This window comes from Streptopelia decaocto (genome assembly GCF_964273445.1).
Source record: "Streptopelia decaocto genome assembly, chromosome: 2".
In the NCBI taxonomy this organism is placed as follows: domain Eukaryota; kingdom Metazoa; phylum Chordata; class Aves; order Columbiformes; family Columbidae; genus Streptopelia; species Streptopelia decaocto.
In genome coordinates this window covers 156,560,285-156,632,225 of record NC_138655.1, presented here as the reverse complement: position 1 = coordinate 156,632,225, position 71,941 = coordinate 156,560,285, and the positions used below count along the sequence as shown (strand labels likewise).

Here is a 71,941-nt window from a genome sequence, read left to right as displayed (position 1 = left end):
CTTGCTCTAAAACTTATTACTTTCTTACATGTATAGCTGCCTGGACACTATTTAAATTGACTTTTTAAATGAACTGTAACTAGGGCTTATTTTTTGAGTAGAGCTTGTATTTTGAGAATCCTCAAAAATCCTCAAAAATCATGCTAGGGCTTATTTTCAGGGTAGGTCTTATTTTTGGGGAAACTTGGTACCAGGTGTGGGTGACAACAGTCTGCTTTAGGCTGGAACAGCTGTTCCAGGAGACTCAGAGTAACCTCTTTATCATTAGAGCATGAAAGATGTAACTCTAGAGGTTTCTACATGAACCAAATCTGATCTAGACAGCAGAAACTAATCAGTCCATCAAGCTCTTACTGGATGAGATGCTGGAGCAGCCATGACAGCACTTTATTGCCAAATATAATCTTAGTGACTCATCTTTTATCTTTTTCTAATTTTCTGCATTATTGAAAATCTTGTGTTTTTAAGTATTATTTTATCCCTAAATTTTCTCTAGTGATAAAGTAGATTCTACGCACCTGACATGAATACAGCACTCCTTTCAGCATCATGAATCTAGTACTTGGTGGGTAAATGGCAAATTCCTGGAATACTTATCACACACCACTTCACAGAATCATAGAATCGTAGAATCATTTTACTTGGAAGAGTCCCCCAGTATTATCGAGTCATGAGGTGAGATGCCAGTGAGCCGCACGGTCTGAGCCACAGGCACAGAGCACAAGTGCCGGGGATGAAAAGCAACACTTGCTTAGCAAGTCTTAGTCCAAGTCTCCTTGGGAAGCAGTAAATTAAGGTCAGGCTGGACAGGGCTCTGACCAACCTGACCTGGGTGTAGATGTCCCTCCTCATGGCAGGGGTTGGATGAGGGGAGCCCTGGAGGTCCCTTCCAACCCAAATTATTCTATGATCCTATGATTTAGGGTCACCACTATGATGCCATTTTTTAAGCTGACAGTCTAAATTGCATCTCAACTTACACTGATGAGGCTCTCTAATGTTACATATCTCATGTAAATTGTTAGTGAGATGCGAGTAGATCTAACTAGATCTAGAAACTTGAAAGGAAAACTAAAAAGTTTGGAACTGTCTGGGTAAAACTAAGACAGAAGCCTGAATGCAGCCAAGACTTTTCTGTTTATATTGTCTTGGTGTTTAAAGTGTGTTCACTTGCAGTTTGGGATGGTTTATGAGTTTGTTTTTCATTTTGCTGCATCAAAAAAGATCTATGTATAAACTTGGGAACCTGAGATAACTAAGTTTCTTTTAGCAGTATGGACTTTAACCTGGTCATGCAATGAATGCATGCATGCTACTAAATAGCAAAGTTTCTATCTCAAAGCAGCTGTGAGGAAAACCTCAAGACTTTGATCAGTACAGACAGGCACGTGTGCAAGGAGCCTGGAATAAGAATTCTGAGACCTCTACGTTAGCTTAAATGCCTTCTAATGTCAATCTGAAGGCCAACATTGTTAAGTAAGTTAATCATTAACTTATTAATATGCTTATCAATTATATTTTTTTGTTGTTCGTTATTGTTTGCATAAGAAAACAAAGGCAAGTCAAGACTTACACACAAATTTTTGCCTTGGTGCCCCAAACTGCATGATGTATCTGCTATTGCACCACATTGTCTGTCTTCCAGTCAGGAAGAAACCAAACTAGAAGAATAACTGAGATGTCCATAACAGTTTTCTTACAAACAGCTAGAGGATGTCTACTGCCAAATCATTGAAGACCTGCCTTTCGAGAGTACTGAGTGCTCAGAGTTTCGATGGAAGTAAGTGGGAGCTAGAGCAGGTCAGGCTCTATCTTCGTCCCCGTACTCACAGCAGTGACCGGATCCCTCATGGTCCATTCACTGTCACTAATGTTCGTGGTTTGAGGCAAGAACAAGGAAGGCAACCAACTCCTCCCATATGGGAATTTTGCCCCAAATAAATCTTACAGGGGTTAAGTTCTGAGCTACTGTTTTCTCATTTGTAACCCAGAACTTGTAAGTCTTCCCTGCTTCAAAGGGCTGTGGAATGATTAAGTGTTTAACACAGATACACTGCAGTAACAACATAACATGCTACATATCCATGAAAAATCCTCTGGGAGCCCAACAAAATCAGACAAAAATGTTTTAAAAGCCATAGCTGGAAAAGCAAAGCTGTCTTTTCCTTCTGTTCTGAGTCAGCTTTGGCAGGAAGGGATATACTGCAGAAAGCACACAACAATTTGCTGCTTTCAAATGAGGAATAGAGTAAGAACTGTTACAAGAATATTGCATTGTAAAAGGATTGTCTGAGAAAGCACATGTCATGTGGTTTACACAGATATCACTGACCTTACAGTCTCCAGTTTTTGTTCAGCCTATCTCCTGGACAGCACGTGAAACACCAATGACCTAGTATCTGCAAACAGATAAGCATTTAATTCCAGCTGAACACTTCATGGAGGAACCCACTATAGTCAGCAGAGCTCCCTGTGTACACAAAAACATGGTCATTGTAGTCCAGCTGCAGCATTAGACTTTTGGATTCTGACTTCCAGAACTGTTCAGCGTATTCCAGTGCTCTGAAAGCAACCTGTAGCAGCTAGAAACAGGCAGCTAAATCATTTTAAAATCAGGGCCTTAGCACCATATTGGATTGGATCCCTGTGGCTTACAGTCTGCATGACAGGACAATGTATATTACCATTATTCTAGGGGAATTTCTTCTTCCTGCTTTTGCCAACAATGTTGGCTAGTGAAGACTGTTGTGCAAAGGAAAAAAATATCCTCCAGCTTACCCTCTCACTTCCAACCCCTCATCCCTAGAACATGCAGATTTAAAGCAACCTTTTGTGTAATACTCAAAATCAAAAGCTGGCTGCCCAGGCGGCCTCACCCAAGACAAAACAGTAACAGTCCTTCAGTTAATCTATCTCCCTGGCTCAACCAGATGCCAGGGAATCCAGAGCCTCCCAGACCTCTGGGAAATGAGCAAATATCCCAAAATGCCACAGGTCAAACAATCTAATGCTTCTTTGCTGTCTCTGATCCGTAGCTGTTGGGGAACGCAAGTCTTCAGCCTGGTGGCAACTGCTGAGACGCTGGTGGCAGCACTAGCTGGGGGGACGCTGTCAGTGCTGGGGCTGTGCCCTTCCTGTTCACACAGCAAAAATGAAATCACCTCCCACATTGCATTCCAGAAAAGGCCAGGTAGCTGAAATTGCTCTTTCATAAAAAAGGGTGGGGAAATAAAAAAAGGCAAACAAGAATGTACGCGTACTCTATCAAGGTTCTTTTTTGTTTTTTTTTTGTTTAGCTAAATACTTTTGGTGTGTTGGAAGCAAAGAAATAGCCTTGGGCTAATACCTGCAGATTAAAATGCGAAGTTGATCACTATCAAAAATACTTTGTGACCTAAACTGAAGCTCTGAGTAATCGTCACAAGTGGCAATAAGCAAACTGAAGAATTAAACTTCTTTAAACCATCACAGTGACATTGTCAGACAGAGTATCCAAAACTTAAGTTTCATGTTAACTCTGACAGCTTAAATAATTTTGACTTTTCATGGTCTGGCTTCCTTCACAGGGATGGTTTTCACTGTTACGTGATGTGATTTGATGGCAGCGTACCAGCAACACTCTCCATGTTTCTCTGCTGTTAGAAGCAACTACTCTTGCCATTTCACTCCTGTATTTCAGTTATTTATATGGATGTCTCTTGCTAGAAAATCAGAAAGTCTCACAAACTGACTTCCTATGCCTCCTTATCTCTCTTTCCTGTAAGTGAAGAACATCTTAGTCCCATTGAAGAGCTGAGGAATGGAGGCACAATGATGTGTATACCACAGTTGGTGGTCCAAGAAGAAACTGAACAGACATCTACAAAAATCCTGCTTGGAAGCCAAACCAGATGACCATGTCTGAACCAAATTGAGCTAAATTAAATAAAGGCTTTCTGCAGCACTCAGCACGATGATATTTATGCCTTGAAATAGCATATCTGTTTCCCAGATCTTCCTGTCATGTTATTTAAAGGCTTGGTCCAACAGAGATAACATACAGAATCTGACTGTCAAAAGATCTGCTGCCAGCTGCAGTCACCTGCAGGGACTGGGAAGAAAGACGTGTCTGATGATAGCATCAAGACTTTGGCTGAGCCTGTTAAGCTTCATAAAGCTGTCATTGTTTGAAAAGTGATGTCTGTTCTTTCTGCATCATGATGGAACCAGCAATGATCCATCCCTTGGATTTTACCCAAGGAAAGGCCGAAGAGAAACATGAAAAACAAAGGAAATGAGCAGACCGCTGCTGCCTGCCTCTGCCCCCAACCACAACCCACACGAGTTCAGTTTGTTGTTTTGGCAGGAGAGCAGGCACTGAATAAGCAAGAAGAGCTGAAACTGGCAGAACAGTCAGAAAAGTATTTAGAGTTGTTTATGTATGAATGATTGCAGGGTGGGAAGCACAGGCATCTTCTATTTGGATAGATCAGGTAAAGCCCTGGGGGCAGCGCTGAAAACAGAGCCCTTTGCAATCAGAGGAGTAACATGATCCTGCACTTTCTCTTTTCCCTCTGTACAGCCTCCAAGTTACAGTCAAGTTTTGCCTTGGAGTCCTGTTGAACATCACATTCATAGGCATTTGTTAAATCCTGCTATAGCCCAGAGGATGCCTACCACTCTAATCCTCTTAATTAACAACTCTCCAATTCTCTGTGCTGTAGCCAAGGTTCACTTGCTGACTCTCAGTCTCAAGAGGCCTTGAAATATGTATATACCTCCCCCTGATTTCACTACAGGATTGATACTTGGCACTTCTATACTACAGTGACAGGTCTGTCACCAGTAATATAGGTGTGACACCCCCACCTGTGCTTAAGTGCATTCAAATTCTGAGTAGCAAACAGGGAACCAGTCTAAATTCAATGCCCATTTTGAACAGCTAATCATCTGACCAAGAAATTGCTAGCATTTAAAATGTTTACCATTGCCTTTATTGCAAGGACTATAATACCCTTTGTACATACAGCCACTGTGGGGCAGCAATACATAAGCATTCACCCATGCACACAAGGTTTAGGTGTGCTTTGCATTTACCAGAGCCCTGAGGAGGCCACTACGTGTTGTTACCCTCTGCCTGTAGACAAGGGGGACGATGAAAGGTTAAGTGGTTAGCAACACCCTTTGCTGTAAGCATATTTCCCCAAGAGGGGTGACTTAGTGACTTGGGAACCATTATGGGGTTTGAAGGTAATGTTGAGATAAGGGAACACCAAAACTGCCTTGCGTAGTTTATATGTCTATTCTGAGAGATGTTGTCAACAACTCATAGCTTGAGGAGGTTTGAATTTCCCTTGCGCCTGGTGCCAAATTATATGTTCTCAGGAGGATCACACCCACATGCGAGCGGGCAAGTTGCTATTTGCTTTTGCCATTTTCCCAGAGGAAATGATGGTGCCAGACAAGTGTGAGCAGACCAACCTCATACAGTATGTCTGGCTTTGTGGTTTGTAACTCTGGAAGCAGAAATGACGAGCACTCCTTCTACACCTTATGTAATTGCCCAAGGACACAGAAGGGTGACTCTAATCCAGCAGAGCATGAGGTCCCCGTACCCAGGGGACCAAGTCTCCAGGCTCAGACACACAAGAACTTTACAAATCCGAATCAAAATCTTATCAGAATTTCTCACTGTTTCTTATTTTCCTGGATTCCTAGAGCGTTTGCACTTGGCCTAAATGTAGATTTGGCCCAGAAATGAAGGATGGAGATTGTAACTGATACTAGCTCGATGATGAAAGAGATAACTGTTGGAGCTCACAGCCACCGCTTAGAGACATAAGTAAACTAAAACAATATGGAAGCTATTTTTTTCCAATTTGGCATTCTTGTAATAAAAATGAAGACAGAGAGACCATTAAAAGTAGTATGAGTAAAAGACAGAAAATTCTGTCTACCTACTTGCTAAAACCAGAAAATCAGATGTAATAGTCACTCGATTAATTTTGAACCAGACCTCTGACATTAAGTACTACCATGCTTCTGTGTACTATGACAGTCTTTCTCTTGTCTTGCATTAATTAGTTGACAAACCAGTATTTTCTGAGCTTAAATATATTCAATAGTGATTATCAGTTTTATTTAAAGTAAGTTGGTTACTGAGTAAGAAAACAATCAATTTTAGTTTTCAGCTTATATTTGTAATACATAATGCAAGAATTTTCTAAACCTTTCTTTGTCCTCTAAACATAAATCACATGAAACAAAATCAAAATTTGCACTTCTTCCTAGGCTTCCACATTAAGTGTCTTATCATGCCAAATAAGCAGATTAAATAGTTTCACTTAATGAGCCTGCATAAGAGGGGGAACAAAAGAAGAAGAAAAAATAAAACCAAACCTCACAATAATTGCAATTGGCTCTCTTAATTTTGCTTCTGTAGGTGCCAAGATATGAGAAGCAGGCATTGAAAAGACAGATTCAGATAAGGCCCTCAGAGCTAAGAGCTATCCATTCTAAAGTTAAATCAGTGCTACAGACTACACTCTAAATAGAGCTGGGTTTAAGTGTACAACCCTGAACATCAGAAACAGCCTGGACATTGTGGTATAGAGCTCTCTACGGGTTAATTGATCGTGTTTCTTTGCAGGGTGAAGACACAACCTGAGACAATAAAGCTACCTGGCTCCTCATTCAGAGCACCATCACTTTTAAAGACCATATAGTTCTAACAATAAAAATCAGTAGGGTGAAGATCTGCCTGTCCCTGACTTAGTTTTCTCCCAGGTTGGTGTGGCAGACGGGTGCTGAATCAGGCAAGAATCATATCCAGACTCTGGTGAAGAAGGAATCACAAAGGGCTCAACAGCTACGTATGTCCAGCTTTTGTGCTACCCACCATTGGGTTAGACTGGCTTTCTAACAGGAGATTAAAAAATATTGCTCATCTCTTTCTTCCCTTAATCTTTTCTATGGGGCATTACGGGATAAAGAGAACCGAAGTTTTGTGTTTGGGTGTTGTTTTGTCACGTTTAGGAAGTAAACTTTTTTTTTATGCAAGTACACACTCATAAAACACTTGGAAAGAAAATTTCTGAAGTTTTTAGCTAAAAAGTCTTTCTTTTCTTTTGTAGTCTGCAAATACCTAACACACATGGGAAAATATTTTTGTTTGTTTCTTTTGACTGGTATGGAAAGTTGCAAAGCATTAAAAATGACTTAACTTTTGATTTTGGCAAGGAAGAATATGTGTAATGTCACTAACCGACCAGCTTTGCATCACCCTTTGAAAGGTAAAATAGTTGCAAAACTTGATAGGACTGTACCTGACTGGCTATAAAAAGAACACATTTGTTTTAACTTCCAGTTCAAATAGGTAAGTTGGAAAGGCAATAGTCCCAAGTCCAGGCCCCTTATGACAACTTCCCAACACTCTAATCAGTTTTTTTATTCACTAAATTGTATATTGAAACATGTGGTGCAGTGAATTTCTGCAAAAGAAAGTGGTAGTAAAACTGGCTGGGAGATACATTTACCTAAATGTGTTCAGACTATTCGACAATTTGCTTACCCAGTGTACTGTTGTGGGGACCCACCTAGTGAAAGCATGAAGAATTGCACCAAACCAGAAACGGAAAGGAAGGGAATAGTGAGCCAAGCAGACAAATCATTGAACAATATAATTTAGAAGCTTCCAAGTGGTGAAACGTGGCAAGATGGGAGAGACCGCAAATTCCAGCCAACCTACGATCACCATCTGGTATTACTTTGCAACTCCTAGATAACTTGGTTCCATAATGTGGTACAGCAGAAACTTGCATTTAGGAGAATGGATATTATATTTTGGTTTAACTCAAATCGGACCAGTGCCAGAAGACATATTTGGGACTTATGCTCAGTATTATCAGCCTGAGCACTAGCAAAAACAGCAGTGAAATTAAAAGAACGGTTTTATTAAGAAACACTAGAAAATATTTCGCTTTGTCTCATTTGTAAATTGATTTTCAAATTTGATTCCTGTAGGATGAGCCATCATTTTATTATGTGTCAAACCTTCAGCGTTTTATTGCTCTGACAGCAGGGGCTGGAGGCTTTCATTACAACAAAAGCTGAAATTCTTACCTATTTCTTCTGGCAACAAAGGCTATAAGAACACCACTAGAGCTGTTTCGCTAACAACAAATTTTTACATAATGAAGTGCTGCAAATTTTGCGATAGCCAATACTAATCGGTTCAAAGGGATTTTGCCCTCATTTCCACGTTTCCCTGTCCTCACTCTTGTAGTCCACAAGAGAACCAAAACTTCCGTAAGTAATACATCTCTAAAATACATAGAGATTAAAATCAGACACCTGGCTTAACCATTGGTATTTTCTCTCAATGATACAAGATGTTATGCTCTTTTTTCCATCACAGGGACACACCAAAGGAGTAGTGATGTGGTATTTAGTATTGAAAATAGCTTGTAATACTCTTTTTCTGCTTGAACAAAGCAGCAAATCTCTTCTGTTTTCCCATATGACGATTCTCCAAAACAAAGCTGCAAATAGTAAATATCCCATTACAAATAGCTATGTTATAGTGTAGGATTTCCCCCAAAACTCTTAAAATCACTTGCTTTTGATTCTGCTCTTATCTATACATTTTTAGGTCCACATGGTTTATATGACTTTGTTTCTAGAAAAGTCCTGGGCAACCAACCCCACGGTTGCTAGCGTCTAGAACTGCCACTGAAGTTTGGAGAAGAGCCATACCAATTTAGAGGAAAGCATGGAATTCTAGTTTATCTGTCCTACGTGCAATTTCCTTCTCTCTTTCTTGACAAGACTAGACTAGACTGGATTAGACTAGACTAGAATATTTTCCATTGGAAGAGACCTATAGTGATCATCCAGTCCAACCGCCTGACCACTTCAGGGCTGACCAAAAGTTAAAGCAGTGATCTTTGACCCAGTAACAGGAACAGAAAGCCTTGCTCCCTAAAGCCTTCCTCTTTGGCTCAACGCCTTCTATTCTTCCCTTCCCCATTGCTGAAATAGTTCCTTTTCTCCTGTTCCCTCTTTGCTGCTTCTTCCTCTTCCCAGCAGCCCCGAATAAGTAGAAATTGCTGTGGGGTGAAGACATGGTATATTGTTGCTTGTGGTGACTGGAATTTAGACACGTGACTGCAAGGGAAGGTTTGGGGGCACCATAACCTGCATAGTGCTACAGAAGAGACATCTGGGTGAAGAAGGAGACTCTTCTCTCTGTGGATCTCCAAATCCCCTCCAAACCTTCCTTCCATTTAGAGCCTCCACAAAATTCAGTCGACCCCTTCCCCACCTGAATCTCATCGCCATACAGCAGCCTTTAACTCCTGCTACTGAAAATGTTACCTAAAACTGAGAAGTTTACAGCTAATTCTGCTAATTGTAAATGGCAGTTAGATCCTAAATCCCTACTGATTCCTCTTCTGCAGCTCCATGGCCTTCTGTAGCTTCCATTTACCTTTTACACTTTCTTATCCTCTGTCAGGACTTCAAAAGTTTTATCCTGCAATGACCATGCACAATGTTCCAACAGAAATAAACAGCTGAGGTTTGTAACACCAGGGGGCATCTCACAACTTGCACAGAATGTTACGCTCTCCCCTTGTACAGCACAATGTCTACCCAGGACAGTTTTTAGAAGTATTTTCACTATTTTCCTTAGGCAGTATACTTCTTTCAGGGCCTGACATTTTTATTTCCTCCAGTCATTCATTCAATAGCCTACTAATCTTTCACTAAAATCATTAACACAAAGGTGATGTTATTTGTACTAGTGCCTTCTAATGGGCCCTCAAATTATCTTGAGCTTTCTAATCATATAGATTTTTTTTTTCATGCTAAAATAAGGAGCAAATTCACAAGTAATTACACAGCTCTTGGGTCGTGTATAGACCAATCAGAATACTTATTTTCTGATTTGTTTTCATAATTTATTGAAAACAAGTTTATGGCATTTCCAAAAGTCACATTTTAGAAGCCCTACTTTTGATAGCCTACCCTAACACATTTCTCTGGTAAACCACAAACCAGTAATGCAACAAAGACTGTTGCTGAGTGGGACTTTGTTTGCTTTGCTTTGGATTTGTCTGTGAATCCTCAGAGAGGTCAGGTGTCCTTGTTTGTAGTGATACATAATTGCCCAATAAGAAACTGTGTTGAGCTACAAGTGCTTCTAATCCAAATAGATAAAACAGACACAGGTTGCTGGGGTAAGAATTTTATCAACACGCTGTATATAACAAATGAAGAAATCAAGCCATAAACCCAGATTTGATAAAGAAGTGCCTTGAGGGACAGTCATGTCTCCTAGTTATTGTCCTCTTAGCTGTAAGAATATAATTTCTCTTCAGTTTCTTGCATATGCATAGTAAGACAGGAAACACAACTACTATTGAATTTCACATATTCTCATTTGAAAAAACAATAGAAAGATGAGGTATACTGCTAATATCCCTCTGAAAAAAAAAAAAAAAAAAAAAAAAAGAATGATTTGGAGTAGAAGTTTCTGAATGCTTGTCCATGAAAACTGTAAAACTGAAATATTTTTAGGATGTGTTTCAGAAACAGCAGACAAGGATGACAAATTGGAGAGGGAGGTGGAAGAAGAAGGAGTACAAACCCTGTGATTCTGTGATTACAGATAGTAAAGTTGCTACAGAGAAGCAGCAACTTCCCCCAGTTGTTATGACTTAGCATAATTCTGTAAAACCAATGGGGAAAATAGAGCTAAAATGAAACTACGAATATTATCAAATAATCATCCTTTGCTTGTTACAAATACTTCCTTTTTATGTTTTTCTCAGTGCTACGAAAGTGAAAAACCCCTCCTTGAGAATGCAGAAAATGAAACTATAGTATGAATAAAATAAAATACAATAAAAGCTCAGCATCCTTTTGTATAATAGATATGGGACTAGAGGCTGAGGTATGTTTTGATGGAAGATACTGGGAAGATAATACCCACTATGAGAAAGGATTACCAAAAAGGTACCTGTAAAACAGAAGTGTCACAACTCAGACTTGGGATCTTTGTCCCAGTTTGAACTCTAGCTAATGTTGATTTATGTGACATAAATAAAGGTTTTGGTTTCCATGCTTCAGGAGCTCTGAATCTTTCATGTAAACATGCTTACCTATAAAAATTACATTTCAGACTTTTTCATCAAAACAGGAAGACAGAGCGATGCATCACAGTGAGCACTGAAGGACTTGGTTCTATTTTTCTCTCTACCATTGCTCTGTTGGATGACCTGGAACAACTTCATCCTTCTGTGCTTTAACTTCCACATCTGTAAAAAGAAGATAATGAGACTGACCCCCTTTGCAAATAAACTTTTTTCCCTCCTTTTATCAGGGAGTAAAAACAAAGATGGAAGGAAACTGTTGGTAGAGTTCTAATGTAATGCATTGGGGAAAAGCCAATTCAATTACGAGTTTTCTGGGTTTTATGGAATTGTTTTCATTCTCAAAACTCTGCAAAACAGTCCAAAGTGGAAAAGAAATCAGCCCAGGCTGGCCCAGACCCTAAGCCTGTGAAGTGATCTGAGCACAGTTGAGCAACACTGGACAGAACATTTAGCCAATTACCTCCCTCCACAGATTCCAAGGAATGTTTTATTTCAGTAAAAAGAAATCACAGAAAATGTAACATCTTGCTCCCAGATCTTAAGAGTGAGAACTTCTGAATACCAAAACCAGATGGAATTTTGTCAGCAACACTTCAAAGCTAAGACACAACTTTTCCACAGTTCTGGAGAGACTCTACAGAAAATATCACAGGAGAGGTGTTGAGAAGTACAGAAATATAACACTGTTTGGGCTGAAAAATGAAGGAAAAAAGTTGAAGGGAATGGAATAGAGCATGAAAATGCTATTTTTCTGTGTATGTTCAGTGCTGCGATTCCTTGCTGAGACAAAACAAGGCAAAATCGTTAGATCTGTGAATTCTCCCAAGCACTATCTGTCACTCATGCAACTTGCTTCTCCCTCACGCTCCTGCAAATTTTAGGGACACATTGACTATGCTCATTATTCCACCCCACAGCTTCTTTCTTGCTTCATTAGCGTGGGTTAATGTAAATATATTTTGCTGGTTGGTAGATCTTGTCTGTGTCCCATGGATAGGAAAAGGGAGAGGCCCTGCCTAATGTATCATTAGAAGTTTGGTCTTGTTTCTGTTTCGCCTTGAAGAGCAGGACATTTCAGAGATACAGATGCTCTGTTAAGAGCAGTAATGCTAGAAAACAGTCTTTATTATTTACTGTACTATCAAAGCATTGTGTCAACAAATATCAAACGGGAACACTGCTGCAGTAGCACAACTGGCAAGCAGTTTTAAAGCATAAACAGTCCTTCATAGCTTGTTTTAAGATATCCAAAGAACAAAGTCAGAGCTTGCTGACTTGTTTACTTGTTTTGTTAAAACTTTCATCAGCTCAAGGGGACAGCATTACTGCTAAAAGTTTGGTCTTTTCAACTGGAAAATGTAAATAATTTGAAGCGTGGGAGATGATCGAGGAAAAAACTTACTCTGCTTTCCAAAACTCATCTAATTATGATCTGGCTTTTCTAGTTACTTTTCTTTGGCCTGAATCCTAGCTCAAATTCTTCTTAGGCAAGTTGTGCAACTCTAACAAGATCTAACTGGTCTGACTCACAGAAAGGTGGAAAGCTTGTCATCAACCAAATTAGTTTTGATATACTTTTGTGGAAAAAAAAAATCCCTGTCAGTTACAGGACCTAATGGCTTAAGAATATGTCATTCTGGTGGCTTCATGAGCAGTATCTGTGGTTGCACCAGAACCAGGAGGTTATAGCATGGAGGGCGTTGGTCTCTTCTCCCAAGTAACAAGTGATAGGACAAGAGGAAATGGCTTCAAGTTGTGCCAGAGGAGGTTCTGACTGGATATCAGGAAGAAATTCTTCATGGAAAGGGTTGTCAGGCATTGGAACAGGCTGCCCAGGGCAGTGGTGGAGTCACCATCCCTGGAGGGGTTTAAAAGGTGTTTAGATGAGGTTCTTAGGGACATGGTTTAGTGCTAAGTGTTAGATTAGATTATGGTTGGACTCGATGATCCTGAGGATCTCTTCCAACTGAAATAATTCTATGATTCTGTTATTCTCTTGGCCAACAGGTATGAAACTGTGGTCAAAGTGTCACTACACATCCATGCACCACTATACAATGCACCATGAATCTAACCTTCACACAACCCTCATTATCAATAAATCTGAGTATCTTAAGAAGGTTTTTCATACATAATCTCCTGTATTCTTCCCCTGGATCAATCCCAGCTGAATCAACTCAGTGGTCTGACTAGCTAAGGATACTTAAAGAAACAGCATTAAAAAGCTGAGCAACATGCCCTCCTGTACAGCCTGGCAAAACCTATAAAATCTGACACCGAGACTGAAGTGTCCCCATGCAGATGTCTTCAGCTGGATATAAATCCCTCCCACAGCCAATAAAGAACTACTCAATACACTTAATGAACCTGAAAGCTATTCAGCTCTTCAAAACACACTGATATATCTACCTTAAGGTGATCTGAATAGATTGCTGTATCAACTATGAGCTTGTTAACCACACATGCTTAGTGACAACTGTGATGGTCTGAGAGATCAAGACTTTGACATGAGACTTCAGCTGTGACGGACTTTTTAGGAGACCTGCTGCTTCTCAGAGCAGGAGGCCAAGTAGAAAACTCCACAATGCCTAAAATGGCATTCAACGCCTGCATTTATGTAACTAAATCCCACAGAAGTTCTTTACTGAGTATAAAGGGATCTTAGACATCTGCTTCACATGGAGACACCTACACACCGAAACCCAAATTTAGGTGTCTTAATCTGCTGGCTGAATCCACTCCTTTCCTTGGAGATTTCCTGAGCTGGCAGCTGCATTGCATTATGTTTAAGAGGTCACAACGGACATTTTTTTCCATTTAATTTCCAATCCACTCGTGAGCACATTTATACTTTTGGCCTTTACAATATTCTTGCAGCAAATTACAATTGTAACTCAAGCAAAACTTGCCTTCTTTTGTTTCTTTTAATTTTACTGCCTGGGAATTCACTCAGAACACTGAAATCTTGTGCTATAAGAAACACAGAATACACTTTCTCTATGACAATAGATTTTTATGCCATTATCACATTCTTTCATAGTCCTTTCCAAGTTAAACCATTTGAGTGTATTTAAACTCTCTTTTTATTTTATTTATTTATTTATTTATTTATTTTAAGGAAGTAATTCCACACCTCTGATCAGCTCATTGCTTCTCTCAGTAACTTTCTTCATGCTTTAGGGAGAATTTCACACGATGTTCTAGATGTGCAAGCACTTTGGGCTTTATAGCACTATCCCATCATATTCTTTATTCCCGTCCTAACGTACCAAATATCCTTTTTGCCTTTTCACCTACTACACTGCACAGAACCAATGTTTTCAAGACTGGCCACAACAGCTCCATGGATTCTTTCCTGAGTGCTCCTAATGAATTTAAGGATACGTGGGATGGACTTGTTCTACAGGCTTTTCCTCAGCAGTGGATAATAGCCTATCTCTTCTATTCAGAGATCTATTTTTGCAAAGCTATTTAGAACATAATCTCTTTGAGATCTCCACCCACTGTCAAATTTGATTAATATGGCCCAAGATTTCAAAACTATTAGAGAAGAGCAGATCAGATAGACCCATACACATATTGTGAGCTGTCATTTGACCTGCTTTCTTTTGGAAAGCAGGCAAAAGAACCCCACATTAAGTGATATGCAGCAACAGTAACAGTAAGGAGGGAAAGTCTGAGAGCAACCAGACAAGCATTCTGCTTCCTCAAGTCCTGCAAATAAGCACTTACACAGACTTGTTTACTCCATTCAAAACCATAATCACATGGAAACACTACTAGGGGATGTGTGGACTCTGACTTCAGCCACGGAGAGCCCATAGACAAACTATTACAAACAGCAACCACTGAAACGACTGCATGTTCTCCCAGTTGTTGCAAGAACAGTTAGAGTTTCCTCCAGTCTTCTCTATCACAGCTGGTCAACAAACTCTATACGTTCACTGGAGAAATTTGTTCTGAACTATCTGGATTTAGAAAAACAATATACATTAATTCTGTTTGGGTCTGCCTCCTCTTTCACAAAGTATGAGTGAATCTAAGAAATGAGACAGGAATTAAATAATATCTTTTGTAGCTCAGAGCATCCCTTTCTCATGTTATTTCTGTGTCTGAGATGTGTCAACAACAGAAACACTTAATAAATGAAATTTCCATGCTTTAGTACATATAGATCCCAAATTCTGAGCAGAACACATATTGACAGAGAATTACTTTGGGTTACTTCTTGCCAGCAGTTTTATGAGAGTTCTTGTCCCTTGCTGTGAGTGCATAGGAAGTGGGTCAATTACTTGACACTAACGAGTTATCATAGAATATAATAATTGGGCTGGGCAGATTACCATTGTCGGGGATTTTGTGAAATGAAACACGTCTCAAAGACCTTACAATAAACGATGCTAAAAAGTAACAATTAATTAATTCTGTTAATAAAATTATAATCCAAGCACCAGGGAAACACTTTTCAATAAGGACTGAAATAGCTATTTGGATAGATTAAGTACCCAGAATTACAAGGTAGGCAAGAACTGGCCACATTAGAAGGCCTTTAAGGATAATGGTTCTGCAGAAAGCAGATAGCCTATGGGCTCAGGTTGCTGTTACCTGAAAGATTAACACACACCTCCAGTCCTCAGGCTAAATTATTATGAGAAAGAGATCAAAGCTGCATATTAGCCCTTATGAAACAGGAATAATGAAAAGCTGGCTGATGGGGATGCTGACTGCGTGGCTATCTCATTTAACTGCACACATTCCTTTCATCTTGATCCCTGCTACCCCTTGTCATCCGCCTACTAACCCCTCCACAGACTGTTGCTCCTTTTTCTCCCAGTGCAGCTTCTGATTATACATGGCCTTTCTGGCCCCTGTACTTTAATGCTGTAGCTACAGCTTTTTGACAAGTTCTGTATTCTGCTCTACTTGTGTTATTATAAAGGCACCTGTCACAATCTCTGGACACCAGGGGTAGTATCCACCAAGAATGTGCCTGGGTATTTCAGCCCAGTTTAATTTATGCTTTACTAAAATAAAATCTGCCATCTTCAAAGTGTCACTCAGCAGCTGAAGCTCTGTACCTGTATATTCACAAAAAAGCTCCCAGTCCTGACTATACTGAGCAAATCTCACACTTAGTTCATTCTTTAACCTCACAGGGGTGTACACACCCAACATGCCTTCCAGTTTCATCTCCCTTCCAGAAGGACACCTGCCAAGTCATGTCTCACACACAGAAGAATCAGTGTGAAGCTGCCCCACCACCTTTTGGACTAGTAAGTCACTGATTAGATAACTTACTCTGGATGTGAGAGGTCTGAGGGTTAAACACGCCTCTCCACCCATGAGGATGTAAACTCTTGTTGCTACAGATGCACATTAACTGCCAAGTTCAGGTTATTTCAGGGTAGTTGTGCTTGATTTCCCTCAGCTGTGTGCCCTTTCCTACTGAAGAAACCTGTCCCCCACATTCCAGCTACTCTATAACACACAGTGAGGAAAACAACAGTAATTGACCCAAACATCCCCCATCAATCTGACCTACACCTCTTTTCTCCCTTTCAAAGCCCTTGGATAAAGGCTTCCAGGGGCCACTTAAGACAGAATCACAGACTGGTTGGGGTTTGAAGGGACCTCTGGAGATCATCTGGTCCAATCACAGAATGTCAGGGATTGGAAGGGACCTTGAAAGCTCATCCAGTGCAATCCCCCCATGGAGCAGGAACACCCAGATGAGGTTACACAGGAAGGTGTCCAGGCGGGTTGGAATGTCTGCAGAGAAGGAGACTCCACAACCTCCCTGGGCAGCCTGGGCCAGGCTCTGGCACCCTCACTGAGAAGAAGTTTCTTCTCAAATTTAAATTGAACCTCCTGTGTTCCAGTTTGTACCCATTGTCCGTCGTCCTACCATTGGTTGTCACTGAGAAGAGCCTGGCTCCATCCTTCTGACACTCACCCTTTACATATTTATAAACATTAATTAGGTCACCCCTCAGGCTCCTCCAAGCTCCAGAGCCCCAGCTCCCTCAGCCTTTCCTCACACGGGAGATGTTCCACTCCCTTCAGCATCTTCGTTGTTCTGCGCTGGACTCTCTCCAGCAGTTCCCCGTCCTTCTGGAACTGAGGGGCCCAGAACTGGACGCACCAGCTTCATGTCCGTGCACCTCTCAAGGAAAGGAACCAGACGAACACCCCTCCCTGTTCCCTCAGGCCCCGCCTGTCATGGCGGCCGCGCCCCGCCCGCCTCACGTGACGCCGCCGCCGGCCAGGGAGGAGGAGGAGCAAGCGGTCACGTGGCGCCACCGCCGGGCGCGAGCGGTACGCGCCGCTGCCGCGCGCACGGGGCGGGCGGAGGGGCCGGACGATGCTGCCGCCGCCGCGGTGAGTGCGGGGGAGGCGGCTCCGGAGCCGGGAGGGACGGGGGCGGGGAGGCGGTGCCGGCGTGAGGAGCAGCAGCCGCAGCCGCCCCGGGGGGTGAGGGCCGGGGCCGGCGGGGTGAGGGGTCAGTGGCGCTGTGAGGGGCAGCCCCGGGGGTGAGGGACGGGGTCGCCGGCGGTACCGGGCCGTTTGCCCGCCTTCCCTGAGGGACGCGGCGGAGCCTGTCGCGGGGCGGGGGTTCCTGGTTCGCGCTCCCCTGCCCGGGTCGGGGGCCGGGTCGGGTTCAGGGCTTCCCCGTTTGTGGTTGAAGCGAGCGGGGAGGCGGCGGGGTCCTCGGTGAGCAGCCGCTGTGGTGTGACCGGCCCGGCAGCACAGTCCCGGGGACAGCCCGTGGGGCCGCTCTGCCTTGTGCTGCATAGGCTGGATGACCGGGAACTTATGATTTTGGTTTGTAGCCTTTAAATGCGTGTGGAGGAGCAGCACTAGCAGCCCGCCTGCCGTCAGCCCGGAGCGGTGCAGCTGTCAGCCCCAAATGTGAGGGTCGGTGCGTGTCGGTTCTGCTGCCGCGGCTCCTTCCATTGATTCGTTTGCAGGACAGGGCCAGGTGCTGCTTTTTGGAGGGATGTTTGACCCCGTGCTGTATTAAAGCTGTCCTACCTTTATGACCGGAAAAATGTATTTTTTAAACCGTTTGTCCTTTTTTGTTCCTGTGATTTTCAGTATATACTTTACAATGTTGAGGCTCCCTTTTCCACAGTGAGGGTAGCAGAACACTGGAACAGGCTGCCCTGGGAGATTGTGGAGTTTCCTTCTCTGGAGACATTCAAAACCTGCCTGGAAATGTTCCTGTGTAACCTCACCTGGGTGTTCCTGCTCCGGCGGGGGGATTGGACTGGATGAGCTTTCGAGGTCCCTTCCAATCCCTGACATTCTGTGATTCCCTTTTCTTCTTAGCAAATATGTGTTATTCTGCATGGCTGGTCTCCAGACCTTCTGGTCAGCTCCCATTGCCTTTTTTTTTGTGTGTGTGTGTGTTAAATCTTATAAGGAAGGCTGCAACAGAAAATGCTGTTAGCAAATTAACTGTCTCCAAGTTACTTATAAAGCAAAGGGAAGATTTCTCTGGTGTCTTGTTTGCATGAAAATTGACAGAGCTGAGCAAGCAACCAAAAGCTCAGTGCCGCTGGTAGCAGGGGGCTTAGCGGCTCGGATTCTTCTCTGCTGTAGTGTGGCCCTGGAAGCAAACACTGCGTTCAGAAGCTGCCTTTCCAGATACCTGCTTTTCCTTCATTTGCATCTTCATAGGTGTCAGCCTTAAAACTGATGTTGAGACTAATTAAAACGCTAATGCTGTCTAGTACAGCATCTCTGCCAAGCTGTATCCTTGATTCTGTTCAGTATCAGTTGCAGGGCAGCTGCAGTAGATCTTACAGAACTTTATTGTATAAAGTGCAGCTCCTGCTCCTCCAAAGGAAAAAAAAATCTCATGACATGGCCTTGTTGCTGCTCTGTAAACAATCTTTGCTTTAATTGGTCCAGTATTTGAAGTATTGCATTCTGCTTGAAGGAATGGTGAAATCTCTTAATGCCAGTACGGTAATTGTGCAGGTGGGCAGGATCATTGGCACTCTGCCAATATGCTTTTTAATTTTTTTTTTTTTAAATATATTTCAGCATAAGATCAAATTCCTTCTGCTCTTACTTAGAAAGAGTAGTCTGTGAAATCTGCCATTTTTTTTTTTTTTCCCCTCTCTCTTTTTTTCCTCTCTCCTCTTTTCATATGGATCTCATCTTAATAGGAAACTGCTCCCAGACATCTCTGGTCATCTTAAGTGGATTCAAGTGCAGGCAGTGCCCAGGAAAGGAAGGTACCAGCCTCTCCCTGACAGTGTGTTTCTGCCCTGCTACCCTGGAGAGGACCTCTGTATGTGTGAAGTAATCTGGCTGGGATACCTACATCTCATTTTAGAACAGCATGAAGGTCCAGGTGGTTCCAGATAAGAGGCTTTTGATTAACAAGCCATTGGCCTCCCCCAGTATAACTGTCTCTGATGAACTGCATGCCTTCTGCGTAAGCTTTTCCTCATCTCTGCGTAAGATAAGCTCCTGCAGAGTTTTAGGAGCTATTCTACAGCAGGGAAGTAAGGAAATAACACTGCAGCTCTAACGAGCCTTCATCTCTCAGCCTTAGATGAGGAAGCCAGCAGGCTATGTGACATGTGTTCTGTTTTAAGAGATTCTGACTGTGGATTTTGGGGCCTGTTGCCTGTGTTCTGCTATCACTTTGTCTCAGAGGATGCAAATTAATACTCCATTATGCACAGGAGTAAAACACGAAGGGTTCCTGATCAGCTGCTGTGTGACAGTGGTTTATGAGAATGAGTGAACGTCTTCGTAATTTTCAAAATGATGTAAAATAAACAGTAGCTTTTTTAGGAGGAAGAAATCAAGGGAAATAAAGATGACTTATTAGTATTTTGAAATTTTGTCTATACAAAACACACTTCCTGATCCTAGAAAAACAAAGGTTTTAATGGTAGTTACAGGGCACGTGTGTGATACAAGGCAGACTATGGGTCAAATGGATGAGATTAGAAGTATCTCAGCAGGCAGTAAAAATGGGGATTTCAGATCTTCCAGCAGGAAAGAATAGGGTAGTGTGGGGGTGAAGAGAGCAGAGGCAGGATCGTTTTAACTTTAGTTACGTTACCTTGGAAGGTTCTGTGAAAAGGTTGCAGTGTGAGCAGCTGGCAGGCTGAGTTTGGCAGTGTGGCAGCTCTGTGTTGACTACTGAAGCAGAGAAGTAAGGGGAGACTTCCAGCTGAGGGGAAAGGTAGAATTTTGAAAAAATACAACTCTTCCTTTCTGTGATAGTTCAGTTTATTGACTGCTTAAACAGTTCCTCTGTCTGGCTAAGCAATACTACAGTTACAGGTATCCCTAAAATCAAGTATTTTTCTTTAGTATCATGCATTTTGGAGAGGTTCTGCAATAAAGCTCTGCTGGTTGCTGTTGAAGAGCGAAAGTATGCTCATGGATTTCAAGTGCAGAATTTATTTTTTCTTTGTCAAAAAAATATTGCGGAGGTGAAGTCTGTTTGAATCCCAGTTAAAGTGTGGGACTTAGATAAACGGTCTTGATTCTTACCTAAGGTTTCTTTTCAAAACATATGGTAGCTTATGGAGATGAATGCATCTGCAGTTGCAGCTACTGTGTTAATGTATAAAGTACTGTCAGTACAGAGACCTTGGCTGCTAAATCAGTGTTTAGCAGCATGAGTAAATGCATTTGTTCAGCTCATTTTGTGTTCAGAGTTAATAGTATCCACCACATCCCTCAGCTGTGCTCTAGCATGTTTCTCATGTGAGTCAGCATTGTGTAATAATTAGTGTAAATATTTTATTTGAAAACTCTGTAAAAACTAGAAATTACGTTGTAACAAAAAGAGGGGAAATTAGGAAGCTGATGATACTGTTTCAGTGAAAAGTTGACTTTAAGTTTACTAAGTTTCGGGTTATTTTGTTGTATGAACTTTTGAACTCCTTCACTGAGATCTGAAAATACATTAAGTCTGTAGGTTAAACAACTGATGGTGTTACCAAAATGTGGATTGAAGCGCCTGTGAGAGTGACGTGCTGTATCTCAGCCTGTCCTTGTGCAGTTGAGTTTTTGCAGCCAGATGCTTTGTATATTTGAAACTGGAATACAGTGCTCAGGGGTGAATCAACTTTTCCATTGTTTACACTGGTTAGGAAACCCCTAACACATGAACCTCAGGACTTCCCCCTGTTTGCCTTATACTTTGTAGTATGAGCAAGAAACAGGTGTGCAGGCTGGGGAGGAGTCCAGACCCCGCTACCCCGTACTGCTCCACAGGTAGGTATTGGTGTTTTTGCTGTGCTACAGCGGCTGCTCGTGTGCCTATTCTAACTCCTCTTGTCATGGCATAAGTTACCTTGACAAAAGTCGCTTCTCTGGGTGCAAGAGAGGGAAGGAGTATGTTCATGAAGCTCATCGGAGGCAACTGCTTACCTGCAGTAACTCTGTCATTCCTAAGGCTGTGGGACACTGCACCGTTTGAGAAGCTGAATTTTAAATCAACAGGTTAAACTAATAGACTTGCAGAGGCATGCTGAAACGAAGGTACCTCAGTAAATGATTGCTATGTGCCAAACTGATTTAAGCAAATACTTAATGAATGCTGGGAGCATGTTCACAGAGATCATCTTTTTAGTTTATGTAGAACCATCCAAGTATTGCTTGGCTAAATGACACAGATTTTCTTGTGTAGACAAGGATTAAGTTAGATGCTTTAAACCTTGGAGGTGGCCTTAATTAAAACAGATATCCTTTTCCAGGAATCACAAATCCTGTTTTGACACACAACCCCTTATGAATCAACCTGTGTAGGTTTTTTTACTATTTTGCCAATTCCTGAAGTGTAACCTCAATAACAAATGATGTCACTGTCTCTGTTGATACCTCCCATTCGTTAATTTACTTTCTAGAAGTGCTTTCTTTAGTTTTCTGTTTCTTGGAGTACCTTAGTTTTGTCAGTGAACGTGTATCTCTTATCTCTTGTGTCAGCAGACGCTGAGACTCATCGCCTGTGAAGCAGGAGAAGGCTGAGTTTTGGATTACACACTAACCCTCTGTGCTGGCATTGTGTTGGAAAGCATGGCTCCTAGTGAAGTGGGAAAAAATCTTTTAATCTGCTGTTCATTCTGTTGCAACATCCTTGATTTCAACACCAAAATCCTGAGCATGTTTTCCCATTAGAGACATTGGCAATAGATAAGTAGAAGTGACCAACAGGGGATGGAAAAGGAGTGGTCTGCAACTCTTTCCTCAAAGGGATTTCTTTGGAGGAGAGAATTGAGTCTCTAAGATCATGTAGAGGGGAATGAACGACAAAGAAAACTAATTTTTGGCATAACTTGCACAAGTTTGCACTCCCTACAGACAGTGTAAATTCTCTTTATGCCAGTGACTTACTGTTCTAATCTAACAGTTAATGTTCACTTTTTGTTGTTGTTGTTGTTTTTGTGGTTTTTTTTTTTTTTCAGAAGCATGCTAATAAAAGGTCTGTTTACTTACATATTTGGAAAACTCCATACCCTGTTGTCAAATACAATATTTGGCAAGATAAGCTTATATTAAATTGATGGCCTCATTTAGATGTGGGAGTGTTTTCACTGACTCCATCTGCAGGTACGGTTATACCAGCAATAGTACCTCTTTATTATAATAGTATTACTGTATTGTGTTGAGGAGGGGAGAAAAAATGTTTCCTGTACAAGAGTTTGCTAGGATAATTTAGAAATAGGCTTGCTGGGGGAGTAGAAGGAATGAGCTATTGCTGCACTAATCCAGACTACTGCTTGATATTCATATCCTCTCTGGTTATTGTGGCCTCAGAACCTTTGTATTTACCTTAACGCATCATTCTGTTTCTATAGGTGGAAGCTGAGCCAGTGAGTGGCTGAGGATCTCATAAAAATCTGTAGCAGAGCAAATAGTTCAACCAGAATGTCTCACAGGCCAATCTGATATCTTAACTATACAGGAGTTCTGGTTCAGTCTGTGGGTTGAAGAGAGAACATGTAGTAGGTTTATATCCTTAGGATTCCTCTCAAATTAATGGCTGCAGACATTAGTGAGAAAATGGATCCAAAAGCAAGAAGATTGCAGGGTTTTTTGGTCATTCTGAGGAAGAGTTTCTCACTGGGAAAAAGGAAAGTCCCATGATCCAGCTGTTCCAAACAACATGGATACTGTGGGCTCTGTACTAAAGCTTGGAGTGAAGGTCACTCCAGGTGACCTTTGTTTCTGGACACGAGAAATGCAAATGGCCACTTAATTCAATTAAACCCCTATTTTTAGTGTTTCATCCAGTTCTAGTTTTTTAACAGTAGCCATCCACCCAGTAAAACTCAGTTACAACATAAAGTATTGAGAAAATCTCTAAGATTCTGGCATCTCTTGGTAGTGTGGAGAAATGTAACAGGAGCTGAGAACTCTGTGCAGTTTAGAATGAGTTAAATATTTTCCCATCCCAGGCAGTTTGTAGATTTAAACTGTAACTTGTTTTAACCTCAGTTGCATTTCTGGTGCTACATTTAATCTCTTTTTTTAAACAAATAATGTCTATATATATTCGTATCAGTTAGTCGAGCTCCGTAAGGGCTAAGCAAACTGAATTGCAAGGGCAAACTGTGGTGCTACAGCAAGTAACTCATGTTACTGTGGCAATTTCTGACATCTGTGAGTGTTACATGTCTGGGATACAAACATGGCACTTCTGTTGTATTTTTGTGTTTAAGCTTCTGCATATTGGAAAGGAAAACACTGCAGGAAAAGAGAAATGAAGTAATTTTATGATTTGTGGGGAGTAAGCTTGGAGGTCTATGAATTCTGTAATCTGATGCTGTAGGATAAGATGCATTATAACCATTCTTATTAAGAGGGTTTCCAGTTCTGTAGTGCTTGTAATAACTTAATTGCAGCATTTTTGCATTTTATCTATGTTCACGTATACTCCTTCGAAGTTTCTAGTCTGAGTTTGCTAATATCTTTAGTGTATTTTTTGTATACACCTGTTGATTTCAGTACCGAGTTCTGCACAAGTGGATGGTGGGTGTCTGCTTGGAGCTAATGACAGAACCTGAATTTGCAGAAAAAAAACGTGCAAAATGTGATGTGCTTGGTCAGTAGTCACAGGTTTAAAACGGAGACCAGTCAACCCCAGTTTTTGCTGTTCCAATCTGAAGTACTTCAGTGGGGTCTGTTTGGTTGCCAAATTTACTGCCAGATCTTTTGGCAGGAGTGTTGTACAAGTGAAGTCTGAATTATTATTATTATTATTTCTTTTTTTTTTTTAGAATTGGAAAATGTGTTTTCACTTTGCTTGTAAAAGACTGGAAAAAAGCCCAAAGCACTTTTGCTGGAAATTTTAGAAAATTACTAGGGATTTGGAAAATGAAGATGAGTAAAATAATTTTTAGGATTAAATTTGTATATAAATGTAATGTTAATTTTCTCTAGCATTACTGTGGTCTGATCCATTGATACTATAATGGAGAATGCCTTAGATTACAGGAGTAGTTACATTTATCCAGTCCTAAAATTACATTTGGTCCTTTGGAGGCAACTGCGAGGCTGATGTGGCCCCGGTGAAAATGAGTTTGACACCCATGCTTAGAAATACACTGATTACGCTTCTCTAGTGAGCAGCAGTATTATTTATGCTTCCCAGTGCCTGAATCCATATGGATGATGCATCAGTTAAGAGGAGAAAAACAAAAAAAGGAGAGAGAAAAAAACAACACCAACAAACAGAAAAATAGATCAGTGTTCTTGGAGCAGTGTATGCAGCCAAATGAGAAATAGCGTTGCAGCATTCATGTCCTAAGATCCATCCAAATTAGGCTGTTGTCATAGAGAAACTTGTGTTTGTTACCCCGTTCCCGGTCAGGACTTGCAAAGCAGTGCTCAGCAACAAAGTGTTAAGTTTCAGGCTCAGCGTTTTATTGTTCACTGAGAATGAAGACACCAACTGGATTTGACTGCTACTGCAGTAAATGTGTTTTCACTGTGTAACCTTGCACTGCTTCTTTAGTGCCGACTCTTCTGGAAAAAGGTGAGCGTTCTTCTGTTCAGCTCTATACGTAGAAGTGTGTCTTATCTAGTTGGTTTGCGTGCATCTGTATTTTTACTGTTATTTTGGTGAGCTTTGCAGACATAAGATGCAAGGAACAGCTAAGTAGATTTTAAACATTTAGAAAAGGTATTAAGCAGCTTACTTCTGCGTAGTTGACCTTGTAAGCTCTCTTACATTTTGCATTTGTGTAAAGTGCTGGAGGGTTGTCAAACTAATATTTAGATACATGAATGTTTAAAGTGAGAGAGATGCATTGAAAAATAAGTCGCCAGTGTGGGTTTTTTAGTCTTGCTGTTTTCTCAGCTTTATATGAAGGAGGAAAGGCTGTATTACGAAATGCATGCATCTTTCTTTGGAGACAGTACATGGATGTTTTGGCTTCCTTGAGAGCTGGTTTAGCTAATGAGAAGAAAATCTCACTGTTTCAAATGGAAGAAAGTATTTATTAGCAACAAAAAAGAAGAAGGTATTTTTAGGACTCCATGAATGACAGGACGTAGCTAGTGCCAGATGGCTTAAAGGAACATCCAGCGAAGCAGCCCTGTGGAGCGATGTTTGTTAGGGGGATAGGTAAGGAAATTCTGTGCATATATTAACAACTGTGCTTTGGGAAACCAGTAGCTTATTTTTTGGGGAGAAGAGGATACTGCAGCAGCATAAAACTCTCTACTTTATAGCACTTATTTGCTCAGTATTGAGCACTAGGATTTTGGTAAGCTCATGTTTCTAATCCAATTGTACTTGCTTTCTGTAATCAGACTGGACTATTATGTTACTTTTCTTGATGCAGTGTTGTACCACTGGTTGTAACTAAACCTCATGTTCTTTTCTGTTGTTTGTTAACATGAGATCCTGACTCTTATGAAATGTTTTATTTCCAAAACTTGTAACTGCTTTTTCCACTAAGTCGTGTCCTTAAATGAGAGCCCCTGTGAAATATTCTCATCCTTAGAGAGGAGTATGCAAGGAGAAAGGTATTCTTTATTACAAAGGAAAAAGAAAAACTCTAATATGTTGTTGACAAGTGAAGGATATCACTGCAGAAGATACTTTAACATTTCTTTTAGGGAGCATTTTACATGGAGGTGAGCAGAGAAAGAACTTCACATTTTTATCATAAAAATGCTGAAGTGTTTGCATTCATTCTGGTATGGTAGCCGGCTAAGTAAAGCTTTTTTATTGGAGCTGAGAAATTCCTGAAAGCTTGATAGGCAAAATTATGTTATTAGTGGAGGCGTTTCAAGATATAGTCCACAGATTTTAAAATGATAGTATGCAGTATTTAGACATCTCTGGTTAAAGTCCAAAACCTAAAATACAAATGAGTATATAAGTGAGTCATTTGACAGTGGCAAAATAGTGAGGGGTGAGAACCTAAAGACGTAAAGAAAACACTTTTAAATTTTTCTTAAAACACTTTATGCTTTTCAGACTTAATATACTCATAGTTTCTTAGGTCTTTAACAATTCCTGCAACTAGTCTATCTATATGCCTTTATCTAGGAAGTATAATGAATGTTATTGATATTTTCAGATTATTTCTCTGTAAAGCATTGATCAAAATTTGTATTAATCCCAGGAGGATTTATTTTAGGTGGTAAGACGTGGATTTGTATAGCTGTGCTGAAATGACTAAACAGTTGGCTCTCGAAGCTTTTAAAGTTGCATTTAGAAGTGACTTGCAGAAGCTAATTAAAAATAGAACTTGGCGTGTCATCTCATTAAAATGAATGGGAACAGTGATCTTATGCAAGAGGACAGCCTGTAGTCCACAGTATATTTCTGTGAATGAGGGCTGCTGTGACTGGAGTTATTAGTGTTTTTTAACTCTTCCATTCTCCTATGTTGCACCTTACTGAATAGCCTAGTTCTGTTTTCTGGGTAACATTCCAGTAGGCAGCAGTAAGCTGCCATTGGCTCTCCTTAAAGCCATCTTGTCTGTGGACCAAAGAAGCCCAATGTGCTCAGCTTCTCCTCACAGGGCAAGCGCTCCAGCCCGTGATAACCTTGGTGGCCTTTCCTGAACTTGCTCCAGTTTATCACTTATACTGGCAAACCCCAAACTGGATATGGTACCCCGACAGTGATCTCCTGAGCATGGGGCAGTGTCACTGCGTCCCTCAGCTGGCTGTGCTCCTGTGGATAAGCCTGGATGCTGTCAGTTGTCGTCGCTGCTGGTTCGTGTTTAGCCAGACCTCCCCAGTCCTTTCCTGCAGAGCCGTTCCCTGGGCTGTGTCAGCAGCTGGGGAGCTTGTCTCAGGTGCGGGACTTGGCATTTGTCCTTGCTGAATGTCGTGAGGTAGGTTCCTGTAGGCTGAGCCTGTCTTTATGTCACTAGTTACATACCTATATCGTGCCAAAAATAGCCACTTAATTCATGAAGTACAGTGACCCATCCCTTCTGTAAAGTAAAAAATTAGTGGTTGTTTTTATTTAAAAAACAAACTGGCAGGTCAATCCAACTTTGTGCTAAACAATCCAGAAGGAGGGGTTTATAATGAGTCAAATTGGGTTGGAGCACATGAAACACTAAGCTTTTATTTTCTTGTGAATGTATGTTCTGCATGTTCAATAAATGTTGCTCCTAGTAATATGTGTGGAAGTCTGAAACGAAAGCTGCCCAAGGTGTCTCCTTTTTATCTTGCTTGTCTGGTAACCGTGACTCTCAAGAGTGGTTGCCTAGAAAACAATAATTCTTATTAAAGTGCAGAAGCTACTATGAATGGCATCTCTCTGCAATAAGTGTGTTAGTGGAGTACTACTTCTTAATCTTCTCTGTTCACTGTTGATGCTGTTGTCTGCTAGTGATTCAACAAGAAAATAGAAAAGCCTGTTCATGCTGATGCTTGTTTTGGAAGAGGAACAATGGTAGCCAGAACATCTTGGAGACCAAGAAATATATAAAGAGTTAAGGCTATTAAAAGAGCACAATTGCATTTGTAAGTAGTGTTACTTTATCTTCTTGGGTTGTTCCCCTCAAAATAAATAACAAAGTAAAAAAGAGAAGCATCTGTGGAAAGTCGTGCTGCAAATTATCCTAATACTCTCTAGAAAGATAAAATTAGTTTAATGGTTTCTTTTACTAGAATTCTCTTCACAAATGAAGATTGTACACATCTGTTCCTTCCCTTAATATAGGTCCAAAATACACAGGCAGTCCTGCAGGAAATCTGAGTAGCATGAGTTGTATCTCTGTCTTCATTTTCCTTTTTTAAGAAGAAAAGCTGTTCTTGGAAAAACTGCAAGTAGACTTTAAAGTTTTCCCAAATAGTTCTTACTCCTATTTCAAAAATCTTGAGGTTAATCTGATCCTCTGTTTGACCTCAATCATGAGTTTTGGCACAGTCATGAAATATCTAGTCATACGGTGTGTTTACTAAACTGCTGAGGTTAATCCAAGCAGATGTCAGTGTTTAAGCAGTGGCTGGTCATAGAGCCTGTAGCTACTTTTGCTCTTTAAGCCAAAATATTGTGAAATGTGGTCCACTTTTTTTTTTTTTTTTTTTTTTATTACAAATCACAGAATCACAGAATGTCAGGGATTGGAAGGGACCTCGAAAGCTCATCCAGTCCAATCCCCCTGCTGGAGCAGAAACACACAGATGAGGTTACACAGGAAGGTGTCCAGGCGGGTTGGAATGTCTGCAGAGAAGGAGACTCCACAACCTCCCTGGGCAGCCTGGGCCAGGCTCTGGCACCCTCACTGAGAAGAAGTTTCTTCTCAAATGTAAGTGGAACCTCCTGTGTTCCAGTTTGTACCCATTGCCCCTTGTCCTATCACTGGTTGTCACCGAGAAGAGCCTGGCTCCATCCTCCTGACACTCACCCTTTATGTATCTGTAAACATTAATAAGGTCGCCCCTCAGTCTCCTCTTCTCCAAGCTCAAGAGCCCCAGCTCCCTCAGCCTTTCCTCATAAGGGAGATGCTCCACTCCCTTAATCATCTTCGTTGCCCTAATATTGAAGGCTCACACATTGGACCAGTGTTAGTGAGAGCTGCACACATTGCTATTTTAATTGCAAACTCCCCCAGGCTGTCTGGGAGAACAGAGTTGTATCGTTGTTGGGCTAGTTATTAAATGAATGTAAATGTTAGTGGTTTTAATGTATAAATGAATGTCATGCTGGTGTTGTAAGGAAGCTACAAGAAGCTGGTGTGCCATGGAAAGCAATATTGCATGGTGATTACTGAAGCTGGAGTCTGGCAGGTAGGGTCCTGGAAAGTTGTTGGTTTTGGTTTTTTTCAGCTTTGCAATTGATTGACTTTCAGAGGCTTTTACTAAGTTACTTATGTTGAACTTCTACAGTTCTCTTAACAAAAAAAAAAAAAAAATCAATGATTTACTACTTGTGTAAGGAACTGAGACTTCTGTACTGGAATTCTTGGAAATTAGAGAGGAATATTTTACTCTCAGCATTTCTGGCATTTGGGTCTGCAAACTCAGTTCCAAGGCTTTGCCGAAGTCTGAAAACTATCAGGCAACAAATATATGACAATCAAAACAGAGCAACGAGAGAGACAGTAAGGCTGAGTATTTGGTTAGAAATTCTGAGGAAACTGTGCCTTTTGCTCTTGATCTATTTTGTGCTGATGCTGATGGAGGCAGCTTCTAAGATAATTTCTTTTTCCTTTCTCGGTCACCCCAGTTGCCTCCAAATGAATTGTGTTTTCCTGATGTAGGAGATGCTGCCATCTTGAATGATTTATGTTTGTCATGTTGAAGTATCTCTGGGTTCCTCAGGATACCAATGCAAACAGCCATATCAGTTGGGTGTTGATGGGAATGAATGCTTGTAAAATACTTCAAGGTGTTCTCATTTATTATTTGCTGTGAAAGCTCCTCTTTTACCGAGGCAAAGTCTTCTGTTCATTCTGGTTGTTCTTCACTACATGTGTTTTTGGGAGAGAGAATTGTTTGAGATATTTTTTTAACTTACTTTGAAACTTACTTTTGGCAGCTGTGTTGATTTTTCAGAAGTGAAGGGATGAAACACAATAGACCCCTCAAGACTTGTCTAAATTACCAGCAAAATCTGTGAGGAACTGTATTATGAAGCAATTCTTCTTGATATGTTTAAATAATGGATTTTTATTTTTAATGACAAGTAGAATTTTGGTTTGCATTTGAATAAATAAATAGAAATTAGTTTCAACTCTAAATAGCAATTTAGTGGTGACTGGACTCAGTGTGGCTGTACTTATTGCACAGGAGAAAATTATTATTATTATGAGCCCATTGACATTATTACCTGGATAATGCAATTCAGCTTTTTTGATTTAAGTTGTTTCTATCTGACTGTTCAAACCTGCTCGCTCTGCTTGCATTAGCAGAGCTTTAGGGCTGTTGAGTTAAAAATATATATAATCTGTTTTTCTCACAGCAGCATGTATGAGGGCTGAGGAAGATACTAATACTTTGGATTCGAAAGGCATATCCTTTGCATCTCCTGTACTCAGGAACAGCTTAAGAAAAAAACCCAAAAGGTTTGACTTTGCTAAAGTTTTAAAATCCTGCTTGGAGGAACCAAGTGGGAGAGGATGGATGTGTAAGACAATCATCAGGGTATGGTGACCATGCAGAGGCAGTCAGACAGTTGCTGGGTGAATTAACAAAGCGTGTTTCTGAGAAGACTTCACAGAAATGGAGAGCAAGGGTATCTGGACAGGATAGGGCTTTAATTCATGGTATCTAGATGGTTTGCAGAACAAAGTCGTGAACAGGGAGATGGATGAGGTAAGAACCGCGGGCCAAGCGGCTGCCTCTGAACTGAGTGTTTCCCCCTGGGTCCCTGTGACCAGTGAAGTGTTCTCTCCTCCCTCCCTCTGCCATGGATCAAACTGGTTATTTTTTCATTCTGTGCTGAAATACTTGTTTCTTGGTATATTGAGAAGGAGTGGAGATGTATTGATGTGATTGTACTTTGTATGAGTAAAAGTATATAGGGCTGGAAAGGTTCTCCTGGCTCCTCAGGGCAGGTCCCTGGCAGGACTGGCATTACTTAGGGCTTAAAAACCTACTGTGGCCTCTTTGCTCAAACACATCTATAAGACGTCATGGTCAACCTAAAATTGTCCAAAACCGGAGCCTGCAGCTCTGACGCAGATTGTGACTTCTGCGGCTGCCTTCACGATAGAAGTGGTTGAAATCCATACGCCAGTGGTTGTGTAAATGCATATACATTGGTGAATAAAGTAAACTAATAAGCCTCAATGTGCTTTTCATAGGCAGGGTTTGATTTCTTTCCATTCTGCCTTCAAAAGTAAGTGTCTAACAAAACATTTGGTAATTAAAGAAAATAGTGAGTCTGTATTTTCCTGCCAAATGTATTACCAAATGTCTTGGTTGAATAGCAAGCTACTGAAAGGGCCCAGTTTTCTGCATTGTGGAGGTTCTGTCATTTGATTTAAATGCAGTATTTCAACCTTTGTATCCTTCTAGAAAACTGCGAAACAGTAGAGGAGAGGAAAAGAAGGTGAAACAGTTCTGCTTTAGCAAGGAGCATGTGGAAATATTATGCTCAGGTTTGCATTCGTTGCATTTGTAACAGTACCCAAGTGTGCTTCGAGCCTGGGCAAAGGGCTTTCTGGAGGTGAAGGGTGTACAACAATCTTTTTACTCTGGTAGTTACTAATTTATCCCTTCCTCTTTAATCTGAGTGTGCCTGGTGTCAGTCACAGCAAACTTTAACTTCAGTGTGGCTGAAGCGCCACACAGCAGCAAGGTGGAACTCTGAGGTATCGCAGACATGCAAGAAGCTGGGGAAATACTTAGTCCATGATGATTTCTGCTCTGTATGACTCTCTTCCTACTGTTACCTGAGCCAACAAGGGTTATCTTTGGTTTTCCTGTGCAAGCTACAGTGTAGATATATCCTTAAACAGCTCTGAAATGAGAGAGTTCCTCCTCTGTTATAGTAATTTTATCTTATTAGAACAATTCCATTCCACAATGCAAGTGCATGTGTCATGATGTTAGGATTGTGCGTCTGTGTTACCATAGTGAATGGAAAAACAACTCCAGCAGGTTTCAAGGAGCAGTATATTAAGCTTGGACAAGTCTTACAGCAAATGACCTCCTTGTGGCTGTGCAAAAAAACCCTGGCAAGCACCCAGATCTTCTTTTATGGATAAGTATTAATTGTCTGCAGACTGTCTGGCAAGAAGAATTATTATAATTCGAGGATGTAACTGTTTATCTGATCTTGCTCCTTTGCAGCCTTGCATGCTGTTTTGAGCCTTGCTTTGCCTTGCTGTGATCATTGGCCACAGTTCGCACAGGGAATAAGGCATTGGAGGCTGGTGGTCTGTACCTCTTCCACTGGTAAACCCATTCTGCTGTCTAGAATCGGGGTGGGGGGGGTGGGTGTTAATAATTTCTGCCCCCAGAGCATTTGTTGCCTAATTTCCTGGCCCTGCAGTTAAGTGGCAGGATTTCTGGGTGACAATGTTAAAGAGCCTGTTTCACAGAGCATGACATTCATCTGTGTGCACAGGGTCAGTGTGAGATTGAAACCTCATTTAAGACCTTTTTAAGCTCCTTGGACTTAACTGCTGCATAGATTGTTGCCTTGCAGAAGTGAGGGAGTTTGACGTGGTAAGAGTGATGGGTAAGTTATTTTTGAGGAGGTTTGGGTTTTTTGCTTTATTTTACTTTGCGGATATTTAGTTTTGGAAGGGAGACAATAACCTGCTGCAGTCTGGGAAATGTGAGCTTTAGTTTTGACATGTATTCTTTTTGGATGCAAGTCACTTAAGACTCAGAATTACATTGCCAAAATAAGTGGAATCTTTATAGGTTTCTTCGGGATCATGAACACCTCTGTTTATTAGTTTTCCATATTGAAGGGAATAATCTGTTTGTACTCATAAATGTTGTTGTGATTTGTTCTTTGTCAGGCTGACCTGAACACTTCTGGTAGTTTCCGACTTTTTGAGAAGTCTGAAAAATGCATTCACATAAACCCTTGACTCCTACCCCAATACTTTATTTTCTTAAAACAAGTGGTTTGTTCATTAAAAGGTGATGAAATGTTTTCCTGACTTTCTGTTACTATGCAAAGAATTTGTTGTGGTTAGATAATGATGAATCTAGTTCTTTGAGTTAGGGTTTTTCTCAGTTTAGGGAACTGAGCTGCGTAGTTTTTGGTGGCTAGTTGGTTTTTTTTTTTTTTGAGCCTTTTTTAGATTTGAGAAACTCCAGAAAGTTTACTGGGTTCTCTTGGGCCATAAATAGCATGTTACCACCAGCTTCATATGCTCCACTTGAGGGATTTGCTTACAATAGGAATTTTCAATAGAGCTTGGGGAAGCTGTGTCAGTGGATGGGTGCATAAAGTAAAACTCCAGACGGGGTTGTTTCCTTCCAGCTCTAGGTGAGCATCTCCAGGGAGAACAGAAGCTCTTCTGGAGTCTGCAGACCCTGCAGGAACCCAGTAAATAACATTGGAGCTTTTTGCTCTTTCCCTGCCCTGTCTCTGTTGCCTTTCTTTCTGCAGAGAAGCGTACCTGTAAATGTGACTATCTTGGTGCTGCATGTTGTTAAATTGCACCCCATGGTTTCTGGAATTCGTGGGATGTTCATGATGGCTGTTCTTAAATATGGGGCAAGAAGGACTGAACTACGTAGCTTTCTGAGTCTGTGTTCTCTCATTTCATGCTTTAGGATGGGAACTGAACTACAAAAATGGCCATGTCTGGGCATACTCTTGGGCAGCTGGCTCAAGATGACCCTGCTTGAGCAAAAGGGTTGGATAAAGTGACCTCCAGAGGTCCCTTCCACCCTCAACTATTGAGGCCCCTTCCACCCTCAGCTATTCTGTGGTTCTGTGAAGAATTAATTCCCTGTGTGCAGTATATTTAGTTAAACAGTGGTATGTTTAAATGAATGCAAGCATACGGGAATGTATTGTTGCGGAAGAGAGATCATTATATCACTATTCTGAGGAAAAATGTATCATTTTTACATTTAATTGTGGTGTGTCACTGGGCTCTTAGTGATTGTTTGCTTCATGTTTTAAAGCAGTAGTATCTACATGGATTGTGCAAACTGGTCATGTTTATTTTTTGAGCTGGAAAGTGAAAAGGGATTTAATTCTTAAGGTTTGTGCTTCAAGTTTAAATTCCAAAAATCATTTAATGGAAGAGCAACCCATAGAATGCATTTTCTAATGTATAGACCTTACAAGGTAACAGGCAGCACTCTCAAAATGTGTGTTCTCTCTTTCAGGTAATTGAGAATGGGTCCTCAACGATGCTAAGTCTACAATGGGAAGTGTCACACTTCGCTATTTCTGCTATGGGTGCCTTTTCACATCTGTGACCTGGACGCTTCTGCTCTTTGTTTATTTCAACTTCAGTGAAGAGAACCAATCCTTCAAGAATGTGCCCGTCAAGGGGCTGGAACCTCAGAGGCCGTTTCCAAAAAAATTCTACCCCCGTTTTACACGGGGGTCTGTTCATATACCTGAATTGCAACAGAAAGAGAATAAGATAGGAAATGCTCTTGGAAATCATGTCCAGGATCCAGTTAAGGGGGAGGTAGAATTCTCTCCTGAAATGGGTAAGTGATTTTCAGTGCTGGTGACAAAATTAATAAAACAGTAGAAGAAATGAGATAGTAAGCTTGGTTGGTTTGTTTTTTAAAGGATCTAAGGGAAAATTGTATATTTGAAGCAGTTTTGTTTGTTAAAATGTGGGTGGTACTACTGGCCCTCTTCATTAGGAATTACTTGACGTGTTGTGTTTAATCAAAAATATATTATTCCTAACATTTGCAGCTGTGCTGTGTAAGTGTTAATGGACTGGATTACAGCAAGGTGTCTACCCTCAATGTAGTTCTTGATTTTGGAAGGCTGAGCCTACGCTTGTTTCATATCTTACTCCTCTGCTGACTGGGCTCAAATATATGAACTTTTATTAGCCACAAAGAAACTCCACTCATATGCAGTAATTAAAAGAAGCTTGATAACAACAGACAATGAAGAAGACCCATTGATTTGGAGAATATCCTCGGAGTATTAAATAATCTACAAAAAATATGTGCGGGACAGATTACAATGAAATATTTATTGAGATGACAGCAGTCAGGGCCGAATCCTGCTTACTTTGTACCAACAAAGGTCTGTGTGTTTCATTGGAGCATATTTCATCAATGAGATGATTTGAGTTTGTATTCCACACTAAAATGCTTGTTATATTTAACCGCTTAACAGCTTAATGTCTGCTGTTGTGTTCAGATACGCAAACTGAGGCATGGTCCATGCTGGCCTGCAAACTTGCTTTAATTCTGGAGGAAGATGTTGAGCCTTGTGATACTGGTGTCTGCTGCTTTGGGAATTATGGTGTTACCCCTCCCAGCCAGGAGTTTTATACTCATATATGATTGAGTCCTCTGTCATTATTGTGGATGAATGTTGGACCACCAGCTGCAAGAGTTCATAGAACTTTACCAAACTTCAGTTCATGAGTTGGTCATTAGACCTGTGTAAATATGTAGGAAAAATGCTAATTCATGTTGCCCTGTGGCATTACAAGTGTTTATCAGTTCACTGCAAAAAGCACAAGAGCCAAGTGAGATGAAGACCAGTCCAGAGGTGGCCATTTCTTTCCAACTATTCAGTACTGGCCAGGAAAGAAGTTGGGCTTTTTTAACTGGGAAGTCCCTTGATATTCAAACCAAGTGACTGGTTTGGCTGATGAAAGTCAAGGGCAATTATACTGCCAGGATAAATTCTACATGAATCATCAGAAGACTGCTGGTTCTCTGTTAGAATTAGATCAGGTGCTGCAGGAAAGGGCTAGCATAGGGCAGTGATAAATACATAAACCAAAAAATAAAAAGAAGTTGGGCATATGACAGCCAGATACAAACTGTCATCTGGTAGGGCAATTTGTCTTTTTTTTTTTAATCTGGGAGAGCCACATAACACTGAAGTAAAGCCTAAACTGATGTTTGATTGCAAAGCCCTTGTTTTCCAAGGGGTTTTATCTGCTGTTTGTACTGAAATCTTTCAGACGTTTTGCATGCATTTTGGATATTGTTCTTCCTGAGAATGTTTTAAAAATGTTAGCACTGCTTGTCTATATTCAGAAGATCAGGAAAAAAGTAGTCAGTGGTTGGTTATGGACAGACTGTAGAATGAAATATTTGGTAAGTGGTTCTTAAGGTTGTGCTTTGCATGTTTTAAGGTGACCCAGTGGCACAGTGTTACTGCGGCACTGAGTATTCAAGCATTATGTGACTGAGGCAGGTGTCTGAACTGACAGGCTGGAAACCTGACTTTGGAAATGTCTGTGATTCAAAGGAGGACCAACTGCTGCCAGAAGAGCAGCATTGCCACGGTGAACAAACCTTGTTCCTGCCTGTGGGATGCAACATATCCACAGTGAGAGCACTTATCCGTGAGCATGGTAGTGTCAATCACCCCACAAGATACTCTGTGTGGGTGTATCCCTTGTCTTTTCCAGATATCTCTGTACCCAGCACTTGGTCCTGCACAAATGCCAAGGCACCTGCTCCTGAGGTGTCTGATGGTGCAGCTGCGCTGCCACTGCTGTGCTCAAGACTAAAAGCGATGGGGTGGGAAATGTAAATGCACAGAATTCCCTCTAGAAGGTCAACTTGTACCTGTAGGTCGACTTTGTTGCTGAAACACAACTGGTACTGACACTGCTGTGCTCCAAAGGCAAACCAGGAGTGTTTATTTGGAAAGGAAGAAAGCTTCAAAACATTTTTGATCACCTTTTCTTCTGTTTTGCTTTTTAACCCATCTTGTTTTCTCTGGCTTTGAGCTCAGCTGGCTTTTGCATAGCTGTTGAAAACTAGAGGACATGAGGCATGAAGAGAGCCTGAGAGGACTGGTTTTTTTTCTGCCTTACAGAGAAGGCTAAGGGGTGAGATTTTATTGCTGTCAACAGCAACTTAATGGGACACTGTAGGGAAGATGGAGCCAGACTCTTTTCTGAGGTGTATGGGATTATGAGAAGAGGAGATTTCTGTTAGATAAGAGGAAAAACATTTTCTATGAGATGGTGGCAAATGCTTGAACAGGGACATGAGGTTGTAGAATCTCCACCCTTGGAGATAGAGGAGACTTTCAAAACCTAACTGGACCCATTCTGAACAACCTAATCTAGTTGGACCTGCTCTGAGCAGGGTATTAGACCAGATGGCCCTTCCAACCTGAATTAGTCTGATTCTACGAAACCTGTTTTTCTGGATGTATGGTAGCATGTGAATGAGGAACCCCCTTGTTTGTCATTTTCTGCAGATTTTGAACCATATGGAGATGATAGGCAGGGAGGAAGGAGAGAGATTACATGATTCCTGCTCACTTTTTGTGCTGAAATTTCAGTGAAATTGCCTCTGTAGCTTGATAATAGCTGGTGAGGACATATGCGTCTCATTCTGTGCAGCCAGAATAAAACGTCGTTGTTCCACTACCTGAACTGCTGCAGAAGTGGCTACCAGATACGAGTGGTGGCTACCGCTTCCCTTCTCTCCCTCCTTTTTCTCTGTGGGATAGTTGAGTGAAGCACCGTAATACTTTGTTTTTATTCACACTGGTGAGTATACGGCTCAGTGGGAGAGAAGCCTGTGGCACTGAGTGAAGGCAGGCAGGATGGTATTGAGGATTTCAACCTTGGCCTCTCGCACTGTACTTATTTATACCAGCAATTGCTGCCTCTGCCATGCTCAGCAACAGTTGATGCTTCTGCTAAAATAGTCAATGGAGAAACAGCTCCGTTGCAATTTTACTTGCTGTCAAAGTTCCAGGTGATATAAACAAGAAGTTCAGAGTTTTTTTCATAGCTATTTTTATGTTACTGCAGACTTGTGAAAACTGCATAAAACTGGAGCTGCTGTTGTGAGGGGGTTTTCTACCATTGTAAATGTATTTTCTCTCTAAAATCCCATTATAGACCCTTCATCTATATGGATAGACACTGATGCATTGTGTGCTCAAGTCTATGCTCTGTTGCTTGTTTGATGTGGATTTTTAGGTGGTGCTAAGAGTTAAGAGGCCATTTAAGTGAAGGAAGTGTGTCTGGTAAGGCAATAAACACAATGGAACCATCAGTCTTTGGAGAATTATTTCATTTTATTACAGCTGCCACTGCTATTCCTAAGTCCTACATATTTGTGAGGGGTAACAAAAATAGTTGCACAAAAACAGACTTTGTAAAACCAGAAGGATTTTTGAAGAGCATAATGGGTCTCAAGGGAGGTTAAAGCATACATTTCCATCCTTGACTGTTCCCAAAGGATATTTTTGAGCCTGTTAACTGATCCTGGCATGTTTCTTTTGCAGGAATGATTTTTAATGAGGAAGATCAAGAAGTGAGGGACTTGGGCTATCAGAAGCATGCTTTCAATATGCTTATCAGTAATCGGCTGGGATACCACAGGGAGGTGCCTGATACAAGAGATGTGAAGTATGTACTAATTTTTGGTGAGAACGTGGTAAAATTTCATGTGCTCAGGGACTTGTTACTTGCATTATACCTGATGTAGCATTTAGCATTTTTGATATTAAAGGGCAACAAAGATGATTAAGGGAGTGGAGCATCTCCCTTATTGGGCTCTTGAGCTTGGAGAAGAGGAGACTGAGGGGTGACCTCATTAATGTTTACAGATATATAAAGGGTGAGTGTCAGGAGGATGGAGCCAGGCTCTTCTCGGTGACAACCAATGATAGGACAAGGGGTAATGGGTTCAAACTGGAACACAGGAGGTTCCACTTAAATATGAGAAGAAACTTCTTCCCAGTGAGGGTGCCAGAGCCTGGCCCAGGCTGCCCAGGGAGGTTGTGGAGTCTCCTTCTCTGCAGACATTCCAACCTGCCTGGACACCTTCCTGTGTAACCTCATCTGGGTGTTCCTGCTCCATGGGGGGATTGGACTGGATGAGCTTTTGAGGTCCCTTCCAATCCCTGACATTCTGTGATTCTGTGATTACATTTCTGTTGGGTACTCTTTCAGCCTTCTGTGTGGCTGAAGGCAGATTTTTCAGCTATTTAAACAGAAGTGCTTGAGGTTAGGATTTTCTTTCTTTGGTCTCTTCTGTCTTTTTGACTGAATGCTGTTTCTGGAGATCTAATTTTTTTGCCAGCTGGAACGGTATGTGAAAGGTAAAGCCCCACAGAAACCAGGCTCCATGAAAAAAGAAAGACCGCTACCCCTGAAAGCAAAGTTTTTTTCCGAATTCTTAATTCACTTTAAGAATGCTTAATAAAGAAACAGATTAGAGATACAATTATTCAAACTTTTATCCTGTTAATTTTTGTGAGTAGTAGGATTGGCAGACAGCTATTTGGATAGAAACAAGATTCTGAAAATAATACTTTAAATGAAAGTTGGTGTGGAAAAGTCCTAAGAATCAAACTTTCTTTTCAGCAATACTTAGGATTACACATCCTGTGTCTCTTTCATCTCGCACCTGTGTACTCAGTTACTTAAAACATTCTACAATATTTTTGAAGCTTCATTTTGAGACACTCAGTACTGTAACTACCAGAAGAGATGTTATAATTGTGTTTGGTACCTTTGAAAGATGAACATTAAATGTTCCGGTGCCCAGGTTAATGAGACTTTCGCCTTATGTACCATTTCACATTTGTTGTAAGCCTACCGAGGGGAAGATAGATAAATGACTGATGACAAAGTCTCTCTGTTTGTTAGAGGCCTTGCTTGGTATCTGGATTGCACTGCTCTGAATACTTTCTGTTAAAAAGCAGATTTTTTTTCTGTGTTCTGTCTGCATATGGGAAAAAAAATCCCACCACTATAACAACAACAAAAAACCCCCAATGTTTAATTGAAAAATAAATAAAACTGCATCTGTTTTTCTAGTGGTTTCTCTGGTGTGGGTAAATGTAATGACTCATACTTGCTGAAATGTCTCTCCCAAGGCTGAGTTCATTCCAAGTCAATGAAGACTTTTCTTGTGTACTTCTGGGTTTTCATTTGTAGTTTCTTATTTTGATTGGATTCCCTCATGCCTGACATCTTCAAATGGCGTTAATCTGCGATACTGTACCCTGCTAGAAGTATGGACGAAATTCAAAAATAAGGTGAAAGAATGAATGATCTTCTGCTTTGAGTGGGATTCAGCTTGCAGTTTAAAATGCTGAAATTTAGATAGCTGCATGTTAGTCAACGCAGTTAATGGAGCATGCAGAGCTCTTCAGCTGACAAAATGCACTTGTCAACCTTAGGGTGAGCTGAACACTGTCTGAACTCCGCTGACAGCAGGAACTAGACTTATGTGTCTTAATCTGCAGACTGAATCCCAGCCTTGGTTGTCTGAATAGGTGTTTAGCACCATTGGAGGTATTCTGGGATATCCAGCCTAGTCTCCAGCAGCTGGCCGTTAAAACTGTGGGGTTTTGGTAGGCCTCATGTCATATTTGTTATTCCTGTACATGGCTGAGCTACCTGAGGGTACTAGACAGTTTTGACAGCTGAAACAAGCCCTTAATGATTTCTTTATGTCTTGAGGATCTGTGATTCTTACTCCCACCCAAGTTCATAATATCCTTTGTTTTCTAAAAAGTAGCAATGTTAATTATGTCTGTATTATATGGAGAGTAGTTTACTATGCTGGGCCTTACTACAGATGTTGTACGCCTGGGCTCTTTGTGTTCAAGTTAGGACTTCTTCCTACACATCACTTGTTATGTATGAAGTTTCACTAGTGATCTAGCCCTTTGGAAATCCCACTGAAAATAATGACTGTATTTCTGTTTGCAGATGTAGAGAGAAGTCCTACCCTTCTGATCTGCCGTCTGCCAGTGTTATCATCTGTTTCTACAACGAAGCGCTTTCTGCCCTGCTTCGCACGGTGCACAGTGTCCTGGACCGCACTCCTGCGCACCTTCTGCATGAAATAATTTTGGTGGATGACAACAGTGAATTAGGTGAGAGAACCTTTCAGTAATATTTCGATCGATGCTTATGCTTCTTGACCTTTCTGTCTCTTCCTGTGCTTTATTGACCGATCATTATAAAAATGTGGAAGCCATGATGTGAAACCAATTTGTACTGCAGTCTATCTCCAAAAAATGCCAGCTCGTACAGCTGCGTGATGTTCTGAGAAACCCAAGATGACATCCACTCTGACACCAGTGCCATTTTACTGATGAGATTTGTACCATACAGACTGGGACATTCCAAAACAGGTTTTGAAACTAATAAATGAGGAGTGTATATTTGCAGAGGGGGTGATTAAGCAGTTTATAATTTAGCTGTTTTTAACAGTAGCTTGCTTGGGATGTTCTGGTGCTCAGAGCAGATTATGCTGATCTTTTCAGAAACTTTGTGTGTCAATACGAACTGAATGCATCTGAAAGGAACCGAATGCAGCTGTGGTCTTGCACATAGCTGATGTGGCACTGTGCAAACAGCGCGTCAGAGTTTTTTGTACTTGCTGGGCGTTCGGGACTGGTGGTGAGCTGGGATCAGAGCTCAGCCTGTGCTGGAGGGCTCTGCCTGGCTCTCTCACAGCCTCTTGTGGCCACCCTGGGAGCAGCCAGCCCTGGCTCTTGGTGGAGGGGCCCAGCAGGGGTAAACCTTGCAGAATTGCTTTACTGGTGATGACAGATTGATGCTTCGGCATTTTTCTCTCAAACGATGGACAAGGCAAAGACAGACATGCAATTCAAGCGTTTGGGCACTTCAAAAGCAAAATGCCTGGTGAGGAATGTGTTAGCGTAGCAGACCTTGCAAGTGGGACTGTGCACATTCTCTGCTCACCCCTGTACAAGTCCACAACTTTTTGCGTTTTTTTAAATGATTTTTACTTTTTGAGGGGCATATAATTAGCTCCCTTGAACTCATCATTTGGTTTCTGTGTTAAAGTTTCTCTTGATCTAAGAGACTGATTAGAAATGTATAATGTAGAATGAAATTCTCTCGTTATGCAGCAAGTTCATTTCTCTGAGGTCAAATCAAATGTTAAGATACAGGAGAGAATGAAGATCAAACACTGTCCCTTGCTGATGCATAATATTCTGTTTTGTGTTTTGGAAGTGATATGTTCTCTTTGCTACAAAGTGTCTTGTGGAATTTGTTGTTTTAAAGTTTCATAACTGTAGTATTCAGGACTAAGCTTACTTCAAAACTCAGTCTTTGGAACACGGTAGCACATTTAGTTAATGCCCGTGTTTAGGCAGTAATACTATCACCCTTCTGGTCTGTTGCTAATTCAGAGGCCAAATTAGGTTCAAAACATTGAAGTAGCTACTTTTGCCTTTGTGACTTCAAATGAACATGATTTGAAGCTGGAGATGGGAGGAGATATTGTTATACAGAGAATTACTTCTCTCGATGACGATGTACTACTGGTTTGCACTGCTGCTTAATTTTAATGAATGGAGTTTCACTGCTGAAGAAAAGCAAAGCTGCTTTAGTGACTGAGGAAAACAAAGACTTCGGCTGTGCCATGGATCTCATGTGAGCTTCAGCAAATCACTTAAACTCTATGTGTCTTTGATTTTTTAATTTGTTTTCTGTAATTACATATTTCCTGAAAAGATATCTTAGCTGAAATTCTGCCTATTTCTACAGCTTTAAATATAGGAGCTCTACTGCACATCAGTGCTGTTGTGCAGAACTTGGGTTTTTGCATCTGATTTGGCCTCAAAAAGCTTCTTACACTCAATCCTGCACAGTCTTACTAGCTAAGCAACTCAACCGAGCCCACTGTTAGAGTTTTCTTTGCTGCAAGGCAGGATTTCTTTTTCTAGTACGTCATCTTTCTTCCTGATTTAGGCTTTGCCTGTTGTGGAACAGCCTACAGGTCATGTTGAAAACTGTCACTGGAGGTTTTATTCTACATAGAAGAAGAGGTTGAAGAACAGATGTTTTCAGATGTTTGCACATGCCATTGGACATGCAAAACTATTTCCTCTTGTATGTCCTTTCCTGCAGCATTATCTGCCCTAAGTGCTGAGTTTAGTAACTGACCTTTTCTGCTTTGTGCTATCCCTCTGTTTTCTGCAGTTGTACGCTGTCTTTCCCTTGCATGATACATCGAGTGAAGAATGATTCAAGCACTGGTTTATTTTAGATTTCAAATCCTTCTGTCCTACTTAATTATTTCATTTGGGTAGCATCCTAGAGATGACTTTATTTCATGAACTTTCGAGGAGACTTTCTTAAAATCTTTCCTATTGTCTCTAGCATATTATGTCACATTCAAGACCAAGGGAGAGAATTCCTGTGGCCCAGATGAATCCAGTCTGCATCTCTCCAGAGACTTTTCTTTGTCCTAGAATATTCTCTACCACCATGTTTACTCTGTGGTACCTTCTAATTCTTGATCAATGATGCCGCCTTGCGGCACAAAGGCTGAGGTCTCAACATCTGGAGTTGCTTCTGGGAATCTCCTTTTCAGTCTTCCTGCCTGAAAGTTCTCGTACTCCCTGAAGGTTATAGCTCTGGCTTCCACATATGTTCCTTTGGCATTTAATCTTGTTAACAGCAACTTTAATGTTTGAACTGAGATTCATCAGCATAATAATATTTATTTTTGCAGATCCTGTGTTGAAAGTCTGTCTGCCTCTCTGTACCAAGGTTCTCTATGTAATCTCAGCTGGCTTTTTGTTGTTCTCCCTCATTTTATATTCCTCTTTATTTCACCATAAGTTTATGAACTCGTGTTTTTCCATTACTTCAGTCTTAATATGTCTATCTTCTCTTCAGTGGTCTTGCTTTAATGTTAGAAACCACTGTCCTCAGCTAAAAAAAATATGATTGTTACTGTTAAAATTGCTGTTGATGTTAGTTAAGTTACAGTAGTGCCTATAGATTTCAGTGGATTTTGCTCTTCTTCCAAAGCACATACTTGCCAGAAGTGTCTTTGATCCTTTTGGATTTTAGAAAAGCAACCACCCGTGAGTGAATTTTACTTTATATCTGCCGCAGTATCAGCTGAGCAGGTACAGATAATGAAAGGTGTCTTCATGCTGCTTCTTAAAGGTGTCAGTGTTTGCCTTAGTGTATGGAACATAGTGCTTTAAATCACTTGCCAGTGTGTAAGGGCTTTTATTACTTGTGCTGCAAATGACAGTCACCCTGAGATGAATTTGGAAATGCTATTTCTTTGTGTGGTGCCTTTTATTGTATCTGTTTTTTTAGCAGCAGTAATTCCTTTTAGCATAGAATCTAGTAGTTCAAGTTAACTGGAGTCATATTGTACTAAAGGCTTTGCAAACAGAACTCAAAGATAACAATCCAGTCTGTATTCAGGAAACCAAGGCTAAGAACAAAAGGTGAGACAGTGGCAGTGCATAAAAAGTTAGTTGGGAAAATATAAGTAGATGTTTCTGAGCAGGAGCACACCCTGTGGAAGGCCCAGTCGCGTGGTCCATCACCCTCTTTGGCGCAGGGTGCGTATCTGCTTTCTCCGTGTGGATTTCCACAATGTAGCAGGGAAAAGTAAGGCAGATAATAGGAAAATGTGCCAATAAAACAACAAAAAAAGGCCACAGGAATTGGTGGGCGGGTGTAGGATGTGGGAAGACTGACTGTCCTTTTGATACCCTTGGTTTGAAGCTGTGCTGTGTTGGAGGAGCTTTTTGGTCAAGTTTTGGCTGGTTTTGAGTTGAACATCTTGGGGCTTGTAGCAAAACTTTCACAATTTCCATCCTGTTGTTGAACTTGTGTTTTTCCCTTTCTCAGCTGACTTGAAGAAAGACTTGGATGAATATGTTAAAACTCAGCTTCCAAAAACCACAAAATTGGTAAGAAATGAGAAGCGGGAAGGTTTGATTCGAGGAAGGATGATTGGAGCCTCTCATGCCACAGGTAACCTTTCTTGTTTCTCTTTTCTTTGCGTACTTTGCCCATGTGTTAATTGGGTGACTTTTCTTTCTGTAGTGCAGCTCTTTCATATGTTGAATATTTGACCTGTGGTTGCTTTAGGTGAGGGCTCTGCGTGTCATGCTGTGTTCTGAGCTACACAACTTAGTGCAGGGGAAGAAAGATTTGGGATAATGCTGTCTTAGGCAAGAGACCTTTTAGCAATTATTTCAGAAGATCAATGACTTTGAAATGAGTTAATTGCATTGATCTTTGGCTGTTATATTAAAAACAGCTACAAAAAGTGTCTTCAGTGATACCTGTATAATGATAATCGGCGACCTTAACTACCATTACCCGTGGATTTACATGTTTACATCATGCAGTTGACCATGATCTCTGTAAAGCTTTCTCCAGGATTACCTCAAAGCTTTACTGAATTAGTCCCCACCTGGGGTTTTTCCTCTTGCTCAATGAGAAGGAAGCAAGGAGGACTTGGTACTTGCTTATATGTAAATAAAGAGTAGATATGATAAATCCACTGTTTTTATAGTTTGTAATTAACTTCAGGAAATCTATGCCGTGTAAGAGAGGGGAGACATTTTTTTCAAGTCACCCACACAGTGACTTCACAAATTTGGAGCTGAATTTAAGTGTGTTTTAAACCTTCTCCAAACTGTTGATTTTTTTCCTTGCTGTGGCAGTTTACTTTTGATAAAACGAGTTGGGTTTTTTTTTGAATGGGGCAGTGAAATACTAAAACAAAACCAGTAATTGACAAAATATAGTGAGGCAATGTAGAGTTTTCCCTGTTCCTGCCCTGAAAGTCTGTTGCCTTGGGAATATCTCCATCTGCGCCAGGTATTGTGGTCGCAGAATATTTTCTGCATGTTTCATGTGAAAACTACCACTCTAAAATGACAATCTTCTTCCTTATTAACATACACACTAATCTCGCTTCTAATTCACCCATCTAATTCTAGTATTTCTCATACAAGCTTTTCTGTTGTTGCAGTGAGTGTTAATTGGGAAAACTATGTTTGGTGCTTTATGTACACTGTGTGCCTTTTATCATAATATGCTCCCCAGTTAAATTCTTTGGTGTCTGGGAAAGTATGTGCTACTCTCTCAGATAATTTTGAGTGGCAGATAAAGTCTCTTAATTGGTGTTTACTCATTAGCATTGTAATGGCATAACCCAGAGAGAAAATCGTGCTTGCGGTTTCCAAGCTGTGCTAGGATTCATTTGAGTCAGTGCAATTTAAAGTCATTTTATTGCTTTGTTTTTGAGCTGCCAGAGTCTGTGTGGTGTGGGGGTTTTTTTGTTGGTTTTGTTGGGTTTTGTGTGTGTGTGTTTTGGTGGTTTGCTTGTTTTTTTTTCTTTTTCCTCTCCTCAGTCAAATGCTGTCTGTTGTTAATGGGTGACTCGTTATATTTGTACGTTTCTAAGTTGTTTTCTTTAAAACTCTTTCCTGTCTTTTCCACATTATTCTAGTGTTACATGAAATTTGTTGTGTCATAAAAATTCAGATGACTTTTTAGATCAGCTGAGCCTGAAGGTCTCTCATGGATCAAACTGTCCTCTCTGACCATTGCAAATCATCCCCATGTAAACTGATGGGATTGGAGTGTTGCTTGGTCTAATAATGCTGAATTTGGCTTTGTCCATTTAGGGCATTCACTCTTCTTTTTAACTGCTAGGAATCGCAAATGTAGGAGTAGTTACATTCATACAGTCCTGAAATTACATTCAGCCCTTTGAAGGCAACTGCAACGCTGATGTGTCCCCGGTGAAAATGAGTTGGACACCCCAGAGCTAATGAAATAGGGAGATGCTCTGTATTCATTTTTATTCAGGAGCCGAAAAATCGTGGCTTGTATCATGGCTGAATGCAGATTAATTCATCAGAATGGCTTCATTTAAAATCCCCAGATTTTAGGTGCAACAGTGACTGGATGGATGCTGAAGTGCGACATAAGGGAGCCCAAGGTGATTACAGTCAGTGGACAAAACCAACTTTGTTATAGAGATGATTCATCCAGCCCCATATCCATCCTCTTGGGCTCAGGAGCCGCTCTGCAACAGCCCAAGTGCCTGACTGAGCGCTGCTCTGGGGACGTTTCATTTAAAGTACAGCAGCTTTGCTGAAGTGGGCTAGAACATTTGATGACTATAAAACCCTGTTAAAGAAGTGCAAATCGTGGCCCTCTTGAGCAATTAATGGCTAAATGTGAACAGCCAGGATCTACCTCCTGCATTTGTGACTGAGCTAATCCCTGTGCAGTCCCTGCTTTGTCAGTGTTTGAGTGCAGACAGTGTTTTGCCTCTGTTACACAGGCTGCTGAGGATGCTGCCGATATAATTGCCTGTGTCACCACGGATCTTTGTGTTTTCTGTTATTTGGCATCTGCAGGGCAAGTGCTGGTGTTCCTGGACAGTCACTGCGAGGTGAACGAGATGTGGTTACAACCCCTGCTGACCCCCATCAGAGAAGATCGCCGGACTGTGGTGTGCCCCGTCATTGACATCATCAGCGCTGACACGCTGACCTACAGCTCTTCACCGGTTGTGCGTGGAGGGTTTAACTGGGGCCTGCACTTTAAGTGGGATCTTGTTCCTCTGTCAGAACTGGAAGGACCCGAGGGAGCCACTGCTCCGATCAAGTAAGGTTCCACCTCCATGGTGTAAAGCTCTGTGTAACGCATGGACAATCAGAAGCACTTCAGAGTGTATCAGGGTGTGTAGTTCTAGAAGCAGATGCCTAACCTGGCAATACTTGACTTGTTTATTTTACTTAGAAATAGTTTTGCTTACTATTACCTAATTCAGTTTAATTTCTCACATTTAATCACAAATTTGATGTATCTATCCTAGTAGGTCAAGAAAACACACGCACTTTTAGAGAATACTTACACAAGAGTCTTAAGGGGCTTATCCTGTTCTGTATTAAATCTGTCCAATAATTTCACTTTTGAGCTACGTATTGATGTCTGTTTCCAGTCTGTCAATGTGTTTGGCTTAATGATGGGTTTGATAACTGCCTTTGTGCTAGTAATAGCCTGCATATCCCACTAATATAGGCTCTGTAATTTCAGTGCTAAAGAGTTGCTAGATTGGGAAAATATGTTTTTGTGCTAATAGGAAGGTGGTTTCATAGCTGATAGGTGAGAACATCAGAGCATATGGTAATTTTCTATGTCAACATTTTTTTTCTTTAGATTTCTTCTGTTTTTCCTCAAGCAAGCAATTATTTTGTCCTAAAGCTTCCTAAATGACTACACATGGATGCAAAACTATCTTTGAAATACTGCTTGTCTTTTTGCATAGTGTGGCAAAGGCCTCAAACTGTTAGAAATCTGTCGATATTGTTTCTGTGGTCTGAATTGCTTGAGAGTAGTTCTGAAACAAAAGTCTTGGTAAAGCTTCACACTAGGGCTTAGAAAGTTACTTTCTTTAGTCTTTCAACTATTGATGGCTGTCTTGCCTGTAGAGAACTGGCAACGTCTGGTTCTTGGTGGACATGCAACTGTTAAAAAATGTCAGTAGACATGTGTTTTTAGTAGCGGACACATATGGCTCAGACATGAGAATAGAAGCTGTCCCGGTGTGAATCCCTTCATGAGAAGGGCCAGTGCTGCCGGAGCAATGGCAAGGGGTTGATGGTGCTTTTTCTAGTTGCAGGTATCCATCTCTCTACAGAATTGAGGTCTGTGAGGTGGAATAACTGAATATATTATATGTATGTATATATATATAAGAACATTTTTTTTTTTCACAAACTGAGATACTTCTATACGATTTACAAAGCAAATCAGAAATTGAGCAGCCTCATGTCTCATTCTCTTTCCTTGGGCTGTAAACGAAGAGCATTTCAGGCTGACGCAAGCAGCTCTAGCACAAGGTTCTCTGCTGTGGCCGGACAGATCTGCAGTTTGTCTTCTCACATCACAAGATGTGGTCTGAGAAGCCAGGAAACTTCTTGAGTTACTTAACAGTTTGGCCACTTTGGAAGGTGTCACTGTGACGGTTTCTGAAGTGCTGAGGGAAAGGACAGACTGGGAAAATCTGAATGAGGAACCTGCATAGAAAGTCTTACAATCCTTATTCTGTGAAGAGCTGTTCTCACAGTTAATCTGGGGGTGCCTGAAGGTTGGTTCTTGCTGTGTTCATCCCTGGTGTTGCATTCCTTTAATTCACTTTTAGGAAAATCTCCCGTGGAAAAGGTAGGGAACGTCATAGTTAAAAGGTAGTCTAATCTAAAACTATTACATTTTCTGAGTATGAAAGTGATTTTTCCTACTTAGAGGTTTCTGCCTGCTGTGAAAAAGAAGCTAGATTGCTATTTAACCTTTGAAAATGGCTTTCTATCAAATGGAAAGTCTTAGGTTTTACATTTTAAAGGCCTTCATCATGAATTATTTTGGTGTCAGGGATGGAAAAATTGAAAGCAACCTTCCAACCCAGGTTTTAAAGTGACAGAGACTGTAGTAGAAAGTTGTGTGAGAACAAGCAAAGAAATCCAGACTTAATCTTGGTTTCATTGTAGATTTTTATTAACAAGGATGAGAGAAAGCACATTGTATGTTCCAACTATTAAATAATTTTTATGTAGTGTTTTTACTCTTTTATACTCTTCTAGGGCATCCACATATTACAAATGTGTGATACAGTAGCAATTCAATCTAGAGAGTGTACAATGATGGTTATATAGAGATTTTTTACAAAATAGGGCACCATTCTAGTAACATACGGGCAAGGTGAAAAACTAGGAAACCCTGAAGAGAAAATCTATCCAAATATACAAACTCTAAATAACTTACTAATAAACTGCTCATTGTATGTATGATGAAACAACACTGCTCCTGGTACTTAAATTCTATCCATGAAATAGAGTAAGATTTCTTTTAGCAGCCTCCTGGCTTCTGTAATTTAAATTTAGACCTTGTTTCTTGATTCAATTTGATGTTGGAAAGTAATTTATACTCAGGATTCTACTTCTTCTGCAGTTCAGTCGAGCTTGGTCTGTATAATTCACCCTTGTAAGAGGGGGAAGAACACATTATTGTGTGCAAGTGCACACCTTTGTAACTGTAGGGAAAATAGCTTCTAGTAAAGACAGATCTGAATATGGTTCATAGGTATTGGAACAATGAAAGATCCCAAATACCACTGACAGATCTACTTTTGAAAATGTTTAGAGACTTGAAGCGTGATCTGATGATTTCTAGTGTTTGTAGGGTTTAAATTGTGTTACATAGGTCTAAATTTAAGCTTTGGGATTAGCTGATTCAGCTAAAATTACTGGTGTGTTGTGGTTTTTTTTCTCTAAAAGTAAATGAGCTTCTTTCAATATTCCTTTTTAGGTCACCTACTATGGCTGGAGGCCTGTTTGCCATGGATCGTGAGTACTTTAATGAACTTGGACAGTATGATAGTGGCATGGACATCTGGGGAGGAGAAAATCTGGAAATATCATTTCGGGTAATCTAGCTTTTATGTGTACTGGAGTATGAACCTCAATGTCTGGCTGCTTCTCTTCCCAATGTACAGTTAGTTTCTTTCGCACTGGAATAGCTATTTGCACACAGAAATATTTGGGCACTTTTATTCCCAGGAGGGATGCTTTCAGCACACAGTAGCTGCCTTTGCAATAATCTTCAAGTTAAGTTTTAATGGGAAGATTTAAGAGAATTTTGAGCTCTGTAGTTACATATTTGTGGCTTTTTCTTTGTTTGGTGGAGAATTTCATAGTACCTGTAGAGAAGCAAAAGGAAAGAAGAATGATGCAGATTGCTTATGAACTCATTTCAGGAATGTCTAATGCATTTCATAAGTCAGTTAAAAAGATGCGTGGCTTACAGCAACATGGATGATAAGTAAGCTTATTATATTTCCTTAGACATGTTTGGGGCTTTTGAGACACTTCAGCCTCCTTTTTGACGTCCTGGAAATGTAGATATTTAATAACTAAAGAGTCATGTAGAGTAGTCAGCTTTGTTGGGAAAATAATGAGAAAGTTGTAATCAGGAGATGTGAAAGTGATGCTTCATTTGGCTTCCTATATATTTATCTCATCTTCCCTGTAACTCCAGTGAAAGAAACAAACAAAAAACCAAAGCAACTCCTCACAAACAGACAGACCCAAACAAAACCCCACACCCCCAAAACAAACAAAACACAACCAAAAAAACCCACCACACAACCCTCAAAACTTTAGGGGAATCTGTCAAATTGGTTCATTAGAGACATCAAGATTAGAGCTCAACAAAAAGAACTGGCATTTCATATATTTGAGTGACTTTACAAGGGTATGTACTTAATAAATAAAATCTTTCAAGTTTTTAGTACAAAATATAGTTATTAGATACCTGAGTAGAAGCGTATGGAATGTGAGGAAATTATTCTCTTTACCGTGTAATACACAGTTTCAATAAATAGGGCTTTGACAAATTGGAGTATGTTCAGAGAGCTTTATAAGATCTGGAAGGCCTGGCTCCCTGGGGGACAATTGAACAGAACTTGAGTCTTTATCTTATCCAGGAGTAGTTTTAGAAATGACTAGATTATAAACTGCTGAGGCGAGAAGCTTTTTCTGAGATCAGAGAACACGTTAGTCTAACAAAGAGCCAGTGACGATAATTTGCAGGATGGTGAAGTTTAAAAAAGTTTAAAAAAATAAATGGAAGTAGAGTGTAATGGAGATCGATTAACGCCCCTAAATGTAGTATTTGAATGTGAACAGTATTTCTGAGTTCCCATATACTTAACAGAAACAAACAGCTGTGTAAAATAGGTGCTTATACTTAGCTGAAAAGCTCTCCAGGCTCCCTTGCTGATACTGATAGATCTTCATGTCTACTGTGGAAGTACAGACATGTCATTCTCACGTAGGCAAATAAATTTAGATATCTTGATCTGCAAGTTGAATCCCAGCCCATATATTTCAGTGTTTTTTAATAGGTCATTAGATTATCATATTTTACAACATCTCCTATTTGTTGCATGGACAGATCTGGATGTGTGGCGGTCGGCTTCTGATCATCCCCTGCTCCAGGGTGGGGCACATTTTCCGTAAGCGACGTCCCTATGGCTCACCTGGGGGACAGGACACTATGGCTCATAACTCCCTGAGGCTGGCACATGTGTGGATGGATGAATATAAGGTAAGAGACTATTCTAGGTCGCAAAATAAGGTTATTGACTGGCTTGTTTGTCAGAGGAAGCGGGGTCAGTTAGCATCTCTAACGGGGTCTTCCTTCTGGAGTCTGAATTCCTAATTTTGATATGAATTCCTGTCTTCTGTAGGATTGTTGTTTGGCTTTTGAATGCTCAAGTCTTCTCTCTGTTACTTCTGCAGGAGATTCAGTTTTCTGCCTTTTTAATGATGTAAATGTTGATGAATGAGTTCTTGCAAGCTCTGCATTGCTTTGTGTCCAAATCTGTATTACAAGGCAGCCGCATTCTACTGCTATGTGCCTTCAGCTAGTTTCCACGTTGGTGAGACAGGGATTTTGATGGCTGGTTGTTTGCTTTCTATTTTAATTAGCAGGCTGATTCTTTGTCTTGCCCTGGAAGATCAATCAGGATTAACTTCTGAATTCAAGGACAAGCGTATTCCTTCCTTCAGATCATTGTACTGATGGTTTTAAATGTAGATCAGGCTTCTGTGAAGTTCCGATCTCTATGATGCTTGAGGTCTTTTTGCCTTGTGAGACCATAGGTTTTGCTGTGTGGCCAGCTCCTGTGGTCCCTACAACTTCTATACAGGGCATATTTTATTAACTTTATATTCTTTAGAGGTTTATGTTTCAAACCCCATTCTTTATCTTGATATTCAGTCAGTTTGAGGAACCTATATAGGGGTTGTTAATTTTCACCTCCATTCTCCATCTCCATAATGTATCGGTAGATTTGATCTATCACTTTCCCTTTTATTGGTGTCTGGGCACAGTTGTTTTGTGATTAATGATGGGTGTCTCTGAAGCTTGGAATTGATTCTTTGTTATAATTTGCAGCTAATGCTGCTTTGTCTAACAAGGACTTAAACTGCTGATTGTAGCCATCTCTTATCACAGGCTTGTTCTGAACTTTTCCAGCTGTTTCAATCTAATTATCTGATAGTTGCCAGAGACTATTATTATGACAGATTTACATACGGAGGGCAAGCCTGGAAATATTTTTGTTTTTATAAGTGTAATGCAAATATTTAGGGCCAGTATAATTTACTGATGTGATTGTATGCTGAATAATACAAAGATAAGGCTTCAAGGACCAGTTTTTCAGTAAAGAGCAAATATCAATATAATGTATTATAATATATGCTAATATGAATATAATATAAATAATATAAATTAAATGGTGTGATGGAAGGAAACAGCAAATTTTTCGTAACTGTCAAAAGCAAAATGTAAAAAGTTCATATCTACAATGGAAATAAATAACGCAGGAAAGGCAGGATACCAAAATTTGAACTTTAACTAGGAAAAGGCAATTGGAATAGCAGAGCTCCTTTTTTTTGAAGCAGACCAATGTTTTATAGTAACATCCAGCCTGTCTCCAAACATTCCCAGAGTTGTCCAACAGTCCGATGTACTTGATGCCTCCCCTACTGCTGCTATTAGAACAGCAGTGATACATCAAGTCCGTCCAAATGCTCAGAGATCTGGAAAAGGACAGATGTGTCATTTGTCTTGAGATGGTGCTCTCTGTCATCTGAATAGCAGAGACAGCGGTAAAGTAATTGAAAACTGTCAGAACCACATTATGGTAAGTGAATTCCAGATGTCTACTAGAGATTAATCCAAGAAAATACCATAGCTCAGTGCCCTAAAAACTGTTTTCGAAATAATATCTAGTAAACTAGTTAATGTGCAAATACAATGCCTTTTCTATGTAAATCTGGCTGGAATTAAGGACTCTACAAGGGGATTTTTCTTCTAGTTTCAGTAATAGTATTCATGCCACATTGTACATTCATGAATTCCTGTTTGTCCCCATTGTCTCTGCATTAGAGTTGAACAGCGTATAAGATTAAGCTGGAATCTTAATCCATCCTTGCCTAACTAGGTACAATTCTGAGTATAATAATAAATCACAACATGAAAAAATAACATTGCAGGAGCCTTTCTGGAGATGGTGCGGATGAATGGACAAACCAGGCCTCACAGAAAGCCCAGATGACAGTTCTGGTTCTTCATGTGAATAAGTGGGTGATCCCACTGACTGTCACAAGATAGTCCTACTTATATATCTATTCTGATATGATTTGGCTTTTTCTTGTCCTGGTAACCTGTCAAGTTGGAAGGCTGGAAATCATGGAAGACAAAAACCACTTGAACCCCACAACAATGGAAAAAAATAATTGGACAGTCAAACTAATTTAAAGAAACTTTGGTCAGATGAGGATAATGATGATATACCCGTCTGTTTCTGACCTAACGACTCCAGGACGCATTTATTGCTCATGGACTGTAGGGCTGATTTGTTTCCTCCTCAAGCAGGAGTCTAAAAAACATAAGCAGATTATTACCTGAGAAGTGTCTTCATCAAGAAAAGGATTAGCTCAGAGTTAGGGAGGATAAATCTCACCTCCTGTGGCAATCTAAACACTGCAGTTTACTAGGGCCAGTTTTGAACTTAATGGCTGAAAGCACTAGTGGAATGAAACTTTGGAAGTTCTGCAAACAGGAAAAAGTTGGAAATCAATAACGCAAAATTCTTCTTCCCTTCCCCCCAACCTGTTTCTCTTAAATACAGGAGCAGTATTTTGCTTTGAGACCCGAGCTAAGGATGAGGAACTATGGAAATATTACTGACCGTGTGGAACTGAGAAAAAGATTGAACTGCAAGTCATTTAAGTGGTATTTAGATAACATCTATCCTGAGATGCAAATTTCTGGGCCTAACGCCAAAGCTCCACAGCCAGTTTTTATTAATAGAGCACAGAAACGACCAAAAATAATCCAGCGTGGAAGGGTAAGAGAAACTTTCTTAAAAATATAGTATTGTATTTTTTAAATTCTTTTGAGATTCTTTCTGAAAAATTTGCTCAAATGCAAAAAAAGCAATCTGTTTCCGTAGAGCATAGAGATTTAGTTTTGCAACAAGCTGTCTTGAAAAATAACAGAATTTTCGTCTTTAGGCAAAGGCAAATTAGTTCCACTCTGATCTATATTGCAGATTATTTTCAGGCTAGATACTCCTCAATGAAGTTTGTTACCTCAAAGCTCAGAGTTACAAAGTTTTGATGTCTTTAGCGTGCACTTTTGTGGCAGTTGGTTCTGAAGATAGATTTGGATAGAGAGAAGTTTGGCCTCAAATATTCATGCTCTGTTGGTTTGTGATAAGAGTACAATGTAATTAGTTTCCAAACTCATTGCTTTTACTGGATAATTTTCTGCAGAGATGAACATTTGCATCTGAGACTGATGATGGCTTTTCTAGTCTTGACTGTTAGATAATGAAAAAAAATGAGGCTTGGTCCTTTTTTGTTCAAATAGGAGTGAAGAGATGTATTTTTATGTGTATTCATGAAGGAAATAATGATTGCTATTTATATTTATAATGCATGCCTTAACTCGGACACCTGTGTTCATGGGTTTGTATGCAGGCAAAGCCAGCACACAGTTGCATCTGTTCTCTCCAGTGCCAAATTCATCTGATGTGTGTTTTTTATGCTTCCCAAAAATAATGGAGAACTTCAAACCCCATGAAAGAGAAGACCTTTGAATAAACTATGTGTGCATGGATTATGGTTACCAGATTCCTTTCTAGCTCAATAACGGGAAGCACTAAGTAGGGATGTAGCACAGGCTGCAGTAGCTGTTGGCAGTTGCTGGTCCTGCAGGTAGATCCAGGCTGGAGGACCCGAGTTCATGCAGAACCCGTTGACATAATTAGATTATTTTGCTTGGAAGCAGCTATCTGGGAATCCACAATTTGTGCAATATTTTTATCATTATATCCTGGCCAAGCTATAAAGTTATTTATCATGTAGTTTCCCTGAATAAAACAGATAGAATAGGCCAATTCCTTAGTTGTTAAATGCTGTTATTCCCCTAGTAAGACTTTTATTTTTTTCCCATTATATTTAATGGCTTTCTGCTTTCATTCAGACAGAAGTTTAACTAAGGAATTGCTGATGTGGGGGAAGCTACTGAGGGATCTGAATCCCTCAACAACGCTCCAGGGGAAATCTTCCCAGCAAGAATTTCTCATGGTTTAATTTGGAGAAAAACTCAGTGCAACCTTTAAGAAGGGGGAGACAAGACACAGAAAAATGCAGAAAATTCCTTGGCTTGGTTCTCTGGGGTTCAAGAATTATACCAAGCATTGTGTGAGAGAGTCCGCTTTGGCTCTGGTCATTATATAAACTATTTCCAGATGCCTATGAGGAACAGAGTGATCAGCCAATGTTACCACTGCGTGCCAGACTCTTTAGGATTTGGGATGAACCACTCCAAATCCCAGCTTATTCTGAAAAACTAATTGGGCCAGAGATAAGTACTGGTTTGACAGCTGGGGGGAACTGTAATGATCACAAACTGTGACAGTTCTTGACAGTGTTATCAAATGCTGAGCATCGTGGCCAATAAAAACAAGGGCAAAAGTCCTATAAAACTCACGGAGCTGTACGGTTTGAAAGCTTCTGTTGAGTGAGGGATGATGAAAATGAGATCTCTCCTAGAAGTCTCTGGGGTGTGAGGAAACGTTACTTAGAAGGTTTTATGTAAATGTGGTGGTGCACTTGTGGCTGCCGATATGCCCTGGGACAGCCATTGCCAGAAATGGCGGTTAGCAAAGAATATTATTTGATATTTGCGCTCTCTAATTTTTGCTGTGATGTGATGGAACAGTTCTTTCCTTTTATTACTAGAAGTGTCTTGTTGTTTCTAAAACCCTGTAGAATCAATACAAACGCAGAGACAGCTATATATGTCTTCATAGTAAAACGCAGCTAGCTAATGAATCCGCCTGGCCTCGAATTCAGGGCAGCAAATTCTTTTTTCTCTACATTTACCTCCAGATTGGAAATAATTACTTTTAATGTGGATGCCCTGTCACCTCCCACACATGCTCGCACCCAGTCACTGTCAAATGCGCTCAGTAGAGAGCAGCTCTGCTGTAGAAGTGGCAGAATTGTGACCGTTGCTCAAATATTAATAATGGCCTTTCTCCTTTGCACCGTTGGCTGCGTGCGGTGCAGTTTGTGATGTGCAGGCAGTGGTTGCTGCTGGAATTGCCTGATCCCCACCACAATGGGGCAAGAAAAATAATCAGGCTGAAAAGGAGTCTTCTGCTGACCACCAGTTAGTTTAGGGCATGGGTATAACTTAAAAGCCAGAATAGAGGTGGTGTGTCTTGCTGAGTAACTCTATGGGGTTACAAACATCAATGTCTTAATGATTATTCACTGCTGGAACAGGACAACCTAATCCTCAGGCTCTGCACAAAATCGCTTGGGTGGCTTTTAGGGTCAAACCAGGAGAGATTGCTGACTTGCTGGGAACCTCCTCGTTCACTTTGGTGGTATGTGTTTACAGTTCAGTACCCCAGGACAGGCTCCTGACCTGAATCTAGTCCCCTGATACAACATTACTCCAAATCAGACTAGGCGCTGCATTTGAACTGGAGTGGGCATTTGGGCATCTGTAAAATTTTTCCCTTTTTCCCTGATCTGTCATTAAAATATCTTATCAGATAACTATGGCTTTTTGGTTACCTGAACACTCTTGAAAATCAATCTGCAAACAACATAACTCCCTGAAATTGCTTGTACTTGTGTAATTCCTTCTCGTTTTTCAAAGAGGCAGTCCAGCTTCATGAAGAGAGGCTGTGGGATGACACTTATGTTTAAACTAAACTGTAGTAAAATGTAGTTTCTATGGTATAGTTGATATTCCTGAGGTAGTGATTACATGAGACCTGAGACTTTCAAGGAGAGTGAAGAGCGGAAGGAAACTTGGAGTATGGCCAGTATGTGCTGAGCCATGTTGTGTGTCCTGCACTTGTACCACAAAGAGGGAAATCTTGATGTATTAGAAAGCAAAATGGAACTATGTAATGCTGGTTTTCCTCCAAATTATCTGAAAAACAAAATGGTATTTGAAAAGGGAAGGACTTTTTTTTATGTATTGTGGATTGTTTGCTTTTCTCTGTGAGCACACCAAGTCCTAGGCCTTGCAAGCATTACCATATGTTGCCTTTGGTGTATGATGTTTGTTGTTCGCTCTGTCCATCAAACTGTTTTCCTCTCACAGTTGTATCACCTTCAAACCAACAAATGCCTGGTTGCCCAGGGGCACCCCAGTCAGAAAGGAGGCCTGGTAGTGGTTCGGGAATGCGACTACAACGATCAAAACCAGGTATGATATTCCTAATTGTACTGAATAGCGATTCACTTCTTACAAATTGCTAATATATTTTCCTGCTGGTGAAGTGCCCTAGGATAACATCTCATCAGCAAGCGGGCTGATTTATCATTGAAACGGCAAGGCTGGCTGAGGAAACTGTGGAGCTTACTGCTCTGTACCTGCTAACGCTGAGTGTTGGACAGTATAATCTGTCTTTACGGCATGAATCTCGGTGTATGACTGAGGATTATCTGTAAAAGGCTCCTGGCGGCTTCATAATCCACTGATTGACACTTCAGAATTCGTAGAAGTGCTTTCAGTCAGTTCCTCACACTGGGCAGCCTTTTCCTGGCCTGCTGTTCTTTGCCTGCTCTACAACTGCTCCTCTGCTGCAGGACTGGCTGTAGGTTGGGGTGAATGAGTGATTTGTTGGTATCTTTAAACAGAAGGAATTATAAGGAATTTAGAAAATTCTTTGGCTACAGGTGAGGATTAATTTGGGATGGATGTGAAAATCGAACGAGGATTTTCATGTTACTACATGGAGCCTTTGCTATTCCACTTCTGTTCTTTCAGGCAACAGCAGTTCAGGACTTGGATAAACAATCTCCAGGGTAGAGAGATCTTCACTTAATGCCATAAAGACTTTCAGCTAGATAAGAGCTACGTGATTTAGGAGCCCATGGGACCCAAGTCTAAAAACTAGATCACATCTGAAGAGAAAACTAATCATTGATTGCAGTTCTTTTGGTTGGAAAATGATCTTCTGTGTAATCTTTTCACTGGAAAATGGCTTTCTGTGTAATATAGACAGTTGGTGCATGCGAGACCCGACCTTGACAAGTGGGTGCGTGGGGAAACCGGACTCACTGAAGTCAGATTGGCCTTACAAGCAAGTTTGTGTCTTTAGTTTATGCTTGCTTTGTTTTCTCTACCCTTCAGGGCTGCTAAGAAATTTCAAATTCTCACTGAAGTGCTTGATTTAAAAGAAATAACAGATGCTGTGTAACTTGCAGTTGTATCACCATTGTGGATAATACTTTTATTTGAAATTGACTTAGGTGATCGTCATTAAATAAAAATTACTCAAGCACTCAATTATTCTGATTTTTAGGACTTGACATGACTGACATTCCATTCATCTTTTTGCTATAGAAAGAAAAACAATAAGGGAAATGGTTCTTACAAAGGTGATGCATCTAGAAAATATTTAAAATATTTAAGTTATAATGAAAACTGGGATGTTTCATTAACTGTAACAGAAATACGCAGTCTGGGAGAATACTGGGGATTCAATACAGACTTAGAAATAAATGATGAAAATTTTGCGGTTAAAAATAGCGTAAGTAGAAGAGGTGACAGGACGTTATAGAATGAAGGTCAGTGCAGAGAGGTCTGAAGTAACAGAAGAAGCAAGAGAACTGGATTGTGAATTTTGCAAACAGAAAACTAACACGGAATGAGAACTATTGTAGTTGGAGAGCGGTCATGTGAAGGAACCCCCAAGATTGCCGAAGTGAATGCTCTCCCGCAGTTCAGCTGTGTGTCTGATTTCTGGAAACAAACCCGAGAATGCACGAGGTAGCGCACACCACAAAAACTGCAGCGTTGAAGTAGGGTAGAAAATATTTAAGCACATGGGAAAGATCATCATGAAAGGCTGGAGATGTCTGAAAAGTGGAAGGAAAAAACTGTGGTGTGGATTCTAGCCAAAACCATCATCTCAGGGTTAATCAGGTGGCGATTTGGGGATGAGGATGCTGAAGCGGGCTTTGGGCTAGACACTGCCCTAAAGGAGGAGGACAAGGAGCAGTTACTGACAAAGTTGGAAGAGAAGCATGAAAGAACATTAAAAAGAAAGGTTTTGGAGTGAAGCCCAATGGCCAAGATAGGACTAACTCGTGGGAGTGCTTGTGATCTAACAGCTAAAAGAAGATTGGGTTTGTCATGTAGCTTCTGTGTGCTTGCCTTCTTCCTGACCTAAATCCTTAAAGCCCAGTTTCTTTGCTAAAAAATCTCCTCTTAAAGTCCACGGAATTATGTGGATTTTTCTCCACTGTTTGTTTTCGAAAACACTAGGTTGACTCTTCAGCTTTACTTTCTGTGTTGTTGTAACCTCTCCTCAGTGTATTTACTTCATTCCAATATTTTAACCTTTCTCTTACTTAGCAATATATTAAGCTTTAAAAATGTGAGTGTTGCCAGTCCAGCTGGGGATGGTGCTAAGGTGTCTGAGCATGTGCATCTGTAACCTGGGACTTCAAAAGATTGCTGATTTGGACAGGTGATTTCAGAAAAGCTCTGTTAATGCCCTTGTAGCACTTTTATATTTATAAGAATACATACTTTGCAAACTGTTCCAGAATCAATCTAGAGGGATGCGCTCACTTGTGCAGTTCTACTCTAAGATCCTTCTCCCTAAACAATTCTTCGTTCCCTCTGACGATCGTCATGAAACATCAGCAACACACTGAGCTGTGAAACAGAAAGCATGTGTCTGCTTTTGAGCGACCTTCAGGAGGACATTGGGTTTTCAGGGTAGTAATAGCTTAAAATAATTATTATAGATCACCGAACTTTGCTGTTCCTAATTATTTCCATTGGTATCCATGTCGTCGGTATCCGTAATAACGGGAGCTAAGTCTATGCGAACAGCTGTGATGATGCCAATTGCCAGGCACATCTCTTCCTCAGTGCTGAGGCAGCTTTTTTGTGCTCTTTAGCTGAATTTTTGTCTTTTAAAAACTGTCTGACAGAATAACACAATAGCACCAATCTAAGCAATAGATTGTAACTGATGAAAGCACCGGGATGCTGCTCATGTCAGCACGGTTCACGGCAGGGATTTTCTTTCACAAAAAGGGCTGTTTCGGTAGTAGTTACTGTCTTGTATTTACTGAAAACTTTCAATGCATTCCTCTAGCGCTAATGCCATTTGCAGAATGAATAACTGTGTGTATCCACAGAGCTGTGCCAGCTGGCCAGTGCTGCCTCTTGCACTCGGCTGTGCGCCAACAGCCAAGGGGTAGGCGGCTGCTTCCTGCTTTATTTCATACCATTTCGAAGTATTTATTCCCTTTTCTACCTACCATAGATCATTTGTTTTATTGTTTTTCCTTAGCGTGAAGACAGGTTTTGGTTTAATACGGTCATCTGTGTTGAAAGCGATTTCAATCTTCTAGAGATACTCCATTTTTCAAAATGAAATGGTTGCGTAGGCCATCCTCCTAGGTGATGAGGGACTATTTGAGCCCTTTCCTCACTTGAATTTCTTCCGAAGTATTTCATTTACATTAATTAATCTCACTGTAGGAACAACTTCATCTTTCACCAAAAAAAGTTCAGTAATACAGCACTATATCTCTTTATTACGGTAAAAAGCAATCCCAGATGGGCGGTCACTGGGATATAGGGGTTTATGGAGGCAGTGAAGAGCACACCAGCTTTGCCAACAGTGGAAGCCTGAAAGCAGTTAGGAAATCCAACTATTAGTAAAATGAGAGAGCAAAAAAGCTCCACTATCCAGTCATTCTGCTGCTGTCCTGGCAAGGAGTTAAACTGGAGTTGTCACTGAAACTGTTAATTAAGCTGTATATGAGGAAAAGCTGTTTCTAACCACCTGCCTGTGTGTAAATGAGATTAATCTTAGCAGTTGGCTGGGTGATTTGCTTGTGTTATATGGGGGTGAGGTAAAGCCCTAAAGTTGCTAGAAGCCTAGGAAACCTCAATCTTAAATCTGTAAATAGTCCAAACTACCTTTTGAGGGGACTAAATTGAAAATCTAGTTCTTCCTAAGCTGCACCTCTGTAAAAAGAGGCTTATACTTTGGATCTCCTTCCATTAATTTTGTCCACGAGACCTACCCTAGCCTGTGCTGTGTGTCTGTCCGTCAGTGACCAGAAGTATGCTCAGAAAACGCTTACCCCAGATCTGGGGGTCCCATTTCCACTCTGGGAAAGCTGAACCAGCTGCTGCGTGCCTGTGTCTCTGCCGCCAGAGGAGAGGACATCGATGGATTTATCAGCGGTCCTGGCTAACCAGGGACTTCCCAGCTGATTGGAAGCTGGCAAATGCGATGCCCATCTCAAAGAAGGGTTGGAAGGAAGCAATTACAGGCCTGTCAGTCTGACCTCAGTGCCAAGAAAAGTCGTGGAGCAGATCATCCTGAGTGCCATCACACAGCACGTACAAGACAAACAAGTTATCGGGCCCAGTCAGCATGGGTGGCCAGCAGGACCAGGGCAGTGACTGTCACCTTGTACTCAGCACTGGTGGGGCCAAACCTCAAATCCCGAGTCCAGTTTTAATCTCCTGCTGACAAGAAAGACCTTGAGATGGTGGAAGGAGAGACCTCACTCTCTGCAACTGCCTGAAAGGAGGTTGGAGCATGGAGGGGGTTGGTCTCTTCTCCCAAGTAACAAGTGACAGGATGGGAGGAAATGGCGTCAAATTGTGCCAGGGAAGGGTCCGATTGGATATTAGGGAAAAATTTCTTCCTGGAAGGGGTTGTGAAGCACCAAAACAGGGAACTGGTGGAGTCACCATCCCTGGAGGGGTTTAAAAGACACATAGATGAGGTTCTTAGGGCCATGGTTTAGTGCTAGAATTAGGCTGTGGTTGGACATGATGATCGTAAGGGTCTCTCCCAACCAAAATGATTCTATGACTTAGATGGGTGGGAGACTTGGGCAGGCACCTGAGCAGCACCAAACCAGAGATGCTCCGCCTTAGGGAAGGTCTCTGGGTGCTCCAGGGACTTCTAGGACCTCAGAAGGGTTGGTTGGCAGCTGGATGAGTCGCTGCACTCCAAGGGGTCCTTGCACCTTTCCTGTTATGCTGTCCCGTATGTTAAGAGGCAGGGAAAAAAGGGCTGCTAGGAAGAGGCCAATCCAACAGCATTCAGCAAATTCAATCTTTTATTTAACCCAAAACTTGATCGATTTCGCTACAGAGAGAGGATTTCCCCAACATCTGCCATTTAAGTTTTATTTGAAAACAGAAACAAGTCATTATATTCTAATTGCATCCTGGTGTTTTTCTCCGACTCCAGTGAAAATAGTGATTTTCCTTAGACCTGTGGGGCAGATCAGTCATTAACCTATGTCTCTGGGGGCACCACTTAAAGGTGCTGCTCCCCTCTGTGCTGGGAACTGGGCATGATGCCATTTTTTTAAACTGAAATCTGACAGTGATACACCTCATCTCTTACCTCTTTTTTTTTTTTTCTTTAAATAAATGTTTTAAATTATGTGTTTTTTTGTAGAAAATACATAGGATAAAACAAGACCGCACTCAGAACTGTGTGTTATATCCTAGACAGGCACCTTATTGGTTATAGACTTTTGATATTGCGCATGAGCCTGGACACAAGCCAGTCATGGACAAATTGAAAATGAGAGCGGTTTATTCTCCTTGTAATCAGATCCCAGCGGTGCTCCTGCCAGGAGAGGTTTCCTTCCCATACTGGGCTGTTGCTCCTGATGCCTGTAGCAACCAGAGCTAAACATCATCCTCCCCTTCTTCAGCAGCTCAGCAGTTAATAAGTGTTGGAGTGTGCAAAGGCTTGAACTTATATAACAAAAATCCCAACCCATGGGGTGGCTTTGCTTTCCCCATGCTTCAATCTGGTAATAATCTGCAAGTTCATACTGATACTCTAATCCGAATTTGGAACCATAATGTGCCCCAAATTCACATATATATTTTTTTTTCCTTTGTTTGCTACACCAAACACATAATTAGTTTGAAATTAATTTTGGCTGTCTGGTATAAATCTTTCTGGAGAAGTATCACACTGGATTTAACCGCTGTTGTGTGTTCTTTGCTGTTACTCTGCTTCTGATTAAAGAGCTGCTCCCTGTGTCACTGCAGTCTGCTCTCTCAGTTCTTACCAGTTTCATCTGTTGTTTGGATTTGGCTCGATCATTATTCTTCTTTTAACAATAACACTCTTCTGGCAAGTCCTGCTATTTCTCCGTTCTCTCCTCCTCTTCAATCTTGCCGTGCTTGCTTTCTCGTTACACGGTTTAAACAGAAAAAGTGTGTGAAAAGGCACAGAATGCCTGAGGTGTGGGCAAATTTTAATGTAATACCTGCGCTTCCTCCAGTGAGTCCTTCACTGTGTTATAGTGGTCACTGTGATAAGGAATGAGCTGTGTGCTTTGCAGTCGTGCTGTCCACATGAGACAGTGTCTGGGTCACAGCTCCTTCCAGAAGGCTGGTTTTAGTTTCATCAGGAAAAAATAAATCAGAATTAGATTAGAATTGTGACATACTTTCTCCTCCTTTTCCCTCCCCCTTTCTAACGTAGGTTATTTTGAGGTGCACATACCCAAGTTCATCCATTTCTTTGCTTTCTGGGCCATGGATCAAAGTCTCCCATTGTTCATTAGAGCTCCAGGTCCTCTGCCAAACTGATGTTGGCCCAGGACACTGAGGGAGGATGGCAGGACCAGCAGCTCCTGCAGCGCAGCCAGACCGATGGTCCAGCTCCCTGACCAACCTCAGACACAGGATCACAGAACAGTTTGGGTTGGAAGGGACCTCCAAAGCTCATCCAGTCCACCCCCTGCCATGAGCAGGGACATCGTCACCCACATCAGGTTGCTGTGCTCCAGAGCAAGAGTTGGGCAGTGAGAGCCCACAGGGGCTGGGCAGGAACTGCAGCAGCTGAAGGTGCTTAACACTGTTTTATGCCAACAACAAAAATACCTGCTTGTGGGAGGGGATAAACTGACAGCTTGAGCAAGTTCTTACTTCTTCTTAGAGGTGGTGGTGGTTTTCAGTGTGATCACAGAGGTTATCAAGGGAGACCTGGACAGGCTGGATGAAATTAAATATAACAAGGGCAAGTGTAGATTCTTGCATCTCGGCAGGAACAACCCCAGGTTCCAGTATAAGCTGGGGAATGACCTGTTGGAGAGCAGTGTAGGAGAAAGGGACCTGGGGTTCCTGGGGACAGCAGGGTGACCATGAGCCAGCACTGGGCCCTTGTGGCCAGGAAGGCCAATGGTACCTGGGGTGGATTAGAAGGGGGGTGGTCAGTAGGTCAGAGAGGTTCTCCTGCCCCTCTACTCTGCCCTGGGGAGACCACACCTGGAATATTGTGTCCAGTTGTGGCCCCTCAGTTCCAGCAGGACAGGGAACTGCTGGAGAGAGTCCAGCACACGGCAACAAAGATGCTGAAGGGAGTGGAGCATCTCCTGTGTGAGGAAAGGCTGAGGGAGCTGGGGCTCTGGAGCTGGACAAGAGGAGACTGAGGGGTGACCTTATTAATGTTTATAAATATATAAAGGGTGAGTGTCAGGAGGATGGAGCCAGGCTCTTCTCGGTGACAACCAATGATAGGACAAGGGGTAATGGGTACAAACTGGAACACAGGAGGTTCCACTTAAATTTGAGAAGAAACTTCTTCTCAGTGAGGGTGCCAGAGCCTGGCCCAGGCTGCCCAGGGAGGGTGTGGAGTCTCCTTCTCTGCAGACATTCCAACCCGCCTGGACACCTTCCTGTGTAACCTCATCTGGGTGTTCCTGCTCCGGCGGGGGGATTGCACTGGGTGATCTTTCGAGGTCCCTTCCAATCCCTGACATTCTGTGATTCTGTTTCTCTGACCTGGAAGTTCACATAAATTCGAGAACTCAAATGCAGTTGAAGCTGCGGCTGTGGGACCAAAGCATTCTCGCTTCAGACAGATGGGCCTCAGGGAGCGGCTGAATTCAGTTCCCACCACCCTGTGAGCTGCAGGATATTGTGGGGGTTCTTGAGGTCCAGATCAACACGTTTTCATGTTGGCTCAGCCAAAATGAAGTGGGTGGGACGTGCGAGGGCTGGTGTCCCTCCGAGCATGGCACAGCCAGCAAAACCAGTTTGGCTGGGGAGCAGAGAAGGACAAAACCCTGTCAGTTGCGGAAAATGTAGTTTTAGAATGGGAACGGTGAAGCAGTGATTTCTCTTGCTCCCTGGAGAGGAGTATGGGAAGTTTTGATAGCTTCTGCATGTCAGTGCTCATCTTCTAATTGAGTGAAGATCTCTGAGCACCAGGCCACCAGCTGCAAGGAGCAGGGCCCTGGGAGCAGTGTGGGGACCGATGTAGGCTGCTTGGCACCAGAATTTGCACAGCTGATGTTGGTTTCTCATCATTCATTATCTACAAGCTGACCCCAGGGTACAATGTTAAATAAATTTCTCATGTGGTTATGGACAAATGCAGCAGTTTCAAAACAGACTGGAGATCCCTTTTGGCCTCGTGTGCCTGCCCAGCTGCTGCCCAACAGCTCTTGGGCCATCTGCTGTCACCCAGTGTTCTCTGACCCCATGAGAGCTCTTTGCATGATGCTGGCGCAATCCACCAGCCGCTGCTCCAGCCCTGTAGAATCATCCACGGGTAAGGGGATTTACTGCCTGGTTTAACGACTGTGCTTGGGGAGCAGCTGGTCACCTGCTCAGAGGTCCACCTGTCACCTTGTCCTGTCTACACTCCTGGACAGGAGGAACACATGGGGGCTGCTTAGTTTTGAAAATGCTAGTGCAGAGCAGGGTCACAAGTGGTCCTTGTAGTGGCTCTGCATGGACCAAGGCTGCGTGATGTTGGGCAGGTGACAGAGCACTGCAGTGGAGTTACAGGTGCTGCCAAAAAGGCAGCAAAGCAGCAGAAAGTGTTGCACGATGGAGCTCTGACATCCAGATACTACAGCTCTTCTGTAGCTGCACAAAAGACATAAGGTACCTGCCCCAAAGCATTGGAATGAAGGTGTTTCTATCTCCTCTTTCAGGTCTGGATTTACAATGAAGATCACGAGCTGATTTTAAATAATCTCCTTTGCTTGGACGTTTCGGAAACTCGCTCATCTGATCCACCTCGTCTCATGAAATGCCACGGGTCCGGCGGCTCGCAGCAGTGGACCTTTGGGGTAAGTGGAGTGCTTGACATAGAGCATGTTGCTTGTAATCAATGTCTCGTTAAGTGATAATAGCACTAACTGGATATCGGGCTTGAGTGTAATCATGACCAAATCCCCAATGTCCCAAGCTGGTTGTGCTGAACTAGGCCTAGCCCACAGTCCGAGCAGCCTGTACAAATGTCACACAGCTTTGGTGGCTGCATTTCAGCCTCAAGGAGACTTTCCCCGAGCTCTGGGACATGCAGGTGTTTTCCTTTGCCACACAGGCAGGTTTCTGCAGCTCCATTTAGCCCTTTTTTTGCTTGTTACAGCCACCTCCAGCACTGTGGCTCACAGGGACGTGCCAGAGAGAACAAAATCCCCCCCACAGCTCTTTGTTGTGTTGTGTTTGTGGGGCCGGCAGGCGGGAGCAGTCCATGGAGTAATTTCTGTTTAGTGCTTGAAGAAGCACAGAGCTGAGGATTGAGAGAGGAGGTTTTGTGCAGTTGCTTCTGCCTTATAGTGGCATCTTGTTCGTTTAATCATTTAGAGCCTGAAGTGGCTGATTTCACAAAACTGAGAAAGTGTACCCAGGTGGCCAAAAAGGCCACCAGCATTCTGGCTTGTATCAGGAATAGTGTGGCCAGCAGGACCAGGGCAGTGACCGTCCCCCTGTCCTGGGCACTGGTGAGGCCAAACCTCAAATCCTTGTTTGCTTTTGAGTCCCTCATGACAAGAAAGCCCTTGAGGTGCTGGAGCAAGTTGAGAGAAGGGAACAGAGCTGGTGAGGGGCTGGAGCACAAGTGTGATGGGAGCGGCTGAGGGACCTGGGGGGTTCAGCTGGAGAACAGGAGCTGAGGGGAGACCTTCTGATCTCTGAACTGCCTGAAAGGAGCTTGGGGCATGGAGGGGGTTGGTCTCTTCTTCCAAGGAACAAGTGACAGGATGAGAGGAAATGGCCTCAAGTTGCACCAGGGGAGGTTTAGATTGCATATTAGGAAAAATTTCTTCCCAGAGAGGATTGTTGGGCACTGGAACAGGCTGCCCAGGGCAGTGGTGGAGTCACCATCCCTGGAGGGGTTTAAAAGATGTGCAGATGAGGTTCTTAGGGATGTGATTTAGTGGTGGACTTAGCAGTGTTAGATTAACTGTTGGACTCAATGATCTTAAAGTTTTTTTCCAACCAAAATGATTCCGTGATTCTGTGAAATTTGGCTCCTGTGTATGAACTCAGAGGCTGCCCCCTCGCATTCCCCACACATGTCAGCGAGTCTGTAGTGCAGACACCGCAAGGAAGAGGAGGGCACTGCCAGCTCTGCCTGCTGCACTTCAGGCCGCTCTGCATGGAGTCTGGGGTTCATACCCTGCTGCTTGTTGGCAGCACGAGTTCCTGAGCGCAGTGACACGGAGGTTGTTGCAGTCCGGGGTGGTTTGGAGATGCAGAGGCAGATGCTGCTTGAGCCCAGGGCTGTGTGTGTCTGACACTCGTGGAGATGTCTCACAGCTCTGCCACCTCCTGTGCCAGCGGTGCCACAGCCACGGCTGCCAATGGCAGTGGGAGCAGGGAGCTGAGAAATTTTGCTTTGCTGCTGGTAAGAGATTATTGAAGTTGTTCAGTTTGAGTTAGGAGACAAGGATTTCACAAGACTGAGAGAAGGACCACAAGCCACAAAGATGCTGAAGGGAGTGGAGCATCTCCCGTGTGAGAAAAGGCTGAGGGAGCTGGGGTTCTGGAGCTTGGAGGAGACTGAGGGGTGATCTCAGTAATGTTTATAAATATGTAAAGGGTGTCAGGAGGATGGAGCCAGGCTCTTCTCAGTGACAACCAATGATAGGACAATGGGCAATGGGTACAAACTGGAACACAAAAGGTTCCACTTAAATGTGAGAAGAAACTTTTTCACGGTGAGGGTGGCAGAGCCTGGCCCAGGCTGCCCAGGGAGGTTGTGGAGTCTCCTTCTCTGCAGACATTCCAACCCGCCTGGACACCTTCCTGTGTAACCTCATCTGGGTGTTCCTGCTCCATGGGGGGATTGGGCTGGATGAGCTTTTGAGGTCCCTTCCAACCCCTGACATTCTGTGATCCTGTGACCCTTGAAATTTGACATGCACAAGTGTGAGGTGGTGCCTGTTGTGGTGATGGAGAACCTGGGCCTCGTGTGTGGAACGCGGGTTGGAGCTGGCCCTGGGCACCGGGCGGGAGCTGGGTCTGTAAGTGTCACACTGGTGCTTATTATTGATCAACAACAAAAGAAAGTGAATCAAATATTGGAATTAATTAGGAAAGGATTAGGAACCAAAGCAAAAAATGTCATCACACCCTTGTGGTTTCCATGTACTGGTCACTTCCTCTCACAGAGGCTAAACTAGGGCTAGAGAAGGTTCAGAGGTGGGTGGGAGGGCAAATCGAAGGTGTGGAGCACCTTTCACATGAGGAATGTGTGAGCGGGCTGGGACTCTTTCGATAAGCAGAGACTTGCAGGAGTGAGGGAAAGTACGTGTGAGTCGCTGGTACAGGGAAAGGCCGACTGTGCGCTGGGTTACAGCACGAGACCTGAGTGGGGGGATGTTCTGGAGGAGGTGAGTGTCAGGAGGATGGAGCCAGGCACTTCTCGGTGACAACCAATGATAGGACAAGGGGTAATGGGTACAAACAGGAACACAAAAGCTTCCACTTAAATTATGAAGAACCTTGTTCTCAGTGAGGGTGGCAGAGCCTGGCCCAGGCTGCCCAGGGAGGTTGTGGAGTCTCCTTCTCTGCAGACATTCCAACCCGCCTGGACACCTTCCTGTGTAACCTCATCTGGGTGTTCCTGCTCCATGGGGGGATTGCACTGGATGAGCTTTCCAGGTCCCTTCCAATCCCTGACGTTCTGTGATTCTGTGTGAGACTTGTGTGTTTGTGCCTCCTGTGTTCCTGGATCTCTTCTCACACCCGCCTGGGTCTGGCCGTGCGGGACAGCCCTGTCACACCATGTGGCAGCTGTGGGTGGCAGCATCGCCGAGGCCGGGCCAGATACAGAGCAGGGTTGTGCTGCTGGTACCTCCTGGGCTCCCTCTTGCAGTGCTGGGGGGCGGTTCTGATCATCCCTGTACCTCGTTGAGAGACAACGGTATAAGCAGAGTCTGAACTGAGTCTCTGCGAGGACACCAGAGCCCTTGTCCCGAGGTCTGAAGGTGGTTATGGGTTTGCTGTGCTCTGCTCTGGGTTTCGGGGAGGTGCTGAGAGGCCCTTACACATGGCTTTCACCTTCACTGCACCGTGGAGGAGAGCAGAAGTTGTGATAAATAAACCCCGCCTGTCTTTGTCTTCTCCAGAAAAACAACCGCCTGTACCAGGTCTCGGTGGGACAGTGCATGAAGGTGGCAGATCCCCTGAGCCACAAAGGGTACGTGACCATGGCCATCTGCGACGGGTCCCTTCCGCAGCAGTGGCACTTCGAGAGCTGAGGCAGCGCGGGCGCGGCTGAGAAGGTGCTAAACCGAGACCCCGTTCCCCTTCAGCCGCCGTTCCCAGCCGTTCCGGAGGGCTCTGCCGCCCCAGCCACTCCAGGACCCTCCAGGAGGAACGAGGAGGTCCAGGGGGTCACTGTCCCTGCTCCGCTCCAGCGGCCCCACTGCAGGACAATGTCTGCAAGTGCAATTTCTCAGCGGTTCCTTGGGTTCTCCTGGATTATTGAACTGGTTTTAAGTAAGAGAAATTATTAGAGCGACGTAATTTAAATTGTGAGATTCTAGCTTTGTGGATCCTTTAAATGACAATGACAGCAAGGAGTCCTCTTCAAGTATTCCATTGGCAGTGTCTCATTGATTTATGTTCTAGTATGGTTTTACTGGCCAAATGATTTTACTTTTTCTGGAAAATATTTTTATTCCCTTTTATCTTCTGAAAATTGTCATTTGTAATATTTAAATTTAGTTCTTTTAATTCACAATTTTAGGACATCTCATGTAGCTTAAATTCTTAGCTGTCATTCGTCGCTTCGTATTTAAAACAAAGTAACTATTACAAAGTCTATTTTGATGACTCATGACAGTAGCTGCATTAAAAATAAAGTATCATTTTTTTATTAATCTGTATGGCCTCGCTCTTTGTAGCCATCGCACCGGAAAGCATTAACTAAGATAAGGATAATATAGGTCTAGTTTTCACTTTATTTTCTTCACAGCCGGCTCTTTCTCCTCTCATTTCTTGGAATGTTTGACAGGTAATTTCTTTATTTATGTTTCTCTTTCTCTTCCCAAGTTCATTTATTTCACTGTTTGCCTTCTTTTGACTTCTGCCTCAGCCCCGGATGCATCTTCAGTGCGTGGCAGCTGCTGCAGAAGCTGCTTTCACCCTGTGTATTTGTTCTCAGCCGCGTTCACCAGGCGCTGCTTCAGACACCAGCACAGCACAAACTCTCCGGCCTCCAGTTATCGACATTTCGGGCAGCGTGAGGCAGTAACGATAGTGTTGGAGTCATTGCAGACATTGTCTTCCTGCAGACAGAGCGTTCGCTTGTGACAGAAGAAAATGGGCAGCTCCTCGCCTCCAGTCGTGGGCAGGGAGGAACCAGGTGAGCAGGGCTTACTGTAAACCACAGCACGTGGAAATTCTTCCAGGTAAACATTACAATGGGAGTCGACAACACCAAAAGTCTTCAGACCCAACCTCAGCCCCTTCCAGCAGCTGCACATCCCCTGGGGCTGGTGCCGTGTGCCCCGAGGGGCACCCGGAGGCTTGAAATCAGGGGGA

At 42.0% G+C, this 71,941-nt stretch overlaps 1 protein-coding gene across 2 annotated transcripts; it reads left to right on the top strand.

Moving 5' to 3' along the window:
• The first annotated feature begins 17,414 nt into the window (after positions 1-17,414).
• Positions 17,415-71,277, top strand: GALNT11 (polypeptide N-acetylgalactosaminyltransferase 11). Of its 2 annotated transcripts, none has more exons than XM_082044507.1 (12): positions 17,415-17,513; positions 34,398-34,730; positions 38,482-38,605; positions 40,922-41,088; positions 44,852-44,977; positions 47,386-47,635; positions 50,336-50,453; positions 51,983-52,135; positions 54,729-54,947; positions 58,232-58,336; positions 67,096-67,233; positions 70,522-71,277. In XM_082044507.1, exons 2-12 carry the CDS (start codon positions 34,436-34,438, stop codon positions 70,651-70,653), a joined length of 1,827 nt encoding a protein of 608 aa, XP_081900633.1. In that variant the 5' UTR covers positions 17,415-17,513; positions 34,398-34,435; the 3' UTR covers positions 70,654-71,277. The 2 variants fall into 2 exon arrangements, with proteins under 2 accessions (XP_081900633.1, XP_081900634.1); XM_082044508.1 differs by lacking the exon at positions 17,415-17,513 and adding an exon at positions 25,043-25,149.
• Positions 71,278-71,941: the final 664 nt, after the last annotated feature.

Coding starts and splice junctions, on each gene's coding strand:
- GALNT11 (XM_082044507.1), top strand. CDS start 34,436: ATGGGAAGTGTCACACTTCGCTATTTCTGCTATGGGTGCCTTTTCACA. Junction 38,606..40,921: donor CCTGATACAAGAGATGTGAA/GTATGTACTAAT, acceptor TTCTGTTTGCAG/ATGTAGAGAGAAGTCCTACC. Junction 44,978..47,385: donor TGGAGCCTCTCATGCCACAG/GTAACCTTTCTT, acceptor TGGCATCTGCAG/GGCAAGTGCTGGTGTTCCTG.